We start from the raw sequence: 60488 nt of genomic DNA, 5'->3' as shown, positions 1-60488 counted from the left end.
CCTGCGGGTGTGGAGAGCAGAACAACGAGCAGGAAAAGGGAGGTTAAAAGGAGAAAAGTCATTTCCTGAAAGGAAGTGTCTAACAGTCTCCCAAAGACCAACCAGCTCCCGGCTGTTGAACGCCCAAGCACTACTTGGCTTCACTAACGGACTTTCCAAACACCCACATCAAACCCCCTGTTGTGCCAGTATGAACACAGGGGTTGATCTCCCAGCTGCTGCTTAGAGCAGGTAAAAGGCAAACCTATAAGTAAATGAACAAGTGAATAGTTATCTGCTATTAATTACAACAGCTTGATTGTATCAGTAAGAACACAATTAACAGAAGATGTTCTGCTAATAGTCAGTCATGATCTCTCTCCCTCAACCCACTGCCCTGATCAGAGGAGATTTACATTTTTCCTGTGGAGAACTCAATGCATACACCACAGCCAAGTGCATTTTTCATTTCTTGGGAGCCATCCTTCAGCATGCTCTAGTGAACACTAGTCTGTGCATCTGACCACAGTGCTACTATATTACCAAAGGCAACTGCTATCCATGGAAACTGGTGACAGGCAAGTCCATGCCAGCAGCCATCACACTTCACTTTCCTTGGAAGTGCCTCCTCACTTCCAGTTACACACTCCATTTATCCTACCTGCACATGGTGGTTCAGCAATGGCCAGTGGCATAAGCCATGCCTTCCATTTACAGTGGTGCACATCCCATGAGGAAGTCCCCCCTCTCCCCATAAATGGGAGCTGCTAATTTCTGTCCATCTTTGCTTTATGGCCAAGAGCCACCATCTTGCAAGTGTCATTTCCTGCATCTCCTCCCTCAGGCACACCTGGCTGTGACATTGTCATGCCTTGTGTATGCAGCACTTCTTGGCTGACAGGAGCAGTCACCCCTCCTGCTCCTCTGAGAAGGCTGGAGAGGCAGGAAGGCCCCTTCCCCTCCCATGAGATAGAGAGGCAGCCATTCTGCTTCACAATTGCAGGAAGAAGCTGCTCTTTTGGACAACGAAATTGCTCAGGTGTTTTCAGATTAGGCCCAAGGGGACACACAAAAGACTATTTTTGTACAGGGAACATATTTTATGAGGGGCAGAGCCCTGCAACAGTGCCAGGAGAGAGCAGGCATTACGTGTAGTGGGCAAGTCCCAGCTGAGGTGGCTGGTGGCCCCCTAACCCCCCACCAAACCCCGCATACATATGACATTCCCCAAAATAAGTTAAATACAAGAGACGGAACTTCATTAAGGCACTTGGCCTTATCGAGTGGCACAGCTGCCTCTGCAGCCACATGGAGTTCCTGCTTCATGGACAGACTCCCCAGGCACTGGGCAGCCCTAGGGCTGCACCGAGATTCCCTGGAACTACTCATGGCTCAGGAGAAAAATCTAGTCCATCTACCATTCCGGTCACAGGGAGGCTACAAGTATCAGACAAAGTATTTTAAAGAGGTAGGGAGAAAAATCCCAAATCAAAAACTGCCCCCCCCACACCCCCACCCACAGTTACTCAAGACGACTGTAGTAAATCAAGAGCTTTTATGGATTTTGCAAGTGTGGAACATTTTATGCACATAATTAAATACAGGGTTAGGGTGGCTGTATATATATTTCTGAATGAAGTTTATTGAACCAGGACAAATCCCAAAAGAAGCAACATAGCAGCATTTTGATAAGGGTGGAAACAAGTTTCTCCTACAATTTTTTCCCTTTTAATTCAGAAGGGGAACAAATATTAAGCACATAATATAAATTGTTTACATCTCTACCTTTAAAAAGTGTCATAATATTACTATTTCTTGTGTTTCACCAGTTTAACAAAATGTTAGTGTGCTACATATAAATATATCCTGATACCTCCAGCATTCATTGATTAATTACAGAAATATTTTCTACATAAATCTATCTTTCTAAAAATATAATTTAAATATAACTTTCAATAGAAAAAAAACAAAACACCTCATCAGAAGATTCAGGTCGCAGATCATTTTCAATGCACTAGAACTCTTTGTGAAGTTGCTCAAATTATGGCAAATAACTTTGCACATTCAGTTAAAAAACAGAACAAAAACAAAAAAAAACAAAAACAAACGAACAAAAAAAAAAAACAGAAAACAAAAAGGTTAAGAATAAATGGTGATCACTTCACGTCCACTGCCTCGGACTAGGAGAACTCTGTCCAAACCTTCTGTCAGAACTTCCAAGAACTCCATGTCTGCAGTACCATTAAGTCAAGGGCTCACAAAAAAAGAAGAAACAAAATAGCCAGTAATCACACACACACACCACACAATGACAGAGTAGTTTCATAAAGTAATTTTCCTGCCCCGTTTTATACACACAGCACAGAGCCATCCCATTACCCAATCCACCTGCTTGCTCAGAGTGCCGACTAATTTTCCTGTGATATTTGCATTCGGAAGAGATTAGAGGAAAATAAGAGAGTTCAAAACAGATGATTATCTTCTATCAATTGAACTAAAAATCAATACTGATGAAAACCATATTTCTGTAAATAAATGTTGTTTTCCCAAAATCAAGTCTATGTTGATCAACCTAACCCTGTCAGTGGCACAATCATGAAACAAGACTCCTAGTGCCAAGAAATATAGAGCAATATAGTGGAGGATACAGTTTTCGTCTCCTTTTCTGTTTTTAGGAGGTCCAGGCATATTCAGGAGAACTAGCTGTGCATGCTGTGATTTATTAAGGACGACTCCATTGAGCTTCACAGCAGTGTGCATTCTTCTCACATTTGACTGATTCCTAGGACACAAACAAACAGTTAAGTGTTGCCACAGTATTTATGTATTCCATCTTATGCATTTGAACTCATAAGTCCAATCTATAGCATACTGAACATGTGTATCTTTGTGTACACCAGTACTTGGGCATTAAAAATAAATTTATAAAAGTGGGGTGCCTGGGGATAAGACATCACAAGTTATTTTAAGATTAAATACTAAAATTCAAGCAATTTTATTTGGTTTGCCAAAACAGACAACGCTCCCATTTGCTAGTTGTATCCTTTACCAAAAAAAAAAAAAAAATTGAATTCTATTTAAATTAATTCTAGTTAGAAACACTGAGAATTCAGTTTATTGAGTTATATAAAAACTAGCAGCATTTGTGAAGCAAAAGCATAGGAGGTACAAAGGATCTTGTACTCCTTAGGAAGCCTGGTTAAAAAAAATAAATTCAACAGCAGCACAGGATTTATGAAAAATGGTTTCCCAGCATGTCATGCACTGAAGGCAGCAAGCGCTGCTGAACCGAAACAGAGGCCTCCCCTTGCATTATTATTAGCTGTTTCATTGCTGTGTCCACAAATAATATCTTAGCTATAACTGTGCCTGTGAGAGGAAGAAACTGCTAGAACTTTAAGCATTTTTTCTTTTCTTCTCCATTTGGGATGCTTTAGCTGCTCTTTAGCAGAATGAAACACAAAGCGGCTCCCCCCAGCTCGCCTGCAGTTCCCAAGGAAGCGGCACCACCGGCTCCGCTACAAGGCTGGCCAAAACCAGGAGCAGGTCACACGCCACAGGGCCAAGGACGTGCCCAGGCTCTGCTCGAGCCCTTACCCAGGGGAGCCACTGCACCAAGGCAGATGCTGTGCAAGCCAAGCCAGGCGTCTGTGTCCGAGAGACCAGACATGAAACTCTGGGATCTAAAGCAAGAACAGGAACCTTTTGAAAGGCTGGCGAGAGGCCATCTCGGGAGCAGCAGCACTACAGTGTTGACCTAAGATGTTTGTACGACCCTACGTAGCCTCTGCTATTTTCTTAGTGCTGTTTCAGCTAGCAGCCTTGCAGCCAAAGCACAACAGCTCTGCCCAGCTGGGCCCGTGCAGGCTCACAGCAGCGGCACGCAGGGAATCTTTGATATCGGAACAAGTCTGGCATCTCTTGAGCTTTACTAATCCAAAATACAGCACACATCAGCTCAGAAAAGCCAGAGATGAGATCTCCTTTCCCAAAGGAGAAAAAAAAAAAAAAAAAAAAAAACTAGGCAAACTAAAGTTATGAAAGGAAAACTATACAACGACAGCAGCATCACAAGCCAGATTCACCCCAGGAACAGAGACACACAGTGAAGCCCCTTTTTGGCATGCCAGTACCACAGCCAGCGTCCACCTAACATTATGTCAGTCCTACACTCGGGTGTTTTCATGGAAATGAGGCAAAAGTGGCATTTAATGAAGTGTGCTGGTTTCCTTTGTGGGAGGAAAAAAAATCCCCATTGTCCAAGTTATATCACAATGGGGCCGTTGTTCCCAAACGGATACATCCACCATTTCATGTGGGTAATTGGAAAACTAAAAAATTCAGTGCTCTTCTCCACCAGATAAGTTTTGAATTCCTATAGAAACTAAAATCCACGTTCACTGCTTTTGAAGGCAAAGTCGGTAACATTTAGAAGAAAACATTAACAGATGGTGATAGCACATAGTTTTCTGGTGATACATGCTGGATCACAGTATACACAGCAAGGTACAAAACAATATACAAACTGCAAATCATGACTTAGGGAACATGCAAACAACGTGTAACACCACAACAGCTAGGGAACACAGTCTAAATAGCTTAAATGAAAGTAAAACACAGACTTACAGATTTCCCCATTCTCTACATGGAAGAGAAACAAACATGTATGAAGTGATTTTTATGCTATCAGGCATATTTTTAACGCAGCAATATTATTACATTGTACAGGAAAACACTCTATATCCACATCCTATTCATTTACAATTGTTTAAAAATACCATCTGGAATAACCCTACACCTCATATGATTCTGATAAAGCAGCAATAGGAAGTGCTTCCCAGACATCACCATTCAGCCCGGAACAAGACAAAGTTGTGCCCTAACAGGGCAATCAAGATCTCCCTCAACCCTAAATGTACTTGAAAAATCTTACGTCTGCTATCTGCAAGTCCTATCTGTTTTAGGGTAAGCATGGTTTAATATGCTAGGTCTTTGCTGCCATCCACAGTTTTGCTGTGGGCGCAGGCAGACAAGCCCTCAGCCACACTTTGAACTCCCATCTTCTTCCTGGATTCAGGAGAGATGTGTGTACCTGTGTGCACGCCACTGAGGCACGTACAAGGAAACAGGCTGATGTCCTTCTGTCGTTACACTTGTGTGTCCACGACATCAAGCTCGGCACAAACTTGCCTGCCAGCCCAACAGTAATGGCATTTTATTGCCTTCTCTTTATTGCTCTGCGGCGTAGAGCACTCCCCACGGCATGGGAGGATGGAAGAGATGAAGCATGGACACGCACACTAGTCACCTATGTATGGAATTTCACCAGGGGGTTTTGGATAGCCAGAGGAATACACATGACAGTTTTGGCCATATGAATATGGTCCTGCTAAGGAGTATATTTAGAGTCTCTTATCCACTAAGTGCCTTCAGGGTGGTGGTGCTTTTCAGTCCTTACAAGGACAGCATTAAGTGCACAGAAAGATCATGTTTCTGCTGTGCTTTAAATAACCAAAACACCAACTTAAAAAAAAAAAAAAAAAAAAAAAAAGAAAAAGAAAGAAAAAAACAACCACACACAACCACCACACCACAACCAAACAAAAACTCTCAACCACCACATGGATGGATACTTACGGCTTCATGTTGAAAATATCTTTATAACCGGACAGATTTGTTTCTTTGTTTTTATGTTTTTCAGCTACAAACTTTTCTTTAGTCCAAGTCATTTGCACTTTTTCTGGGGCAGCAGCAGCCACATTTGCTTTCACAGCTGGAGCCGAGTGGGATGCAGTGTTTCTGTCATGGATTAACTGAGCCTAGCCAGAGGGGAGACAAAGGACCCAAGATTCAGTCTATGAGTGTTGGCAGATCAGAAATTCTCATCTCGAAATGCAATGTCACTGCAGTGACACCAAAGAAAATAAAGAAAAAAGCACCTTATTTTGTGAACAAATACCAGACTGTTTTGGCTTTGATGCAAAGTGAAACTGCTCATATATATGTAGTTTATTAGTTTATATTTGCAGAATTACATCTAGAATAGGACATCATTTTCTTAAGAAGCTAAAGTGAAGTGAGTTATTATCACCAGGAGCTTATGGCAATGAGCAAACTGAAAGCCATTGCTCATTTTCCCTCAGGTTTTCCAACAGTTACACTGTTTATAACTTGCTCTGACACTGGTGTAAACATCATCATTGAAAAAGTTCATGTGCCATGGTCGGGGCTTGCTCCAGCTTTCTTGCTCCCTCTGCAACGTAGATTGTTTCTGCATCCAAATGCAGATTGGGTAACAAAAGCCAGCCACAGCCTTACCACAAAGCAGACTTGCTTTCCTCTCTTCCCTTTTAATAGCAATAATTCAACAAGCCACACTTGCAGGAAAAACATATTATTGTTCCCAGATGCATAATCACTTCTGTGTTTGCCATTCCTCACTCCCCCTTGTTCCTCTTAAGAAAGGAGTTTTTCTCAAAAAACTTTCCCTCTTAACACTATGCTTATATTTTTCATTATTTTCAAGAGAAATAAACAGCACAAGTAATACTCTTCATGATGGACAGTAAGGTAAGTGAGCCAGTAATTGTGTGGGGTTTTGGAAACATTTAGCGGGTGGTTATGAAGTGTCTGCAGGGAGATGCATGACATTCATTGATTTCCCTAGCCCCCACAGGAACCTATTCATATTCAGAGGAGGGGAGAGGGTCAGGTCCCTCCAGACACACGATGACTCAGAGGACTGGATTCTGTTGTCACACAAAAGCATGAACAAAACTGAAGCAGAGGAAGAAGCTACTTGTGTTTTCTAAACACTAGTGCATTTCCCAGTTACTACAGTAACTGTTTTTTTTTTTTTTTTTTTTTTTTTTTTTTTTTTTAAATCTACCTAAGGACTGCCGTCTTTTTCTATATTCTTCTTGTCATTAACCAAATATTGAGGATTCTCAAATCCCAGAGTTCACTGTGTTTTTTACATAGCTACCTGTGATGGTCTTAATGCCACCCCAAAAGATTAAAGTCAAGGACTTATAAACAGCAGGTCAGTTCTCAACTCCCACCCCCCTTACTCACCTATTGCCCCTTCTATCAATTCAAGTCTTGAATGAAGAGAGCTATTTATTACCAGGCATTTTTCTAACCTTCTGGTCTGACACACGATATTATTCATCGAGACCCAGAACTCAAAGTTACTGTGAATGCAGTCGCTACTATGAGACAGGGAAGGGTTACCAGATGCAGCAGGCACTATGCACACTAAACAGCAGTAGCCCACGAACTACAACTTCCAACTAGCAACTACAAGGTAAATGCAGTACAGTGTGCTTTACAGAAAGACAACCTCCATTTCTAAAAAGACAACAAGGCCAAGAGAAACTCTGGACCTACAGCACATGCTTAAAATGCAAAACAATGAAAGCATTTTTTGTTAATTTGCTGTCACAATAGTACTAATTATATGGAAAACATCACATTCCTCTCCTATTTCCTAAAGGAGGGGAAACAAGAGAATACAGTGTTTCTACAAACTAAAACACACATCTTCAGAGAGGAGCAACACTTGAAGTGCACGCTAAAGGCCCTGATTACACGTGTCCATTCCCTTTCCAGCACACTGTGCAGGAAAAAATAGTGGCACTTATGAGGTAATAACGGCTTCTCAAGAGGCAGCCAATTCTTGTCTTCTCTAATTTAATAAATAAGTCTTCACATATTGATGCAGTCTGAGAAGCTTCAGTTCTTCAGTACAGGAACTCTAAGGAAGTGCTCTGTGAAAGCATAAAAATATGCTCTCAACCAAACACTTCCTATCCAAAACATTAAGAAACAGGGCCAGCATCTTTACTTCTAATATTCGGAGTTAAAGAGTGACTCTGAAAATAGGCACTCTCTGAGAACCCAAATCTTTCTCTTAGAGGATACTGGGTCTGAGAGAAATTAGGATGCAATTGATGCTACCGAAACAATCCAGGACAAAAAAAGTTAGCGTGATATCACGGATTTAGGGCATAATAAAATTAAAGATTAAGGATAGTTTCATAACAAAAATGAAAAACAACAACAAAAACAGGTTGTTGTGCCATAGTTCATTTTGCAACGGGGGCACTTCAAGTGTTACAATGAAAAAGAACCATCTAGTCAGTACTATGTCCTACTACCTCGTCCTCTGCATAATCATTAGGTAGCAGTGCCTGTACGTCCTGGCCAATGGACTGTGGACTAGAGTAGCTTTTCCTTCTGATTGAGCCTCGAGACTCATCAGTGATGCTCTGAATCTGGGATAAAAAGGTTACCAGTGACAAAAACAGTCTACAGAAAAGAGTAGATTGTGTTATTCAAAATCAAAATTATTTAATGGATAACATTTGCAGTCAAGGGTTTTTGTAAGTCTAGTTACTTTTGAGAAAGCTTTATTGATACCTGCACATCCCCATGCATTGATGCATTTCTTTTTAAAAGTGAATTTTCAGCTTCCAACCAGAACAGTAACAGGCCAATTATTTAAAGTGGAGAAAAATCTTATTTCCGTTATGGAACATGCATGTAAAAAAAGCCTAAATTCCCTTAAAACTTAATAATCTGTTTTACTGAATTCAGAGAGATAAATACATAAAATCCAAGACAAGTCTCAGCACAAGGAGTTAAGATGGCTTGACTAATCCTCCCTTTCTTCTTCTCATGAATGAGAACCGACATGCTACAGTATCCTTGGAGAGCAGCCTCCAAAAATGGTGGCATTAGACAGACTTTAAACAGTTCTCTTCCTCCACTCATGTTGCTTTCAAAGCTACCATCTGCATTTGAACAGAAGAGTGAAAGGTCTTCCCCTCTTTTCACTCAATTCTCTCCATGTTCTATCACTGGAATTCTTTACTTTTCTACTGACATTTTCATCTCAAGAAACTTTTTCAGCATATTTTCTATTGATAACAGGAACCAATACTACATAAACCAATTTGAAGAATTAACCCTAACTCTGATTCTTATTACCTCTTTTGCTAGTCTGTCACTGCATTTATGAATGTATTGGTACTGAAAATACAGTTATGGTATAATTAAATACCATCTGCAACCACTGGACACTTAGTACAGAAAATTACTGCAATCTAACAAGTGGCCAAAGACCTAGGAAAAAACCTTAGGCCGAAGACTTGAGAAAACACCATTTCCAGCGAGTGTAAGTCTTGACTATACACTGCAAAACTGAAGGAAGATTTAAAGGAAAAAGAATGGTAAATAACCATTCTGAATAATCCCTAGAAGGACAGGCAATTAATTAGATTGAGTTAAAAGGAAAAGACTAGTGCTTCAACTAGACCAAGAACAAAGCCCATGTACAAAACTCATGTGCAAAGGGATTTTATTTAGTTCTGCTGTATATATTAAATATATATACTAAAATATTAAATTATATTTAACATTTATATATTTTTAATGTATTTAGTATATTGTAAATATGCTAAAACCATTCTGCAGGAATTCTACCATGTGTTGTAAGTGCAACAGAGAGAAACAAGTAAAATCAAATATAACAAGATCTTCCAATATTCCATGTCCTTCCACTACTTAACTACCAATCTGTAACTTTCTCCTTTGATGTTAATTCAATAGAAGTTTTGACTTCCCACCCAAAATACCACCTCTTAAAAGTGGCAGGATTTCCTGTTTTCCAAATCACACTGTTCAATCTGCCCATAGCCGCTCCCATACAGAGCCTTGTGCTCCCTTGGTGGCTCGACCAGGGACAAGCACACAAGATGAAGACAGTATTTTTATAAAAAGATGGTATCAGGAAAGAGAAAAGTTATAACCACCCTTAGAGAAGAAGCAGGAGTTGGAACATGAGAGTCGTCAGTGAACATCTGGAGAGAGGTGGACACAGGCATCCAGAGAATGAAAACAAAAGCAATAACAGTTTACACTGTGGTACGAAGGAGAATAAAGTTTTAGATGTTATCATAAAACTGGCAGGGGTCTAGGCTGGCACAGTTCTCAAAGGATGAAAAGATTTTTATTTAAGAGATGCATAGCAAACTAAGTACATACTCAATTTGAAGCTCAGAAGAAAGTCAGAAGTCTAACTGGTCAACATTTCCTGATGAAAGCAGAAAAGAACAAGGGAAATTTCAGAGGGAAGAAGTGGATATTGCCCTTTATTTGGGCAGAAGAATGTACAACAAAAAAGATCTGGTGATTTCAGGGCAAGTGAAATTAATTTTATTTTTTTACATCATAATGTAAATTCAGTGCTGTTTTGGACACCTTTGATTTCATCTTGCCTGGTAGCAAGGAGCAAGTCAAAGCTGTAACAGTGATAGCTACATTCAGAGAAAAGTGGTTAAACAAAACTATAATTCAAAAGAAAGGAAGAAAGGAGTGAGAGCTTCCAAACAGCACTCTTGAAGAGCATCCCAACTGAGAGGTGAGAAACATTTCAGTGGAGGAAAAAAAAAATTCTACCCTGTGGACTACAAAACCTTCCAGTGCCCTTAGGCTACTTAAAAGATTCATGAGTTAATTAAGCCTTGCAAAGTAATTAAAAAGAAAGCCAAAAAGAAAAAAAAAATATATATATATATATATCTCACTGTAGAGTGACCGTTACCCTAGCTCCACTGGAAAACTGAGGAGTGTATTCAAAAATTCAGGGGAAAAAATGAAAAATTAGGAAAAAATAAGAATCAGCTTTCTTGTTCTTGCTTAATATGCTAAGATCAAAAGACAACTACCAGACAGACAAGAAAGGAAGGAGAATGTAGAGCATAAGTCTCTTATAGAAGTATTGCACATCTTTAGCCTTTTTTATCTTGTAGGATTTTTTTTTTTAAAGACTCCTAAAGAAGGGATAAAAACCAAAACAAATTGTACGACTATGTAGGACTAAACATCAAAAAGGCTTTTGCATTAAATGAGTTGCAGCTTAATGAATGAACAGTTAAACACAGAACACACAAGGAAGAAAAATTGTGTGATCTAGTAAATTAAAGCTAATGTAGAGAAAGTGACATAGAATGCTGTTTTAAAATATTTTATCGAGTAGTTAGAAATTTTTAGAAGCCAAGGACTATTATTTTCTGATTTTTCACAAAACACCTCACCAGTATGAATTCCTTACCTCTCTTTCTCTTTCATTCTTTGATAGTTGCATCTGCTTTAACATCTGAGATCGCTGCTCCATCACAAGTGTCTTCTCATACGTGAATGCAGAAATATCATTTTCAAACTGCAAAAGTGATTCATATTAAGAACATTAGTCAAACTGTACCAACATTTAGACAATGCCCCCCATTCACTCAGTCTGCATTCATTTATGGCATCAGAGTCATCCCAAGCCTGTATTCGACTAATCATTTTGGTCTTGAGCCTTTTGAGCCTTCCCCTTCAAAGGGTACTCTGCTGCTCTACCAACATTCATGCAATATCAGTTAAACAGAAGCTACCAGGGCTGAACTCTTCTGTGGTCTGCCCCAAACCAGACAGAACCATAAAGGGACAGAGGCCTTTGTCTGCACTGTTGGCTCCAGGGCACGTGCACCCTTGTGTCTTTAGAAGAGTCAAGAGTGATAAAATAATGATTTCACCAATAACAGCATTTATGAAAAAAATCCTGCTTATACCCCACCTAAATATTAAAAGCTAAAATACAGAGGTAACCAGCTATAGGAGTCATCTATGCTGTCAATGATGCTTAGTTTCTCTGTTCTTTGGAAGATTCTCAGGGATAAACACACTCCACATAAGCATCAACTGTGCTTCCTAAACTGACTCTATCTTAAAACCCAACCAAACCTGGACCTCTCTTGCGGCAGTCTGACCATTTTCTCTTTCACCTACGTATGTCTTAAAAAACCACAACACGTGCAAGTCACTTCTGGCAGTTTAAGTGATTCTTCAAACAATCTTTGCTTTATGCCCACTTAGCATGATAAATCTCAGAGGTCATGCGGCTCATAAGCTTTTTGCATTCTGGAAGGAACAAAACTCAGCTTCTTCATCATCCCACTTTGGAACAAGCACTAATAAGGTGCCTAATCTGCCTTTGGATATCATGCTGGTCAACTTGCGAGAGCCAGAAAGGAAGTTCTTCCTGTGCTACCAAAGGGGCCTGGATACCACCACCCCTCTTTTCAGCAGTTTAGGTTAGTTAGCAAAAAGCTGTAAAATTTACTTTGTCACAACATGGAATGTGACGCATGCAAATAAACTTTCACTAACAAGCATCTAGCTTCCAAATAAACCAGAACTGGAAAAAAAAAGAAATATCTTCTAAAGGGCAGGATTGGAAGTGAACATCATGTTTTTTTGATATAAGCTCATATCCCTTGTTCCCCCCCGTCATTCCTTCCATGTTGTCCAAAGACAGATGAGGTACCAAACCCATGGAGTTGGAAGTTGGCAGTATCTCTATTCCAGATACAATAAGTTATAAGTAAATGAAACACTCCTGGATGAATTATAACTAAAGAATTCACTAATGTATAACTTTTTAAACCTGTGACTAGTATACAGCATTACTGCCACTTGTCTTTCCTCTTTATTATTGCTAGAACAATTCAGATGGCAAATAATTCTACCTGAAAAAAGCAAAATCAAGTAAGAGATTCTAAACAGGAGAAATACTCTACAGTTTTATACTCCTAATGCTTGTTGTTTTATAAGACCCACTGGAGAATAGTGTTCACTCATTGTTTGTATGCAATCTTACAGGCTACTCCAAAGGATCCTTCTATGCTCTATACAACTCTCAAGCTGATGATGGATACCTATAAAAATGGTACTGTAGAACATCTCTTTTCAGTTTTTGCTTTATCTGGAACGGCAGAACCTGTGGCTGTTTTCCTGCTGTTCAGTGCCAAAGGGAGTGGCGATGTCAAGGTATGCAGCATAGTAAGAAAATAAAAGTCAAGCCTTTTCCTTCCTGATTTTTTTTTAAAGCAGTCAGGCCCCTGAAATGAAAGGTTACTTCATCTAATAATCCCTGTCATCCTGTATGAGGAGGGACTAGAAGTGAATGTCCCCCTCTCCAACTGCAGCTTGAGCATCCCTAAATTAAGGGAACTCTAAGACCACATGGGAATATCTCCAGGGACCAAGTCCTCACAGATAAAGACTAATACTCAAGTACTGCTCAAAACTACCAAAATCCTATTAAAACTACTACTACCATGAACACTAGGCACTGTGACACAGTTGGGAAAAAAATGTTGCTCTTAAAGGCATTTTGTTGGTGTGTATTTGGGAAGCTACATTTATCCTTCTGAAACTAGTAACATAAGTCCAAATATAAAATTGAAGAGACTGTAGCCTGATCCAGTTTCCCAAATTTAGTCTCAGTCAAAGCCTCAAAATGCAGTTACATACCATTTCAACAACTTCCACTTCAGCATTCAGTCGAAGGTGATACAAGAACATCTGTAGATCCTTCTTCATTTGAATGCTATTATCATCCATTTGAGCTACAGTAAATATGCGCATTTTACATTTCCTCCAAACCTATGAAAAGATTTAGCAACTTAACACAATTGCTGTTCACCATACATAACTATCAACATGAAAAGTACTTTGAATTATTAGTTCAAGTAAATGAAATCCCAGTCACTTTCTGTTGTCCTTGCCTTGTGCTGTCGAAGAAGAAAAGGCAGCAACATCAGCATGCCACCATCATGAACAATCCACCACACATCGATGTTTCCATCAGTGAAACGTTCTTGATTTGTTGGAAACAAGTCAATGTTTTTAGCAACCAACAGAGCTTGCTGAGCTGCTGTTGTTTCTCGTACAGTGTCTGCAACAGAAAACAAGACATTAGATAAAGAGCTTCATTTAGTGGTTTGATAAAAGACAGTAGTAAGAAGAGTTTAAAAACTCAAATCCTGACAGATTATGCCCTGGCGGAAAAAGGACATCTAGGGTTTAATGACTAATCTGCTTAGGAGAACAAGAAAAGTAAGAGTTGAACAGAAAGATGCTTTTTAAACAAACAGGAACAATAAAAGCAGATGACAATAAGATAAGTAGTAGAGGGGAGCTAGACACATGAAGGAAAATAGCGTGGCCTGCACAGATTATAAATAGAGGACTGCTCAGCAATTATGCAATCCTGGTATTTGGTGCAATGGGGAGAGAAGAGAATATTATGCACAGTAAACAGTTTTATTCTGCATCTAGAAAAAAGACAAGCAATATTTCAACTGTGTATAAAGGTAGATACAATACTAGAAGAGAACCTATTTAAAGTTAGGGATAAATCTGTTATTTCTAAACGTGTAAGTAGTTCATGCCTACAACACTTCTAAAATGGCCATGAGCTCACTAGTATTTGCAATAATCTCTGAATATTCAAAAGCTTTGAATGAAATTAATTGTTCCAAAGTTATCCATTCTTTCACTTGACTTTTGCTGGGAAATCTCAGTGATTACCTGCAACCCACTATCTTGGGAAAGAAATTGTGAGAAAACAGCTAAATATCATAATAAGCTACCAAAGAAATGATTTACACTCTTCAAAAGATTTGGGGGAGAGGGAAGGGAGGTGCAAGTGGGGACACAACATCACATCCTCACTAGAGACAGGCATCTTTCTAAAAGAAAAGTTTTAGTTTTAGAGTAACATAATCTTAGAGTCCAGCACAAGGGGAAGAGAGTTAAACTACAACTGGCATTACCAACTTCATATTGTTCAGCTTGTAATAGCTGCAGCTTTTTATAGAAAACCAAAATATTTGGAAGGAAAACTAACAAAACCAGATGGTAGCTTAATTTTGTTTCTGGAGGATGAGAGAATAGTTTAGATGAACTAAGGTGCCCCTAAACTAGATCAAAACTGCAGAACTAAAGTCCTAGAAAGGAGTAATGACCCATGTAGATGCCTTGACATGAAACACTCCAGATGTTAAAAGACCAGACAGGTTAGAAAGCCACAAAAGAATCCTGGGCTGAGAAAATCCATTCCATATGAAATCAGGCAAGTGACCCAGGAAGCAGAAAAAATAAAATAGTTGTTCTGCATCACATATCTAACACAGAAGATACACTAATTACATTTACATTGTCTTGCAATTGCACAAGAGAGCCATCATATACATACCAACAAAATTTTTCCAAGAGAAATAGTTTTCTGTCTGCTTCCACGACTGTGGCCATGCCATCAGGACTGTATTGTGCTTCATCCCCCCTAGGCCAGCCGACTGAATCAAATGGGATATTCCATCTCTGCAACTTGGAGAAACCACAATCTGGCAAAATCCTTTTGTTTTTTCTATTCCCATTAAAGCTTTAACATTCTGTTGGAAAGGAATATTACACATAGACAAATGCAGTCAACACTCGTGATAACTATTACAGAGAAAAGCAGCACTAAATACCAGCAAAGTATTAAATACAGTGTGTAACCAACAGCAAGCAAACACTAAATCCAGAGACATATATATATATATATATATATATATTTTAATCAGAGAGTCCACACAACCCACAAGAGTAGGTTTTTAATCACATTAGATATGCGGCCCTTTATTCCCAGAGAAGGATGAACATGATACAAATACGCTGACATTGACAAAGATAAATAAAGCAGCACTGCTTCAGGGGAGGCGCAGCCAAAGCTTTCCTAACTGATAAAGCACCACCTTGAGTAATGACAATATTTGCTGAAAATTGTCCTTCAATTTTCCTTCCCCTTCCAACTCCAAGAAGTGGGGCCAAGGACTTTTAAGACTTGAGGCAAAAGCTCCTAAACAATTTTTGATATTTATACTTTGTGTGTGTGTTTTATTAATTTAATACTTTCTTTTGAATTATGCTTTGGAGGGGTAATAGGAAACATTTCCTGTTTGATCGCATAGCTTCAAAATGTCTCTCCCTCTGACTTTCTTGATATATATATATATATACTTTTATATATATATATATATATATGTATTTAGAAACAATTTGTAACTTCAGTGCTTTCCCCCAACCTTGCTACCACACCAACCTCCCAGAGACTCATTGAAAAAGATGGTATTTTCAGACTCAAACTAACCTTCGCCTAGGGAAGAAAACAGTAAAACTAAGGGCACAGAATCACTCAATTTGTTCATCCAGTTCATAGCTACATCAAAAAGGAAGAGGACACTGAGGACTGAAACATAATCAACCCTGAAGCGCTTTTCCTGTTTCTGGAGGGGCAGCTCCTTTTGCCCGCGATCGGCGACAAGTTATTCGCAAACAGGCAGCCTGTTGCGACGGTCTCCTCTTACCAGCCCTGCCAACTCTTGCTCCCTTTTCATGGCCAGATTCAGAGCCACAAGGGCCCACGATGCGGCCACACCGCGCTGTGGGCCTTGCCAGTGACTGCCAAGGGAAGCCAGGTGACTCCCTGGCCTCGGCTCCAGCGCCCAACAGCGCCAGGGAGCTAAGGACAACTGCAAGGCCCCTCCACAGCCTGCAAGGGCAGCCTGGCTGGCTTTCTACCGGAGTCTCACCACCCTGGGAAGATGGAGAAAGGAGACCTTACAAGGAAAAACAAGTTTAATTCTCTATTAAAGAGTTACTCCTATACTGGAGTAAATAAATAATAATAATATATATAAAAAACACAAGTCATTTAACATAGAATAAAAAGGAAAACTTATTCTACATTGAAAGTCCAAGTTCCGAGTTCAAACCCCTTTCAGTGGGTTCCCGCAACCACACTGCTATGTAAACCAAGCAGAAAAGTCAAATTAACAGCAAAAAGATTAAATTCAGTTGTGTTTGTTATATAATGAGATGCCATCTCATGTTACATGAGCACTTAGGATTTTTTTCTAATTCATTCTACCATCTCTAGGTATATGGGGGCAAGTTGGAAGAAGAAAAATCAAGTTTGAGAACCTCAAGAATGTTTTTTAGTTAAGACAACAGACTAGGATTCAAGGAAAGACTGTTCCTAACCCCTGGCTCTAGCACACATTGCTACAGCAATACAGGAAACATTAATTTGTTCTCTGCATGTGTACTTAATGTCAAATATTTGTATTTGTTAAATTAACAAACTGCCTCAAAGAACATTTAATACAAAACAAGAAACTATCATTTAGCTTTTTGAAGACTAATATGATTGTGAGCACAGGGCCTTCAACACTGAGAAAGCGAGAAATATCAATATGTTTCATGCTACTGGAACATTTCATTAGACTCTTTGCTGTAGAACAGCAGTCTGTTTTATAGATGTAAATATAATCCTTGACTGTGTTGATAGTCAAAGTATGTGTCTTTTTCCATGCTTTACAGCAGTCTGGTCTATTTCAAAATATCAGGTATCCAGATTTAATATTTAAATATCAGTGAAAATAAAATTATTTCTAAGCTGTAAGTTTTTACATACCTCTTCAGCTTTCTGGGTTTCCACACATTTATCCAAGTAGATTCCCTGAAGAACAGATCCCACAATAGTCAGCCCTTTACCAGCCTTCAATTGAGAGGTGAAAGAAAGCAGTCGAGGATGCTTTACTAACTGTTCAGAATCCAGATTTAACAAGACCAAGACTTGAGGTCTGCAAAACACAAAACGGAAAACCCAACACACCTATATATCTACATATACTTGGATATTTGCTTACGTATGAAGTAGCAGGAAAACTGAAAAAAAATGAAACACATAATAACACACAAAACCTCTGCTTGACAGTTGAATGCTTGCCATTGAATCAAGTACTTAATCTGCAATAGAATCATAGAATCGTTAAGGTTGGCAGGGACCTCTAGAGGTCATCTAGTCCAACCCCCCTGCACACACAGAGTCACCTAGAGCACGTGGCACAGGACTGCGTCCAGAGAAGGAGATCATAGCAACAGTACTTGGTTATTACCTACTTCAATATACTGCCTATGCTTCTGCTGACACAGGCCAGCAGCCCTTGGCACTGTCAGAGCACACTGAGGGCTTGGTATCCATCAGGAATCACAGGTCTTTTTCACCAGAGTTGCTCCTCAGCCCCTAATATAGTGGATTAGTGTCTCCCAAGTACTGGCTTTTGCTTTTGTCCTTCTGTATTTTCCGAAGGACGGAAAGACTCGCTTGTCATTGCTGCTGTGAATACAGAAAGCTACAAATAATCAAACATTAAAGTTCTCCATTTTAGAAAACTGTCATCACCACCTGCATTTAAGTTAGAGTTTATTTGACCCTAGAAGTCTGACACAATCCTTTCAAAGTTGTTAACCAAACTTCAGCAACATTGAGGAAAAAAAAAAAATTGTAAAATTGCAACAACGCTCCCGCTGTGCCCAAGTCCCAGTGTTATTTTAATGGAAAAAACTCATGGAAGCTATTAACTCTTCTAGGAGACTCACATCCCGTTATAATGGTGTGAACTTGAACAACCTAGAATTCGTACCTCCAGTTCTTGGTGTGAGGAGGGCCATCCTCAACGCGAAGCAAAGCGTAGCGAGCTGCATTCAAAGACAGGCCTCGGATACCATCCCCCCATTCTTTTTCCGCTCTTGGGGAGTGTGAGAAAAGAGATTCCGTTGACACATCCAGTTATTTAAGCTAATCACATACACTTTCTTATGCAGGGGATAAAGAGTATCTATAATGAACACTTCGTGTGAATGCTTTGAAAAAAAACTCATCTTCCATTTAAGCCATAGATGAAGGCTAACTAATCTGAAAGTTTCAGTTCCTTTCGAGATATATTCATTTGGTACTTCTGCTCTATTTAACTCATGCTCCATGGTTTTCCTGTAGTCATGAAAGCTACTTAAATAAGTGAAACATGACTTTCTCTGGACCTGGCTGCTGTATCTTCCTACCTCACCACGATACCATTTCAACTTCATTACCTCTAACCCTCTTTCAGAATTCACACTAAACAAGCCAAACTGCATTCCAAAGTTAAAGAATAAGGTGGATATTAAAACAGTCACTGACAGATACAGTCATATTTAGTTGTCCAAAATTAAAACAAAATTTGAGATGTTATGAAGCCAGCATCTTTTAGAGTTTTACTTTTTTTTGTGCTTAGCCAAATCAGCTCCTAAGCTTGAAGTTCTGCTCGTCTTTTAAAGGGGAGATGTGATGGCCAAGCTCCAACATTCAGTGTGCCAAGTTATACGCACATCCGAATTCCTACATATATACACATATCCAGAATTGCATCATGTATTTAGACTTTCTCACTAAAACAGATAAGAGAATTTCCTTGTACTGAAACCAGCAATTGCAACTACATAAAAAAATATATCTAGAAAAGCACCTCATATGCAGATGATGAATCCACAGTGTGGAGTAGCTTGTAGCATAACATTTACAGTTTAAGCATGGAATTAGAACTGTGCTTAATTATTTATCTGAACAGCTTACCTAGCTTCCATCGCTTGCTCTTAGTTCATTTTTTTTTTTTTAAACTGTAGTAATTTTAGCATTGGGCATGGTATATACCATATTAATCAAAATCACCTCTAAATGTTCCTACTGATTAACTGACCATGCAGAGTCTCCTACTGCCTGGCATTTCTTCCTAGTGTGATTTGTATGTTATATGCATTTGACAATGGACACATACAAAGAGTATTTTGCAACTTAAAGATCATCTAATTTGCAGAAAAGAAAAAAAAAAAAGAATGTTCATTGGGTGCTCTAGATCATTCATTATGGCTCATGCTAAAAAAACAAAAGGCCATGCAAAAGTGGGGTTTTAGTGTCTGGCACAAGTTAAGTAAAGCTTTGCAATAGTTTCTTCCTAACAAAGGTGGAATGTTTCTGAAAAGCATTATAAAAAAAAAATTAAAAAAGACACAAATACACAAACCCTGTGTTCAGGTAAGATTTTCCAGCCTTACTGTTATTTTGATTAGTTCAGGCTTTTAGGGATTGTGGAACAGAACTTCTAGAGAAATCAGACCCCACAAGCATATAATCCTTAAGAACAGAGATCGGATCTTACCTTGTTTCAAACAATACTTATTTCTATTACTTCATTTATGTTATATAAAAATGCTTTTTGCTGAATATTAAAGATATTAAATATAAAAATATGTGGTCTTACCCTCTATATTCTATGTATTTGTAAATACATCCTGCGATCAGCATGGCAACCAAAGCATAGTACCAAGAGCAAATGAACATCAAGGCAAGACATAAACTCATCCCCAGGAATGAGAGAGTCCTAAAAGAAACCATTTTTTTCCATTTTTTAAATATGCATGCAAATATTCTATAAAGTCACTTTCTTATTTAAGACAACTCCCAGAAAGGCCTCTCCTACCTTTAAAAGATATTTTATAGCTAATCTGTAACTAAAAATACATTATTCCAATTTCAATATATGAAGAGCTGCATTCTGAACCCTTGCGCGAAATACAATTGAATTAGACATAAATTTACTGCTTTTCTGAGTTCTGAAACTCTACCAAGTGTCCTCCAAGTAGGAGGAGTTTCAAAACAGGTTTCTATCACTTACCATTCTTTACAATTAAAGCTTAAAATTTCTCAAATAATGCACAAGATTAAACTAGACTTATGAATTATGTTTTCAACTTAGAGGAAGACTTATGCAAAAATAAAATAACACACAAGTAGTAGGATAAGAAAAGAAAAATCTTTAAGAGACTTTTAGAAAAAGAACTGCAGTGTAATCAAAAACAGTAAGAAAAGCATTTCCAGATTAATGTTCACATGTTTGTTTTGCCTGCTCTGTCAGGAGGAGGAAGGCCAGCTCAGAACTGCACATTTCTGGGACAACGTATAGTTATGTACTAGCTCCCATCACAACTGGCCTTCACCATACTGAAAGAGCATAGGCAAACTCAACTTCTGTTTGACTTCTAACTTGCTTCTTCCTTATCATATAGGTGCTGAGACCAAATGTATCTGTTGTTCTTCAATGAAATGCTATATAATTATAGTCTGAGGTCCTCAGAATAATTACATATACACGCACACAATATACATATGTATACACACACTCACACATTTTAAACATTCAGTAAAACTAAATAACTCTCTTATTGAGATGGTTGAACTCAAGCCACTTCCCAAGTACCCACTTGTCTACTTCAATTACCAAAGACCAAATGCAACTCAGCTGAAAATAATTTTAGAAATTAGTATGTGACCACATAATTACATAAAGAGCTAACTGATGTACATTAGAAACTTTTCTATACAAGTTTTTTTTCTATACACCAAATCCTGAATACTCAAAAGAGTCAAATTCATGTTCATAAAAAATTTTTTACAAATTCTATATACAAAAAGACAAATATCAATATCTTTCAGCTTCATTCTCCCGTATTCAGAAGATCCCATGGCTTATGAGCAATATTAAATGTCACCCTGTAAGCCCCTTCCCAATCTCCTACATGCATTTCCCTCTTCTAAACTACTACCAATTCCATTCCAAACACATGGACATAAATGTTGCTGTTAAAGTATTCAGTACAGAAACCACCTTTTAACTTTTTCAAGTCAGAAAGGAGGTTTTGTTACTGCAACAAAATCAACTAGTCAAGGCTGCATAATCAGCTTTAACATTTCTGAATGAAAGAATCTGCCCTACCAATGGTAATACTTGAAACGAGGTCTCCAGTTGGGAGTCCGTAGGAGAGTCTGCACTGCACAAGCCAGATTTACAAACATATAGCACATAAGGAAAAACCTGTCAAGAGAAAAAAACACAAAATATTAGTTTTCGGATAGGAAATGAGCTAGACAGACTTTAAGTGCAGCCCATAAACAGAATGGAAATTTTCATACAATGTCCACATTAGCCAACAAAACACAAGATCTAGGTTAAATCAATGCTTCTAAAATATTAAACCATCTCAAAACAAGATACTAGAGCAACATCAATTCTCAAAATTTTCAGAGAAAACCTAACAATGATTATCACCAAATAACCTCGACATTTGCACCAAATAACCTCGACATTTGACACAAGACATTTATTTTCAGCCTAGTTCAAGCTAAATCTATTCAGACATTGCATACAATAGTGAAATACCCAACACACACACACACACGCACACACACACACCCACCCCTTGATAGACTGCTACACTGCAACAGCCCTTGCTTGTTTAGGTATCACACCAGTTTCTTTCCAGAAACTATGAAATAGTATCCAGGCACCACTTTTGAAAAAGCAAGCCCTATATCCTTTAAGTTTAACCCGTATTCTTGTTGGTGCCATGCAGGACTGAAGCTAGCTGAAGTAAAGGTTGCCCCAATCAAGAAACCTACAGGACTTGCAGACAGGCAATTTCCATTTCTTATCCATCAGTTTTTATAACACTTTTTTTCTCTCTCCGTACTTTACTCTAAATGAAATTGAAAAATGTCTGATAAGAGTTCTACTCTTTGAAAAGCGTAGAAATACTAGCATGGGAAAGCAATTTTCATATATAAAATTAGTTTAAAAAACAGAATTGATTAAAGTTGGCTGAATGTTAGATACTATACTTTTCCCTGCAGCATTAAAATGCCATTTAAGTGTTAATGACTTTTCTAAGACTAAGTTATAGACTTATAGTGTTAATATATTTCTATCATGCATGAACTTGTATTAAGCATTAATCCAAAGCAAAGCTTTTTCAGATTAGAAGGACAAAACCTAGCATGCATTATCTCAAAGAAAAAAAAATCTAATTAATATATTATTTGTCTTAAAGGAAGGTGAAACAGCACATCCATACTTACATTGAAAGAATTGGTGCTACACTGTCCAAAGAGGCTATCAGAATTCCTATCTCACAGATACCAGCAGTGAGGAGTAGAGCCCACGTTGGCTCTCCATTTGCTTTTCCATGACCAAATACCTAGTTCAAACAAATGGTAAAGTTAGGGAAAGCTGTTCAGTATGCAGTTGTGAAACCATCGTGCAGATTGTGAACTAGCTCTAACTGGAATCAAATATAGTCATTTATTAGAAGGGGGAGTAATGAATCTACACAAAGAATATAGATGAAGTTGGAGAACAAAATGCATTTCCAATATGAAAAATACTGGCTTAAATAAAAAGTTACTATACAACATTGAAGACATTCTGCAGTGGTTGTTCAAACAAAGTCTAAAGTCCACACGCACATGCTGAGTTTGAGAAACGTCTCTTAATTCTGTTCCCAAAATATGAACACCTGGACTTTGAGTAGCTACGAATATTTGAACTTGTTTTTGATAGGTTATCACTGGGCTGTGCAACTGTCTCTTCATAGTTTTGAGATAGACATTCAATGAACTCTAAACTTCATTGCAAAAGCAAAGAAACTTTAGAGGAGTCTGCAAGTTAAGAGTCATTACACTGTTGCATCTTTCTTCACCTCAGCTTACAAAATGAATTCATATTTGAATTGTAGCTCTGTGACACAAAAGGTTAAGTATTTTTGGAGTTCCATAACAAGATCAAAACAACACAGTTCAAACTGTCAACACAGCCTTGAGTCAAGAAGTTCAGCTGCCAGCTGTTTCCTAGCTTGTTCATTTCCACCTACAGAAGAATTTATGACTATCTTTATTTTCAGTTTTGAACCTCTAGCTCTGATATGTAAGAATAAAGACAATAAAATTGCAAAAACACAAGTTCAGGCTTTGTCCTGCAATAACTTGATCCATTTTGTACACATGAAAACAGAGCTCCAAGTCTTTCTTGCAGCTCTACAGGGAAAGCAGATATAATGTCTCATCTTTGTCAAAATGCAAAACACATCTGAAGTACTGAACAAACCCCAAACACCCACTTGAATAAACGGTACGATGCCATCCCGCGCAATGGCCTGCAAGAGGCGGGGCGCGCCCGTGAGGCTCTGGAGACCAGCACCGCATGTGGAGAAGAACGAGCCGATCACAATCACCCACGGAGAAGGCCAGGCCAGCGTACCAACCACTAGGTTTCCATTAACTGCTTCTCCAAACCTTAGGGAAGAGGAAAAAAAAATACCCATAAAAGCAGTAAGTACTAAAATAGCTTTAGCTTCTACTACAGTATCAACATCCACTTCTCTGCCCTTTTGGTAAACGGAACTATTCCCCAATAAACACCACATCACAGCACATGCTACAGTATTTTCCAGGAAACCAACTTCTCTTTATAAAGCTTTTAAGAAAACTTTTTATAAACTTCTGCCTCATAACTGCTGTCACGTATCTTGGCAGCCTTCACAGGATCATGGCACTAGCAAAAGACTTAAGTGCATATTCTACTGATCTTTGTGAATACGAGGAAGCAGGCTTCAAAGGTCCGCTGGACAAGCCTGTTGGAGGTAAACCCAGGGGAACAAAACAGGAGAGCTGCAAAAATAAAAAATTACCCTTTCCTTTTAAATACGGTGACACTTTGACAGAAGGAAACAGAGAAGCTGCTAGATATGGCCATTCCAGGCTATCCCCACATGTCTTCAACCATCATGTCCCCTGATATAATGGAGAAGAATGACTAATGGCCTCCAGGAGAAGTCAGGACACAGTGCTTTCATAATACAGCATTCTAGTGGGACTTTAGATCTGTTTTATGTTCACTTATAGCTATTCCAGGTAAAGTATGAAAAAGCTCTTTTTTAAAAAAGAAATCTTGTTCAAAAATCTTGTATGTGCCCAAAGCTTGGGTGCACAGCTATGTACTTTTCTCAGTAGATGGGGAGAGGAAAAATACAGCCTTTAACTTGGAGGACAGAGACATGCCATGCCTCTCTGATAGCACTTACACAGCTGGGCCCTCACTCTTGAGCGAAACTCCAGTGCCTTTTGTGCAATTAAAACATGCTGTAGAAACAGCTTGAAAGCTGAAAGTCTTCAAACAGTGAAAGACAAGATTTTTTTTCCCCCCCACACACAGCACATATTATGGCACTCCCTACCAAAAAAAAAAAAAAAAAAAAAGTGTGAAACAACACAAGGCCCATAAATTTTACTAGCATCCTGGATTTCAGGCAGGCAAAAACAGGCAGCAGTACAAGGGAGAAAATATGGATGCAACACAGCCTGCTCTAGAGATGGGTCGCCTGCTTGCAAGAAGTTCTTTTTCCAGGAAATCTCCAATCAGTTACTTCAAGAAATGCAAGTTTACATAGATTAACGCAGAGCTATTACATAATTCAAAATTCGCTTTCTGTGCTGTGTGTAGTACACTTACTACAAAGAAAAATGACTTGGAAGCTGTCGCTGATGCAGCCCCACCACCTGCAAGTAAGAGTGATCCCCTGTACCTTATTGCATTATCTTAGATTGGAATACAGGTTTTCACTGCTTAACAGTTTTGCTTCTGCTCTGCAAGACCCCTGCCAGGCCTACAGATTGCCCGGGAATCTTCTCCGGCAGCTCTCAGACTCCACATCCCACACTAATCCAAACTCTCACCTTGATCGGCAGGAAAGGGAACGCGACCATGGCAGGGAAGCAAAAGGGAAGCCTGCCCATGGATTGCCACAGCCCGGAGCAGCTCAGTTCACAGGGTCACCCAAGTCTGGAGACTCTATGCGTGTGTACCCCGTTATATTTTATGCTCACCTGTAACACTTCATGCTGTGTCTTATACACCTTTAGGCAATTACATGGGTGAAAGCTAAACCGTCAGGAAAATTGATATTTGCAAAACAACCACAGCTAGTCATAGATGCAATAGAAATAAGCCTGGCTGTTTCAGTAGTGAATTGTTTCAAAATGAGATGTTTGGCAGGAAGACTGGAACACAGTCACAGAGAAACATAACCCAGGAGCACACATTCTTGAGGTTGAAGACAACTTACTTGTCTCTTAGTATCACACCTTCTATACAGGCACCAAAGAGTACTATGCAGGAGAGATCTATTGCTGAGACTGAAGGAAGATTACACTATATACAAACAGAAATACACAAGTAAACATTTTATTATATAGAGTTTTCATATATACACTCACCCCCCTCAATAACCAAGTTCTTGTTTTAAAGCTTTTCTTTCTTCCTACTAAAGCTTTTTTGTTAGTTTTTGCTATGACAGTATTTATTCTACAATTCACTTCCAAAATATTGGAAGTCACCAGCTCATTCAGCTCATGCAGCAGAACATTATTTTCTTATAGAGATTAGCATTAGCTCCTTCTAGTCACTGAAAAGTTAACAGTTTCTACCGAGGTGGCCATTTGCTTTGGGATGATTGCTGGTTACACCAAGTGTCGTAAGGAAGCAGTCTGCTATCTGAAACACAGTATCAAAAAGCCACTGTGTCACTTAACTAAAACCATCAATTGTTATCTGAAATTTGAAGCATTAATTGAAATATTTGTGTATATATATATATATCTATATATATGATTTAATTTCAGTTTAAGTTCAATACTATACTCAGGCAACGCAAAAGACTTCTCAAAGAAATACCTACACTGATCTGTAGCAATATGCACAAGAGGCAGAAAAAAAAAAAGTTAAGTTAAAACATAAAGGATACAAATAAAAGATGTAGTTGCAATAGCCAAAATAGTTCCAGTAGGAATAGATTTCTGAGCATCCTTAAGATCTCCAGATCTGTTTGAACCTGCCATAATACCTTTAAAAAAAAAAAAAAAAGACCAAATTTATAATTAAGTTGCTTTTTGATGTGTAAGTCAGATTAAACACACAATTCTCACACAATTCAACATGCATTCCCAGGCTATAGAAGTATATTAAATTTCTGCATAAATCCTCATTTTATACTTTTATTCAATTAAGAATTTTGAGTTAATACACACACACACACTCCACTCACTGACAAAAATGATGCTACAGGAAAGCTTTTTTTCTCTAATTGAGAAATAGATAGATTACAGCAAAGTTTAAAAGTTCATGACATCTATGCCTCAAACTAACCAGGGGTCTAGCAACATTAGCCAGCATGCTCTAGTATACTCTTCCACAGAAGAGGCCATATGCCATGAGATGTGCGAGCAGTAAGCCGAATAATAAAAATAAAAGCAAAGAGAAAGGAGTACAAGAGAAAGGGTCAGAAGGTTGTTAGATTCAAGTAGGGGTGTGAGCCTACTTGAATCTAACAAGATAACAAAGGTATTTCCTAGCACACACCCCAGGAGGAGTGGAGAGATATCATTACAATGATTGACCAATTCCGCCAGCTCCTTCCAGTGTAAGAGGAACTCAGTCGAGCACCACATGATATATCAGTCTGGTAGGGCTTCATCAGGAGAAGTGAATAAAATAAATAAATAAATAAATCACAATACATAAAAATGGGGGAAGCTGAGATGAAGTGACACCTCCTCCTAATATCCTACTGGGAGATATTGTTGCAACTTTGCATCAGAATCCCTTCTCTTTACTCAAGATTATCATTATTTAAACTGGACTTCTGAAGAAAGTTTCCTCAGTTTGTGAGCAAGAATTCTGTGCGTCATTAATAAATGTTAACACACACCCACACAAAAATGTTTTCAGCTACAAACACATCCTCATTCATGAGGAAAAAAAAAAGTTGGATTTACCTGTCACGGATGGGAAATAAATCCCCACCAGCATTGTGAAGTAGGTCATGATGTCTGTAAAAACATATGGGAGTCCGAGAACTTTTGTGTCTTCTGTTCCAGCAACTGATGGCTGACCTTTTTTCTCAACTATTGAGCCCATTTCTGAATAGGCACTCCACAGGTTATCTACAAGGAAGAAAGTGAGAACCACTGTCATTTCCTCATTTCAGACTCCTAAATAGTGAGAATCAATCTGAGGATTTTTCTTGTATACAGATGTCGAAAGTCCAACATTTTCTTATGAAAGCAGAAACACAACAGCCATCACCACCAATTGTAACTGATGGGTATTCCCACTGCATGCCACTAGAGATGCACTAGTGTCTTGGATGTGTCATATGAGACTCTTCCATTAATTAAAAATATTTAGTTATACAATTCAATTCTATTTATACAACACCCACTTATAACTGCCCAAATTACAGGCATATAATTATATGATCTCTACTGTTGTGCAAGCCAAAAAAGTGGTGGTCCAAATACAACACACTACGGATGCTGGTCTGATCAAGATGCATAGGTCAAAGAACTAGCAGCTTTTTTGGAAGTTGACACATGTTATTTGTATCCTTTAGCATAGTGAAAACATCCAAAGCTAATTCTACTATTTTAAAGTCAAACAAGTTTTCTTATTACGTGCTTGGAAACCAAAGTCCAAAAGTCCAAGATCAGTTTGCCACTGCTGATCAAAAAAGAGCTCTAGGGACTTGGCGTGAGGACTCAGAGTTCCTTGTTTCTGATGCACAGAAGTGATACTGGCCAGACCACTTGGTTCCACATCTTTAGTTGTGGTTGTGTGAATAAAATGAGTTTAGAGGTTGTGTGTGTTTTTTTTTTTTTTTTAAATAGAAAATCCTCTTCCCCTTTCAATATACATCACCAAGCTTTGCTACCCTGGTTTCCTAATTTTCACTTGGTTTCACTCATTTTCTAGAGGCAATGATCCAAGTGGAATGGGAAGCAAGGCTGAGGGAACAGGACTCATTTTCTACAAGAGCCCAGAACGCTGTTAGGATCATAGGTTTCCCCTCCAGGTTCATTCATGGGTTGCTGAGGCTCCTCTAGTATTTTAGGACAAAGCAACTGTGCATCTCTGTTACTGAAGCACAATAGCATGCTGACACGAAGCAGAAGTGTTGCAGAAAGACATTTCTAGAACAGTTTTCTTATTGTTAGGGCTGCATTAATGAGAGATGTGTTAAAGCGTTCAGTAAATGGTGCGAGTACTCCAAAGCACCCAGGTAGGATATCTGAATACTCACAGCCACAGACAAGGCTTAAAAAAAAAAGTTAAGCACAGAGTCAGTAGCATCGAAGTCCTCACACACGAGGCTGAAGCTCAGTCCTCAGTGCAGCATAATCCTCCTTGAGGAACCTTTTGACAGGCGAGTTCAAACCCACATTAGAGGTGCTCACATGCGGCAAGCAGGACAGTACTCACTCAAGAATACCCTGAGACCCGAGCAAGTACTTAAGAGTTTACCTCAGGCTGCTGTGCTACACAGGGACTGAAACGCAACAAATGTTCAACTTTTTACAGGAGTTCCAGAGAAATAAGGAAACTAAATGGCTCACAAGTACCATCTGCACGTGGCCAACTTATAACAATAGCACTGAATAGAAGGTTGGGTATTACTGCATAACAAACATTGGTATCAGCTCCAAATTCAGGCAAAACTGGCATCTATTTACACAGCAAGAAGTTCTGAGAAACTGGGGAAGTCTTACATTGCTTCTACAAAAGAAAGTAGTTGTCAAAAGCAATCAATTATTTCAGGGAAACAAATGAAGGAGATTGCTTAGTTTATTCCACCCTAATTTCCAATGCTTTTGGCAGCTTCCTTGGGTAAAGAAACTTGAGTAGCTGTGGGGTGCATGATGAGATAAATGTACATTTAGTTTTACAGTACAGCAGATACCACCAGTAAGCTTCTGCAAAAGCAGTCACAAAGCAGCCTGCAAAAAGCAAGTGGCAAGACAAAAAGCTTGCTGGTATTACACACTTTAAGGTTGTAGAAGCAACCTTGAAGGATCAGCTGCAGAAAAGGAGAAAAAAATACAGTACACATGGCTCAAGAACGAGCAAAAATAAAATAAAATAAAATTCGCGGTAGATAAGACTTACCAATGAGAACTCCACTCGTTACTCCTGGAATCCCTTGAATTTCTGTCACGTTGTTGAGAACAAAGTAGTCATCACATGTGGCATTGAGCAATGAGCTATCACAGAAGAGACGCCACAGCCTCGTAGTCTTTGTTTCATTATTGCTTTCAATAAACTTGGCACAGACATCAAAGTTGTTTTTTGACAGGGTACGGTTCCCAAGAAGACAGATACTACAAGACAAAACCATACAAAAGTGAAGCCTTCAACAGAACATTGCACATCAGGCCTTTCTTTGCTCCAGAAGTTGTGGGCTATACAACATTTACAGCATGGAATTTCTTATATATTATTGTACATAATAGCAGTAATGTTTAAAACATTTCTGCTTTGTTCAGAGTATTGACAGTATGATTCATTCCTCAAAGACATGATCAATTCAAGCAGGTTGGCCACTAAAATAATGAAGACCACAATACATGCATTTTCACAAGTCTAGGCATGACACACCAAACAAGTGGCGCTGAATAACGAGAACATTTTAAGGTAACAAGAGTCTAAATAAATAAGTCCAAAAATAACGTTAAGTAAATGCATTAAGTAAGCATCATAACCTTTTCCAGGAAAATAAACATTTTAGAAGGTCTTCAGAAGTATTAAAAACCCAGAAGAGAAGAAATAAATCCACACACACACCCCCCTCGTATTCCACATATTCATAGCATGAAGCAATTAATCACCTAGATGGGAAAAAAAAAAAAAAAAAAAAAAAAAAAAAAAAAAACTAGAAAACTCTGAATGCTTTGCAAAAAGAAAATGCTGGATAGCAAAGAGGACAAGCAACCTGGAAACCATATTTCTTTGCCAAAGTCTTCACCACAAGAGGTGTTTCCAAGAGCTATCTACTCCAGACTGGCTTGATAACAAAATGCTAGAGCACTTAAAGATGAAAAAGGCACCAATAAAATATCCACTTTAGGCAATACACACATACTAAGCACCTAAGTTGTGAGGGAGCTCTGTTAGGAAGGTTGTGGCAAGCAACATCACAGCACTTATCACTGTGAATCTCTAAACCAGGCAGAACATGGACCTAGCACAACATCCTGTTTCTGAGAGCCATCAACCACAAAACTGTATGGGCACAGGGGAAACAAAGAAATATTTCTTCTGAACACTAAACTGCTGAGCATTTGGGACTCAGGAACTTCCTCATCCAAAAACAGCATCTTTATTCAACAGATTTTATCATCTCCATGAAGTTGCTGGCACTTTCTGATCTGTCAAACCTCAGGCAACTAAAACATCCTTCGGTAAGAAGCTCCACAGCTTAACTACTTATTCTACAAAGAATAATCTGCTTTTGTGCTGGTGCTGCCACTTTCTACTTCTGTCTCCAGGAAAACACCAGGAGTTGAGGAGTTGTTCCCCAGCTACATTTTCCAAAACAGCCACTCTGTAGATCCCAGCTGTGCCAGCCACCTTTCCCAGATGGGGGAGCCCCTGCCTGAGTTATTTTTCATAGTGAAGTGCATTACCTCAGATCATCCCTAACACCCACTTCCTGTTCTTTAAGCGCGAATGAAATAACCATCACTAATCTTAACCAAAGACTGTTTTCCAGATTGTCACAGGTCTTATGAACAGTTAGATGGAGATTCAAAGCAGTATTTCAGAAGAACAAAAAAGGATGCAAGTGCCCAGTAACTTGTAAAGCCTGTAATGTGAATAACAGGAAGCCTATCACTGAAGCCATTATTTCTATATTTCAAAATTAAGCTTAAAATATACTTATAGTTTTTTTCTTCTTCTGTTTTTTTTTTTTTAATACCTCTTTAAATACTATACATTATTTCACTTACGGAAAATCAGGCGGGTCAAAAGCAGTCTTAATAACTCCTGCATATATGGCAATGATGGAGAGAATGACACAGGCAAGGAAGACCAGGGCAAGTTTGTTGACATACTTGACTCCTACAAAGACCACGATGGCCATCAGAATGATGATGCACGTTCCATAAACTCTCATGTTGTTCAGCATAGCCGCAGGTTCATCACTGACCTCTTCAGCTTTAAATATAGCAGCACTGGGCGAGATGTACTTCTGCAAGAGAGAAAGCAATCTGAAAGCTATCATAAGGGTAAGAATGAGCACTATGCAGAGAACCAAGCTCCCACGAACTTTAAAATCGTAGCTTCTATTACAGCATCAGCAGCTTTACTCTTTCAAATAAAGATTCACCAAATAAAGATTATCCAAACATGGATATCTTCACAGAGAAGAAAGAGCATTTTATTTGTTTCTGCAAATAGCCTCATACAGCTCCTGCACCACAAAACAGAGTTACTTCCAAGATTTTTTTGCTGTTAGAGAGCTATTACACCATGGATTCTTTTAAAGTAGCCATGAAGCTTTAATGGTATATCCTTTCTGTTATCTACCTCCCTATAGCCCTGTAATAAAGATTAGTTTGAAAACTATTCGATATTCAAAGTGACCTTCTCAGCAAAAAAATAAAGAATAAAAGAAGAAAATAAAGAATAAAGCAGAATAAAAGTGACTGAGACAGAGGAGGTAAAGGAATGAGAATGGGCCCCCTGAGAAACTGTATCTTGGGAGATGATATATACACACATAAATACATAAATATATATGCACACATATGTGTATGGGAAAGTCTGCATGAGCACCACCTGCACAGAGCCTCAGATCAGGAGAGTGAGTGAAGCTCACAAGTTTTTAAAAGCTGTTGCTTAAGATCATTATGGTCAATATGATTTGACATTTTATGCAAGAAAAAAAAAATAAAGCTCAACAGAAACCTTTATATCCTTATACTATATCAACCACCTAATGAGTTTTTAGGGATTATCCCTCCTTCCAACATAACTGCCCTTAAGAATTAGTACACCAACAATAGCTTTAGTTATTTCTAATTCTCCATGAAAACTGCAGCAACTCCAAGTGGTTTTCCATATCATGGGTTCAGACTCTAAAGAGGAGTTTGAAGCTACTGCGGTGTGGCATTAAAGCACCATTCTGTGAAATGGCTGTGCTGAACGTCTTGCAAAGAGTATCAGCTCACTCAGAGCACATACATCCCCTAAGTCATTTGAAGCATTTACTCATTAACAGCCCCATTAAGCAATCATGAGTAATTTCAGAGAAACATAAGCAGCACTAGGTTTTCAATACTATGTGCCCTTTGGTATAGTTAAATTCAAGTAATGTATCATAAATTTATCAGCACTTAAGACAATTAATAGTGGGTTTACCTTAATTTGACAGAGATTAGTCCTCTAACCTAAGCAATTGTACTATTACAGCTTTAGATCATGACAAGGGTCTGTTCTGATATCTTCTATACAAGATGAGGCCTGGGATTTAGGAGAAGGAGGGGCTCTGAGTACATTAGTTGAACCCAGCACACATTTAGTAGTGATGCACAGCCCACCACGGCTGGCAGTTACGAGAAATATCTCCTCTGACATCTTCACAGGACCCTGAAATTTCAGAATCAGCCTGAAAAGATGACAGCGGGATGGATTCCTAATTCCTGGCTCACAGGGAGATCACGAAGGGCACATCTCCCTACTCAGTACTGGGCAGCAACTTCTCCCGCTGCAGATGACAGTGCCAAGCACAGCAGAAGCTGAGTTCTGTATGGTTTTCTGGGAAGCCTAATCTGATACCAAGTCCACAGATTCTCCTCGGAAGGAAACAGAGGTGTCTTTCCAGACCTTAGGCAAGCTTGACATAAAAGGACTTCGGCATGGATACCCAGTGTAAGCACCTGTCCAAGGAAAGTGTAAAGCTCTCTAGATGCGTTCGCTGCTTATTATGGTATGGTTGCCATCCGAACAGGTTTTATATCCCATAGTTCTGACAATATCCCATAACTATGACAATGAAATCGAAAATTAACTCCAGGAACAGAAGGAATCATGCCTAGAGGCCCAGAGCTTGGGACAAAAGATACAAAATATATTTTGAGAAGCTACGACAAAGACAAAAATAGAGATGTTAAGAGACAAAGAATGGGTAATGGCAAGAAGTCTGTATCCTCCTTAAGCCTCATGAGAGAGCAAGGGAAATGGAAAAAGGAAACAAAATCTCTTGTACTAAACAAAAGAAAAGCATTAAAAACAACACCAACACCACACTTCAGAAGTGAATGGAACCTCCAAAGAAAGAAGGGAAAGGGACTCTTAAGAAGTCAACTTAAACCTTTCAATGATAAGTCTAAGCTGACTTAAAAGAAACATCAGCCATCTTTACATTGTGCATTTGGGAAAGGAGAGGGAGAATCAACAAAAAAGCAGCAGCATCCATAGATGCTGCTTTCACAAGACTTCACACCATCTTACGAGAACATGTGCAGATAGACATTTAAGGAAGAAACTGACTACCTTCCATTTGTAAAATAAACTACTTTTTACAGAATACCCAAATTTCTATCACTAAATCCAAAAGAAATTCTCTGAGGGCCTGAGAGTGCACTGTCACCACAGATTTTAACGCTGTAATCTAACGTGACATTTCATTAGGGGTTCACTATAGCCTGTGCTGTGCTTTCTCATTTTTATACAAGAGCTGATTTTCCAAGTGCTATAAAAATCACAGAATTAAATCTGAACGTGTCTCCAATCACAAAAGGTTGATCTGAGTAATAGTGGTGTTATCTGGAGAAAAGTATTTTCTGTTTACTTCTCATCTCCAATTTATTCTGAATGGTAGGAAAAAGGGGGAAAAAAACCTACAGAAAAGAAACTTAGGATATATAAGGAACATCCTCCTTGAACACTGGAAATCCAGAAAGCAAACAGTTTACAGCTGCACTCATGTTTGCTGGCTTACAGCAGTATTGTTAGTACTCTTTGGCCGTTGTGTTTTCCCCACACACAGACTACATATTGTAGCCTAGTCCTAGCAACACAGAAAGAGCAAGGGACTGCTTCCTTCCTCCTCCTAGCTCCAAAACTCCAAACTCAAACACAACTTATTAGAATTAGTTTAGTTTTCTTACAACCACATAGGTGCACCACAGACAAGGCAGTCTGTGGGACTTAGTATACTCAAAAAAACACAGTCACAACCATTGCATTTGGAACAAGTAGTGAAGAAGATCAGTTAAAATAAAGACCCAACAGAATTCAGTAAGTAGAACAAAGTAATATCAAGCTGGCCATCAATTTGTCTTTATATTGAAGAACACAAATTTAGTGAACTTTTTCAAGTAATCCAAAATGAATAAAAACATTGACATACTCTAAATATAGCAACAAAGCATAAAAAAAAAATCTAGAACACTTCATGCATTGTAGGCCACGTGCATTGCTCTGTATTTGTGCTGTCTTGGAAAGCTACGTTCAGTTTTGAAGAGAAAACAGTACTTACAATAGAATTTCAATGGTGCCGAGAATGTACATTGCACCTGCAAACGTTGTACCCAAGTAGAAACAAAGTCCACTGCTCCACCAAACTCTGGTCCTAAAGATCTTGAAATCATGTAGTAAGAGCCTCCAGCTGCAAATTTAACCAACCCCCAAGGAAGAGAAAAACAAACCAACAAAATTAGTCTCCAGGTGTTCAGAATAATGGCAGTGATGCTGAACAAAGACTCGAGACATTCAGTTAACCTGGTCACACAGCTGAGATAACCCTTTGCTGAAAACCCTCATGCTGAGGTTCCTACCAGGCCAGCATTTGGGCTCTACAGCAGTGAGGCAGTTTGAAATGTGCAATCTAAGTGTCTCTCCCCAGGGGCATTTCAAGGAAAAGAGTGTTTTCAAAACAAACATCACTTGCTTCCTAAACACCCATAACATTCCTTGCATCCATCACAAATAAAATCGGTAAAGCAACAGGGTTGCTTAGCTTATTTGCCCAACACAAAGTTAATATAATAAACAATGAGAATAAAACAAGCAAAATTAAAACATACTTATCATACCATCAGGAATCATCTCTTAATATAAGCTAAATACTAAATTGGCAAATATTAAAGAGTAGACTTTCACAGTGTTTTTCCCAGATTATGCAATTAATTCTACGTATACCAAAGCAGAGGACAACTTCCAGTCCCATGAGATAGTTTCCCCCTCTAACTGCTATCCAAATTCTAATTCAAGAGGCAGAAAGAAGAGGCATTTGTGAAATACTTCAAAAGACATGAAAGATGCCTAAAATCTGTGATGTTTTCCAGAGGTAAGAAAAAGATAGTTAGGGCACAGTCAGACACAACTTATGCTTAACTGGAAAAAAAAAAAAAAAAAAAAACACAGGAAAAAGCATTTGAACAGCAGCATATTAATTTTAGAACACTCAGCAAAATGAGTGCAAAGTGCTTCTTTGTCCTCAAACTGTTAACAACAACAACAACAAAGCCATGAGAGTTTCCAAAGAAACTGGGAGATAAATCTCTTTTCAATGGGCTGGATTATACCCAATAAGAGGTGAAGGGGAGGCTTCTAACAAGAAACCTTGGAAAGTATCTGAAAGAAGATCTCTGACAGAGTATACACCGCCCTAACAACAAGTTTTTGATGCTCACTCAAAAACTTAGACAAAAAATACCAACAAAAAGCCATCCTATTATTAACAGAGACCTGAAGATGACAGATGATGTCCAGCAAGTCTGAACACGATGAGAAGTTTCACTGCAAGCCTGGGAGCCAGTGCTGATGGGCAGTAGTGAGGGCACGATGCCAAAACAAACAAAATCCCAGCAAGAACAGTTGGGACCACAGTAGTTCTTTGGTACACACAAGCCTCAAAAGCAGCATGAGAAAAATCAAACTAATTTATAAAAGAAAACAAACAAAAAACCCAAGGCAACACACACAGATTCCTAGTTAACAGTTTTAAAGCATTTCCATCTGTGATCAGTCTTTTTAAAGACTTAAAAAAAAAAATCAAGGTTACTTGTCATACAGAATCTAAATATGCTATTCTGAAACATTTCACTACTGAAGCGAGGTCACTTAGCCCATGTCATTAATCGACAGTCCATGCTTTAACCAAAAAAGCAATTTATAGATGAATGCTCAATAAAACCAGAAGGAACTAGATGATGGCTATCTAGTCAAGCCTCCTGGTCTACACAAGGCTTAAAGCTTTCCCAAATGAAGCAGGTTTTTCCAGATAATCTCTTGCAAAAGGAAAGGACGAGAAAGGAAGTTGAATGTTGATGTCATTTACCAAAGACTCCTTCCCCCTATCCCACCTTTCACGCTTCATTAAAGTCAGTGATATAACAGATGCATCTGTAACATAAAATGTATTAGACACCCAGGACATGTGCATTACTACCATTGATTTTCACTTCTTAAGTTTACAAAGCAACAGAATGACTGATAGAATTCAGTAAAAATTAACTCTGCAGGAAAAAATTAATTCCATAGTGATAATAAGAGACCAGAGTGGAAAAACCAGAGGGGCAGAGTTCTCCACTAAACCAACAGTTCAGAGACCCTTAACCTGTTTAGCCTGCCAACACACAGGCAGAGAGGGGATAAAACTGAACTGATCTGCATGAACACAGTGCACAAGGGGCAAGCAATAAAGAGTGAGAAAATAAAGAAGTTAAAGGTAAATCATCCAAAAGGTATTAATAACATGTAGGCATGAACCAATCTGTAACAATCTTTACTTTCCAGCCATAAGCTGTTCATGATCAAATAACAACCTTCTAAAATAACTTTCCAATGAGGTGATGGAGATAAAATGTGATTTGCCTCCCTAACATGCATTCTTTTTCTTTTCTGGGCATGAAACCTTTGCTGCTTTCATTACAGGCTCTTTTAAATCCAGTATGCCTTTTCTCATCCACTGATATATGTTCATTTGGTCCTGACTTTTTATGTTGTTGTTGTTATCTCCCATTTTGATTTTTTTTTTTTAATAATCTTGTACTCAGCTGGGAATCTCTATAAATGAATATGAATTTATTTAATGTGTCTTTTGAAAACTTTGATAGGTAAATTGCTCACAGTTTATAGCACCATCTGAGCTCTGGTATTTTTGATTAAGATATTAAAAAAAAAAGGAAGAGACTGGAAGAGCTACAAGACCTAACTCGCATCCAAAAAGTCAGCTTTATAATTGAAACAAAACAACTATTTAGTTTATGCTGAAGAAGAAGTCAAGGAGATGAACAATATCTAGAGTGCTAATACGGAAAAGTTTTCTGCCAGCAGGCTGCTTGTTGTTCTTGTAGAAAACAATGGAACTGCTTCCATTGTTCAAAAATGGCAGCTCAGCAAAGTCTGGCAATAAAGGTCCTATTTGTAAATTTGGAAAGAAATCTACTTTGCATTAAGACAAATCTCCATTTGTTCAAATGGAAACATGCGACTGATGACAAAAATATGTTCTGTGGCCTGTATTTCCCTAAAGGTCCATTTGGAAGATTACAACTCGCCTTAGAAAAATCCATTCTAAAAAGAGATCAAAACATTTAGTACTTTAAATGGATTGCCAAATATTGCTTTTTAATATCTAAGAAATTCATATCAGATTCAACCACGCATCATTAGTTTACATTTAAGATAAAAAAAAAAAAGAAAAAAAAAAGCTTACCTGGAACTACACCATTTGTTGCTATTGCACTCATGGAAATTGCGGTTAGCATAGTCTGTGTAAGGAACAGAAATTAACAGATTAGGTGTTCTTTGAAAAGTGGTACAGGAGAAGTGATCAAAGCAAACTAGGAAATAAGAGATCTTTGTATAAACTGTTGCAGCAGCCAAAACTGAAAACATCCTGGGCTAAGGGATTGCCAGATAAATCAAGCACTGTGTCTTCCACTGAAGAATTTAGTTAGTTTAAACGTTTGAGATGGATGTCTTCTGAAGCCAATCCCTCTCAGTTACACTGATATTTAACCATTAAGGAGAAACCCTGCCCTGCTACCCCTATGAGCAAACTGAGCGGTCCCATGATAACAGAAGATCTGGCTAAATAGTCAAGAATATGATCAACTTACACAAGCACAACACATGAACACGATGATGAATGACTCGAGAACTCCAGCTGTGCCCACAATCCACGTGAGGCGCAAGAAAAGGATGACTCCAAGGATGTTCTGCAGGCAGGGCAGGTACACCCCAATGAAAGTGCCCATACGTGGGACCTGCAAAGACACAACATTAACTCCTTGGCACTAAAGGACTAGGGTCTGCATGTATTGCCTACAGTAAACCCACAAAGACTTAATCACAAGCGTTTCGCTAAAAAAAGGCCATGCTGGCCTTACCAAGCTTGGATGGGAGCTTCAGCGTTTCCTGTTTCACAGAAATTCAGAGGCTAGTTAAATGGAAAGGATCCCAAGGGGACAGAGAACTGTGACAGCCAAACTTGTAACAGCAATTTATTGTTCCAAAAGCTGCAGAAAGTGCTGCAAGATAGAATTTTTGTTAGTACTTTATTAGCTGTGACGAACGTGGATCAAAACACATGCGCACACACACAAAAAGCATGCAGGCTCCCTCATTAAAATTCCAGCTTCCTTCCTTCTACAATTTAGGAACATCAGGTCTCCTCTCTATTTAGAAACAATAACCGCACACAGCAGGTGTCCAGTTACAGACGTTATTCTTAACTCAGGCCCTGGAGGGGGGAAAGGGGAAAAAAAGCAGCCAATATAAATCACTATGCAAACCTGGACGCTTTATGTATTTAAATAATCCACCCAAGCATTTATTTTATATATTTTTATATATAAAAGTACCCAAGGAATATCACGGACTTCATTTTTATTATTGAGGAGGACAGTGTCTACATGCAACATCAACGCTACTGTCAGACTGAGACAACAATCTTTAAGAGACAGCAGGATTACTTTGAAGCGTTTATATTGGGGAAGTTAAAATGTAAAACAAAGTACAAACATAAAAGGCTAGAAACACATTAGTGGTTTGCTTATTATAGGAAATGAAGCTTAATTTCACACTGGTATTTCTGCTAAAAAACAAACACGCGCACCACACACAGCGCTATTCTAGAAAAACGGGGAAGTATTTCTTCCACAAGTTTCACAAAAAGAATCCTGGTAATCTCCTGTAACTTTAAATTGCAGCAAACCGGGTTTCACAGTGAAGAAATTTTAAACTCTAATAAGTTTTTACTTTGCCTGCTTTGAGAACTGCAAATCAACCACATTGAAAAGGGGCTTCACTATTAGGGGCTTCCCCAATTCCCTATCTCGGCATAAATTGTCACCATTCTCTATCTCAGCATGAATTGTCACTCATTTACACCAAACCCTATTATTTGTGCTCCTTTCTCTGAGGTATAATGATGAGAAGCAGACAAGTGGTGCCAGAAGAGAAAGAGCTTGATGATTTTCACAATTACAATGTTGTTATAATAATTCCCATCCTCCATCTTACATACTGGAGCATCCTACAGCTTCCATACAGGAAATGGCCTTCTCCCCCCTCCAATCCCACAAAACTTCCTAGAATCTGCTCTAGAATTCCTCAGTCAAAAGCTAAAAAGCATGACCAGTTGGCACTGTCCTATATCTGCTCTTCCATCCCCTCTCACAGGGCCCATGCCCAGCCCTGGCAGGACCTACTGAAATCAACTCATAGAAAGGGTGGGAGGTCAAACAACTCTCAAAGTCTCATTCTAGATTATACCCATAGCTGCAGGCATTGCCACTTGAGCTGTCACCTTTGCCCCACATGGAGCTGCTAGTTCAGCAGTCATCAGGATTACTAGCTTCTTACTTTTTGGTGTTTAATAGGTCAGCTCTACTTTCAAACACCATGTATCTTAAGCCAGTTCTCAGGAGCTTTAAATCTTTTCACTGTGTGCTACTCCTCATGCTTGTCCTTAGAGCTTCCTATCCTCACTTTCAGTTTGGCTGATGTCAGATCTTTCTGTTCCAGCATCATTATGACCCATTCTTCAGGTGATCTATTATCTTATCCTTTCCAAAAAGTAGTGCTATAGCTACATGAGGATGAAGAGCCTTTGAGTTTGTTACTAAGCAAGGAGAATTTTATTAGCAAGCACAGGCAAACCACACTTTGCAGAGAGCCAAACCTTCTCCCCCAGAAAATGATGTATTTTCCCCCCCACCCACACGATGGCATGTGATTGCAGTTCCAGAAGACTAGAAGAAAACTAGTTTTATACCAACTGCTTCAGGAAATTGTGAAATGGCCTAAGTAACTAGAGATTTTCTGGTATTAATACTAGACTGATAATAAGAAAGTATTAAAAAGGTATTAATGCAAATTAAAAGTTATTTTAAGACAAGAATCTCTCATCAAACCAATCTTATTCCATTACTTACTAAATCCAGTTACTATTCGTTTTGCATTTTTAAGTTTTGCGCATACCGCACATGTAGGTCTTTACAAAGGTTTTTATTTGCACAACGATAAAAAAAGTGTAGCTTACAGTATCAAAAGAACAAGTAAACCAAAAATCCCCCCACCTCCAAAAAAAGTCAGTTTTAATAACAGCACAAGCTGTTATCAACCAATCAGATGGAAACACAAGTACCAAGATTTAGTGATGAAAAACAGACTTAGTATTTCATTTCAAGAAAAGAAAAAAAAATCTAGAATCAGACAAAAACTGTCAATCTTTTCAAAGTACAGAGACTTCTCTTCTTACAATCAGAGTGAGACACAGCAATCTTGCAAGCCAATCTTATTGCTTGGTAGTTTAGACTCCAAAAAAGTGCTTCCTAGTCTACCAAAATGCCTTTACAAACAAAATGTCTTGTTCTTGATTATGCAAGTAAAACTCCCCACTTCATTGCATAGGAAAATTGCTACTACCACATAGTAGGAATATTACTGTCTCCTTGCAGGCCGCTCACTCATCCTGGAGAACTCAGGTGTGGCCACAAAGCTCCTTCGCCCTAGGCCATTTCCAACAAGTGGGACAGTCAAGATGCAACAACCTGTTTTCTTCTGTCCCCTTCAGGCTCTTAAAAATAACCCATGCCAAGAGGGGTGCAGTTATGCTTCCTCAGACACTACTGTATGCACTTCACTGCCACACTCCCCCTAGGGCATGTCACACACCAGCTTTCATGCCATTAAAAACATCACTCTGCTGCCACATAGCATTCACCTAACATCCAAAAATAAAAATTGCACAGAGAAATCATGCTGCCAGGCCAGCAGATGATGCTCAAGAGAGATAGAGTGCAAGGAACTACAGTGTTCATATGGGAAGAAGGGTCCAGAAGGATACGCACGAAGCCACCCGAGCACCATCCCTGCCCACACCAGAGGACAAGGAATCACTCTGCAGAGCCTTTGTGCTGACATTATCAGATGCTAAGCTGAAGAAAGGAAAACAGCAGAAGCAAAAAGCTAGAACAGGTGGCTAGATTCCATTCACCACCTTGACCCAATGTCCAAATACCAACTCCCATGGCAGCAGGGTCTACTTTAAGATGGGCATCACAAGTTTCACCTTAAGGCAAGTAAGTTCCTGTTCTAGACTCACTTTCAGGAAAGTTTTCATACCCATCTCTTCGGTCCACTTCCTTCTATTCGTGCCAATTTACACTCCCTTTTCCCCACAATGAGGGAAGAGGTGTATACGAACACAGTGGCAACTCTTCCTTCCTCTACCCAAAGACAACTGACTTCCAGGCTTCTCTTCCCAGCATCTAGGCAGTACATCCACATCAGGTCCAGCCTATCATCATGTCACTCCTGCTCTGCCAAGCCTTAGTGCTTTTGATCCAGGCTTTTCCCTTTTGGGAACAGATCCATGTTTACCAAGGAACGAACCCACCATCCAGCTGCAGGCTCTAGACCTCTGTAGGAACAGAACATAAGCAGCTACCCAGTCACGAACAATTTTCGGAGATTCCCTGCTGTGTTCTAGCAAGTTCTTAAGGGTCACATGCCAAGCATCCTGTCCTTCCCAAACCAAGAGTCCTCCCTCTCTCTTGAAGACATATGCAACAAGGCATTTCCTTGAAATTTGGTCAACCTCCCAAACTTCAAATGCTCACTCCAATGTAATTTGCTCAGAAAACAGACTGCTAACAAATTAATGGGATCAAAAAATCTGCAAATGCAGTTTAAGTGACTTGTTTTCCCTTAACGGTCTTCAAATTTCAACTCAAGACAACACCTGACCATTAAAACATGTTAATAAAACATGGACCATATGGTATGCTCACTAAAGAGGGAAAGAAAAGTACTAAGCTCATACAAGGATAGAAGGATGAGCAAAAGAAGAGAAACCTCAGATTGCTTGTTTCAGGCTTTAGTGTGTTTTAGCAAGATCTTTGCCATAAAGCTAAGAAGAACTATTATTTAAGATAAACTCTATTGTAAAGTACATTTTTAGTAAAACAGTATAAATCTCTCTGTTTTAAGCCATACACGAACTTCCTTTAAAGGCTGCATAATGCTCCTGCTACAGTGGCTAGCCTTGTCACAATAACATACAAGTTTAAATACCTTGATTTCCTTTCGTTTGCTGTCTTCATCTGCTTCATGTTCCACCACACCTTGAGTCAAATTAGTGTAGTTTGCCAGTTTATTAAGAAGAGATGATACCATGGGGTTGCTATCCATTTCCTCCTGTTGGAATTTTAAGAATAATGTATTTTAGCCATTAATTTTTAGTTATGAATTTGATACTATTTGAAACAAACACTAACAGAACAGCTCCAATTGACTCAAATACATAAATACGATAAAATACTAGTTAGCTCTCTTCAAAAAGACTTGTAATTCTTTCTAGAAGTTTAATGGAAAATGGCTATATTGCCATGTTTTAACTGTTTGACTGTTTAACCAACTGTATCTATACCCAAAACAGATTCGTTGAGAATAATACAGAATAATTCATATATATTACTTGACACAAAAGATGTCAGCCTTTCCACCTTTAACCAAACACCTGCTACAAAGCATACTAGCACAAATAAATAGCCAAAAGGTTTCCAAGAAAAGCAGAACTAGAGAATTCAGTCAAGTAGGCAAGATTAAGCACTGGAAGAAAGACAACAAATGTTTTACTATTTGTGATCCTGATAAGAATTAAGGCATTCATCTCTAAGGAATGCAATTTATTAGATCCTGATAATCATCAACTAAAAACATGTGAAGAGTAAAATTATAGGAAACATCACCAAAAGATTCACCCCCACAAAAGAAACGGTGATGAGGCCAAACTGGAAGGCTTTCAAGTGGGTGTTACGATAGGGTGGGCTGTAATCCAAGACATGCAAAAGATGGCCCTGATTACATCATCAGGAGAGGATTTAACTTCAGTCAGTGCTCAAAATAACAGATGCAAGCACCTATTCAAATGGTATTATGAAAAAATGGGGGCAGGGGAAGCAGTTATGGCCAATTTAATCAACACTGAGGCATAAAACAGTTACTTTGAACACAGGTTCGGACATCTCTAAGAAATAAAGCTAAAAGAGAAATCTCATGGCAAAACTTTACTAGTATGATTTTTGTTAAAAAAAAAAAAAAAAAAAAAAGTAGATAATTACAAACAGATGACGACCAGTGCTACTTTGATCCTTAGCACAATCTTCATCAAGACATGCCAAAAGTAGTAACGTGCATTATTTTGGGCATGCAGAAGAAAGGAACTGAAGGATCATATTCTCTGTGTAAAGATACATAGAAGGAAAAAGGAGGAGGTGAGACAGACAGGGGACCAGAGGGTAGGATGCAAAACAATATGGAAAAAGCTTTATATAAACCTTGTTTATTGTTAGCAGCAACCAAAGCTGATGCTGCTAAACATATGAAGCAGAACTACTCAAATTACTGAAGGAATGGTTTCATTACGTTACAGTAGCACTTAAACGTACAATATCAATATACTTCTTTCCTTTAAATCACTGTAATTATTCACTGAATTAGGCATGCATTAAGCTTGCATTATAAATTAGATCTTTACATTCTGGGTGAGAATATAGCTATACACTAACTGAACACTATTAAGCCACAGCCTGTCATAGTTTCACTGCCCTAAGGAGTCTTCCCCTTGATGAAGATAATATTCTCACTGATGATCATTAAAACTGGATACTGCTCTGTAACAACCACCAGATTTAACTTTCAGCAGGATTAGTTACCAAAATCTAGATTCTGGCCAAGCAAACAATTTTAATTTAGTATGACAAATTTAGCCATAGCAAAGCATACCAACATTTATTAACTTGTCTTTTACAGATCAGCTATAAAATATAGAAAAAAAGTTTTGTTTTGTTTTTTAAATTATATCATTCATGCTTGAAAATCCCCTGAAATATTAGCAGAAACCAAACTGCTGAAAAAAGCTACTAATGCTATTCCTCCCCGTCCCCTCCTCAACTAAATCCCAACAAGGGAAAACAAGATTTTGCTCATTTACTTTATCTCACTACCAAAACCTCAACCCAAGGTGAAACAGGTTCTCTGGGTATTTAATATAGACCTGTAATAACTTACCTCAAAGAGAGCCATATTCTTCCCTTCATATGAGTTTCCTCTGTCCGTCTCGGCATCGTTGATGAAAGGGCTGCTCTCCCTGACAATTCCATCGCCTGGCAGAAAAACACAACAGTTAGAGTGAAGAAGAACGCAGGAAAAGTGTGAGACACCCCATAAGAGCCCCAGTAATACTGAGGATGCCTCTGCCCCAGCCACGCTTCCCTGCTGAACTCCCTGCTTCCTGACAGCGTAAGCGCCTGCAGCCAGCTCAGCCAGCTGGGTGATTCTTCTTTTTTTTTTCTGCCTTTTTATAGAGAAGTGTAGCGAGACTCATAGTTTACCAGCCATATACAACTAACGGCAGGGACTAATCGGAGAGGCGACGGTGTTCCCGATGATAGCGAGTCATTGGGAACAGCGGCAGCGAGGGCGGGCGCGCGGGAGCGACAGCAGCACCTGCTCTGCCCGGGCAGATTTCGACACGAGCCGAGGGAAGCGGCAGCCCCAACCTGGCCGCGGGCACGAGCTGAACCCGGGGATTTGCTAGAGGGGACAGGCCCCGAAAGGGAGGCTACCGCTAGCTCACTGGTACAAATCCCAGCTTGCCCTCGTGGCCAGGGCTGTGCCCCCGCGCCTCCCATCTGAAAAAGCAGATATGGGAGAGAGAAAACGTCCTAAAAAGGAAACGGCTACCAGAGAAATGGGAAAAAAAAAAAAAAAAAAAACACCACACACCACACACACATTTGTGCTGCGGGATGACTAAGGAAGCAGTGACGGGGTGAGGGGAGGCACTGACCCAGATGAGAAAGTCAGGGAGGGCTGCAAGTCACACACGTGTATACTCCTGCCTGCACATATGCACAGTGTGACCATCGTGTAACAACGCCCGTTTTATAATGCTGCATGAAATATAGATGGGTATGACTCAAATAACATGACATATTTTATATGTGTATGATGAGTCTTCCTTGGGAATATTTTCGTGCAATAGATCAGGAATAGCCAAATTGATGTCAAGCTCTTTAAAAGAAAACAACGCAGAAAAAAAAGTAATTTTCCTTAGATACTACACTAAAAACTCATCCTCCAGCCGATACAAACTCTCATTGAGGAAACAGAAGGAACTGTCACCTTGAAACAGAGGCAAATTCAAGTCACATATGTACTCTTTTTTTTTTTTTTTCTTCTTCAAAAAATGAGGCACTCAGATTTAGTTACTGTTAAGAATGATCTGCACAACTGCTTACTGCAAACTTGTAAAACTTCACTGCTCATGGCTTCAACTGGCTGGAAAACAAAACCATAAGCACACATTTATCTTGGGCTGGTGTCAGGAACAACCAACCTCATTTCATTTGGGGGTCGCACGGGAAGAACAAACCAAATGAGGAAGGTGGAGGATTTAAAAAAAAAAAAAAAAAAAAAAAAAAAAAAAAGTAGCTTTAAATAGAGAAGTCCCCCAGCAGAAAATATAGGGATATTGGGTAGTTTTAAATGTGTTATCTGTTACTGTAATATATATTACAAAAATACCTCTGCCACAGAAATTTTAAAAGGCTTAAAGTACCTGCTGCGAGGGCTGAGCCGCACCAAGGCCACTGAGAAGCAATGCTTTGATTAAAGACAGCTCACGAAACCTGAGGAAGCCCCCAGCCACACTCCAGAAAGATGACAGGTACCAGAGGCCTGTCCTGATAAGAAATCACCTTTCTGAAGAGCTACAAACCCCTTAAAATTTCTAGACTGTAAGGAACCAAGTCATTAATTTTAAAACAATACTAAAAATCAATGTTTCTATGAAGGAAGGGTTCAGCAGCCCCACATCTTCCAGTTAATCTAACCACACTGTGAGGACAAGATTTAAGCCCCACGCTAAAGATGCTGCTCACGCTCTTAACACTTTTCCTTAGTCCCCAGGCGTCACTGCGAGGAAGCCGGGTTTCACTCACTTAAGCAATAAATTTACCACATGCTTTTAGCGCTGCTCCTTACTCCCGGTTACTTAACCACCAGCTCAGCTGCTCGGCAGCGCTCTCGGAGCACAGCGTTCCACAAACTGCATTTTAAATCCAGCGGCTGCCATTTACGCTGTCAAGTTAATATCCCTCGGAAGCCAAAAGCGCTAAGGCCCTGGAGAGCGCAGGGGTAGCGATCTGGTGTCTTGCTTTCAAAAAGCTGTAGCAACAGTCGATAAATAACTGCAACACGATTACAGCAGTGTTCAGAATTCACATGCGCTGTTGAAGTCTAAAGGTGAAAAGCAAAGCACAGCAGCACCAAGCCGTTCTCTCAGAGAATCATTATCCTCTCACTGCTCAATCCCTTTAAACTTTAATCCAGTGTGATGGGTGGCACACTCCTCCACTGAGGAGAGGAGGAGGAAAACATACACACCACACAAGCCACCACCACACAGCTCCTCTGCAGGTAGTAAGAGGACCCACTGTTAAGAAAACCTGGTTTGAAGGGAAACAGCCTTCTAATATTTTAATAAATCACTTCCATACATTTGGGAGAAGCCTCAGCGATCCAGGCTGCTGACAGCACAAAACGAAAGAGGAAAGCAGGATGTAGACAGTGTGGAAAAGGGTTTCATGGCTTTGGTCACGCAGGTTCCTTCTCTTGGCGGGATCTGCATCCACCAAGGCAAATGTTACAGCAGGGCGCAGTGCTGATGCGCACACACCTGTATTTTAGATTTCTATACTAGGTTTGTTCTTCTGTTACCATAACATGGTCTAAAATCTACTTGTTGTAAAGCTGCTTTTGATTTATATTTCTTCCAGAAGTCCACCCAAAACCACACATAGCGTGGAAGAGGAGAGAACGAGCAACTAAGGAACTGTGATCATCCTCTGAATTTTGAAACCGTTCAGTGAGTAACTAGAGGGGAAACGATCCCGAGTACTTCAGTGAAATCCCATGACTTATGGGAGCACAAATTAAAGATCTAGAGCTCTTGGATTTATCCTTTGCATTGTCACTTGCACAAGCCCAGGCTCAGCCCTGTGTTCACAAGACTACAGCAAGTTGAATAAGCAGTATCCATGCATCTCTGCTGGCACTAAATATGCTTAGCAGACTTGGAAACTGAGACCAAACTAAGTATTTGCATGGAAAGCACCCAGCTAAGTCATCCACATCCCTTGCCTGGCTGTCGCAGGAATTGAAGCCTCTGCTGCCCTGAGGCCCCTGCTCTAGCTCTGCAGCCCATCCCCAGCATCACCCTTACTACACAAACCTCTAATGTAGAGTTAAGACCCTCACTCTTGCCCCTGCCTGCAGGATCCCACATTTACAGGCTGCCCAGCTCGCAGTGCGAATTGTAACAGGCTGCAGAAATCGCACTATTATTTACTATTCCAGGATGTAATCCAGCGCTCTCTGAAGGCTTGAGTGGTAAGTAGTTCTGGTTCCTCACACTTAAAAATAAGCCAAGCACAGCACAACCTCCGTGGGAGCCTGTTACGGGTTCCCCAGTGGTTGAAAACTGATTAGCAGGTAACTTGTAAGGCACCACCAAATCCAGCACATCAAGTTAACTGAGGATGGTTTGTGCTTGGGGTAATTTTGCTTTTAAATCAGGATGCATTTTGCATCCTGACCCGAGGCATTTCACACTCATCTATTTGCATACTAAATGACACTAACCAGATACCTGGCCTTGTTAGGCATCAAATCACATTGCCAGAATGAGACTGACAGTTTGACAAGCTCGCGTATAACTAAATATCCAGCAAATCAGAAAAAAAAAAAAAGTTAAGTACAACAGCACAGGTGATATACATGCCCGAGAAAATGAAAACAGTATTTAAGGAGAGCTTTAACAACCTTGCAAAAAAGAGAGAACTGGGTCTACCACTCCTGCAAAGATGATAGTGTTGAATTTGGAATTTAGTACTATACTCACGTCTATAAAAACAGAATCATAATTTCACGCATACATACGCATATGTGCATTTATAAAATAATTTTAAAAGTAGCTGGACTGCCCAAAACCAGACTCCTCTAGCCCAATGCCATATCTATGGCAGTGGCTACATTCAAATTCAAAAAAAAAAAAAAAAAAAAAAAAAGCATAAGACTAGAACAAACATTTACACCAAACTTCATGTGCCACTTTGTACCTTATCTTTCAGTCTCATAAGGTCTCTAATTAACCACAAACTACCCTTATCTCTTTCATTCTGTGGCACATCTGTATCCCAATGCTTTCCTTTTTCCAACCCATTTGTTGCAAGGCTTATATTGAACAGCACAGATCCGAGAGAAACCCCACTGCAGAACTAAGCTATTTACCCTTAAGATATCTTAAGTCTTCTGACTTTTACCACCAAATTTTTTTTAACACAGACATTAATTTTCCCCATCTCAAAATTGCTTAGTTTCTTTAAGAGTTCTTTATAATGGCAGACAAAAACCTTCAGGTTGGAGGTGGAGGATGAAGTGTGGCAAGGGAAGTGTACTGACCTCACCTACCTTTTCCATGCTCGGACAACTCCCTCAAACAGCTCTAAGACTTTGGGAGCAAGAGTTTAGAAACAAGTTTGAATAAAGAAGCTTTCTGTAAAAGGTGCCCTGGCCCTTCCTGACGCGTTACACTTACTTATTAAACATTCCTTATCAAACCCCAGTTCCATGAAGCTGAGGCTCCTGCAACACCTGTCCTGGAATGTCTATTACAAACACAACATCATGATCACACTCATGTTTATCATTACCACACAATACAAGAAGTAGTAAGTGCTGATACTGTCCCAACATGGGAATGATTTCAGTAATATTACTCTCAAGCCCTTTTCCATGCCAGTTTGTTCCACACTTTTGCTTTGCTACTCAAAAGTCACAGCAATGGCTCTTGCACAGTGTTGTCATGAGCCGATTATAGAGGAGTTGGCCAACATGCCATGCTCTTCCCTGTGCCCTCCCCTCTGCCCCGGCCAGGACACTCCCCTCAGAGGCCACTGAAATCCCAGGATAAAGCTGCTGCACACTTGCACACCACAAGGCAGCCTCAGCATATCAAGCACTTCCTTGGCTGGAACAGGCCAGAACTAGATTCCAGGCCCTCAAGCAGGTGAGACTAGTGATGTTCCTGAAGGAATTCCTAAGACTCCCTTGGCCAAAAAACTCCACAGTATCACGGTACTTACTGGTATAAGGACAGGGATAAGCACACCGCTATCATACAAGATCCAAATAAAAAGACGACAGCCCAGTAGGGCCCTGGAATTAATTCTACATTCACAGAAACAGTTGATGCCTTTGTCCAAAATTACGACTTTTATCTAGCTTTTATCTTTCTATCCTTATCCTCCAGCTTGTGTTTTTCCTGACTTGTACTAGCGTCTTTCTTCACCTGCTCGTATTTCCATATAAACAACTCCTATTTCCATGTAAACAGCTCCTTGAATTTGTTCTACCGGGAATAAGTTTGGAGTAAAACATTTCTAGCAAGATTAAGACCTTACAGATGTTTCAAAGACAAACCTTGCTAAATACACCTAGAAGACTTCAAATAGAAGAATATAGAAGAACTTAAGTTTCCTATTCTTCACATTCTTCATTAGGGTTTCCAGCTGATATGGCACCTATTTTAAAGCTTTCTAAGTCTTCAAAATAGCAATACCTATTTCTTATGACCAGATTCTACAGAAGCCTCCTCTTTTATACTCATGCACTCTCTCTTCTCACTTTACCTATACTTACCACATTGTTCTCTTACCTGACACATTCCCATTGATCAGGGAATCAAAAAGGGGCATCGAAAGAGACCACATGCCTTACACTTAAATTGAAATGCATCATGCTATAGTGAGAGCTAATCATACAACCTCAAGATACAGCTAGCAGCTATGATGAGACTGATAAAGTCGACAGTCCCAGTCTTTAGCCTATCCCCTTCTCCAACCAGGCACTGCTTAGAAAACCAGAACAAAGGCCATGATTTATATTTTCCAGGAATGCTGTACATACCATCTCCAATGCATCAGCTGGAGCAGGGCAAACAGAAAAACCTCTGGCTCAGTTTCTTCAAGCAGTTACCTCATTCCACTAACAAGTCCAAAGCCATTTACAGCTTTGTTTTAACACTGTTCCCTTAAAACATGGAAGCTTAAGATAATCAGATAACCTTTCTTTCAGACTTCTTCAAAGTTGGCTCAACTCAAAAGAGCATGAAACTCCTCTCAGGCATGAAGCAGATTTTAACAAATATTAAAACTGATAAACTTCTAATGTTGCTTTAGACACTCCTCCAAATGACACATCTCTGAGTTTGCACACATACACACCACGGTGCAATTCTGCTCTCTGAGGGACTAGCAAGCAACCAAACTCACACCATGACCAACTTCCTTTTCCCAGAAACCTACCCAAGGGAACACTGCAAGAGCAGCCCTCCCCAGGCCGCTCTCCTTGTGGCTACCAGCCCGATGAGCCACTTCCCAGCGAGGAACAACTACTCCAGTCCAGGAATGTTGCCCAGGCCTTGGGGAAGCTACCCGAGGCGTCGATCACCTCAGCCCCAAGCAACACACCAATTCCCAACGCCAGACACCGCAGACTCGCACTTACAATCCCACGTGGTGCCATCCCCAAGGTCACAGCCAATGCTATCAAATCACTTCAAGTGTCCCCAGACATCAAAATAGTTCAAGGCATGCAAACAGTTAAAAGTATTTCTGGGACAGCCCAATGGTTCAGATTACAATCAACCTAAACCAGGCACCTTTCCCGCTCCCCTGCCCTCCCACACTCAGCGCTCACCCGTTCCCACCCGCCCCCGGCCCAGCCATCGCTCCAGCCTGGCAGGGACAGGTCCTCACCGGCCAAGCGGCGGGCAGAGCGCTCGTCATTGCCCTTTCGTTTCTGCTGTCCATCTTGGTCCAGCCTAGGCTCCCACCGGCACTAGAGAGAGGGCAGCAGGAGGGGAGCGCGCAGGCAGGGCAAGCGGGACCTCTCCTTGCCACCCGTGCCCCTTCTCACAAAAGTAAGGGGAAATTTTCTGAGTATGGAAGAAACAGTACGGTTGTCTTATCTACGGCAAAGTGGCAATTTAAGCGATCCTAAATTTGTGGTAGGAAACCCATTTAAGAGATTAAGGACAAAAACATGAGACCATCTAATCTGATTTCCTTTCTTTCCACAGCATTTCATTCCTACGTCAGGTTCTCCAGCTTTGAGAAAACACACACTTTTGTTCAAGCAATCCATTTCTTGATGCTTTCAGAATTAAATACATATATATTTTTAATGATTCAGATTTAGTTGATGGAAAAAGTCTTAAAGAAATTGTGATTTACTTGTAAATTAAATTGGTCTCTTCTTAAATTTAGTAGGTATACTAGGGGCTTACAGGTGAAAATTTAAGCATTTGCACCCAGCATTTTCTATAATGTGGAAGCATCTCTATTTCAGTCAAGTCCCTTCAAACTTTATTTTTTTCCTCCTCCAAAAAAGGCAAAGTCAGCTAAACTCACCTTAAGGTATTTTCTCAAACTCCAACCATTTTGGGGGCAACATTTTCCATTCTTAAGATATGCAAAGCATTTTCCATACTCCCCAACCAAGTGGAGTATGTTAACACCTGCCTTACCCACACTATTTAGAGAGGTTTAATCGCCTCTCTGCCCGGGGATCACGTTGGTCCTCTTTGCTACGGCATTAAGCCAAGCTCATGATATTCTATTCCAGGCTGACCCCTAAATCTTCTCCAGATTCACTGCTTCCTCACTACACGCCTCTTCACACCCTGCTCCTACGTGCCTTGGCATTTGAATGCATTTTGTCCAGACAAACCCCCTTTAGCAAGGACACTCCTCTCCTATCATGCTGATAGTTTAACGTTTCACATCACCTGGAGAAAGAGGAAGAAAAAAAAAAAAAGGGAGCAGAGTCTTCTCCTACAGCAAAAGGCTGTAAAAGGCGTTCACAGTAGTGGGAGCTACCTAAGAAACTTGTGAGCCACATGACCACAAACACAACGCTCTGGCTTTGATAAGATAACTGTTCTCTAAATAACCAGGCACAGGCGTAGGCTTCTGTTTTTGTCTTAAGGGATAACAAAGTGAGCTTTGCTCACCAAGGGAGGCTTCTAACTTTATGCAGAAAGGTCTAAAGGCAAACTCAACTGGAAAATAACTAATACTTCCCAGAGAAGCGCAAGTCTTGGACAGTTTTTAAAAGGTTGCGCTCAGTCACAGTCTATGTATGTTAAAGTATTTGTAATAAAAACTACAGTAACATTTTCATGAAGTTGATAGTATTTTGTTTAGTTTGTATTGGCTCATATTAAGAACATGTAATTTGTTTGTACAGTAAGTGCTTACTGTGTGGATACTTTTAGCTTCAAACGCTTTTAAATTTAAAAGCCACTTGAACTGAAATGTAGAAGTGACAAAGCCAAGGGAGTTTACTCTAGCAAGGACTGTAACACTATTCTCTCCACTAAGTATTTCCAAATTCTTGATCAACAAGCAGCTAAAGAAAATTCAGACAACCTTAATTTTGAATTTATTATTCCTTTCACTCCAGCGTTATACAGACATATTCTTCAGAGTTCTAAAAATAAAGCAGAGTTTTCAAAAGCAATGAGCTAGCTTTAACTCAAATTGCAAAAAGACCACAAAAACCTCTCCGTGCATCTCATCTATAGAAGCTTTTGCATGATTTGAGTTTAAGCATTCGGTGCAGTCTTTACAAAGAAATTAAATTCATGACCCAAATAATGTCAAAATATTTTAAATACAGCACCGCTCTATGCTCTTGCTCTATGTTTTTTTAAAAATAACTAGCACAATTTCCTTATCTTAAAAAACAGAACAAGATGTACTTAAGCCCTATGTATGCAGTTAAGCTCGCTTTACATAAGGGAGGATTCTAATACTGCACCCATCACTTACCTTGTCAACATCACTATTTTAGTTTTCCATACCTAGGCCACTATTACAATCAAGTACAGTGTATTTCTAATAAAAATACACTGGAAAAGCTGCTAATACAGCTGAAAATATAGGCCTCACTACTGCAGTACAATAGTCATTAGATCCATCATATTGTGTTTAAAAAAAAAAGACTCACCTGGGTTTGGCCCACTTTCTTCATAATCTTGTTCTTTCATAATTAAAAGGGGAAACCAAACCAAAAACCTACCCAAACCACTCCACTGATCCTTCCGATATCAGGGAAGCAAACGGGAAACTGACAGTTGTCTCATCCCTGCTTTGTGTAAGACACAAATCCTGTTTCTTACTCGTATTGGATTAATCCTAGAGCGAGTCATTAAGGCTTCGTGCCGTTGGAAACATGCGCATGACACAGCCAAACTGCCCGGCCGCAGCAGAAGCCTCCAAGCAGAAATAAGCCCGAGGATTTCCGCCTGCAGTAAACATAATGCTTAGGGAAAAGGGCCGGATCGGCTTACTGAAATTCAATGTCTCTTCCTACTAATAAATGCAGTTGAAAGTCTCCTTTCCATCAAAGAAATCCATTTTGAAATGCTTCCATTAAGCAGGTCAGTATATCCTGGCAACATACAGTTTATTCTAGAGGTTGATCTATTTGTTAAGCTAATAGTAGGTATCGAGAACACATTAGCTATTCTTGAGCATGGTATTAACAGCACGGATGCTAAACCTCGGTTCTTTTTAAAAAACAGCCTGCACTATTTGTACTAATTTAAATAATGTAACAGCTTAGAATTTCTTTAAAATATAACTAACTTTGCAAATATCCTTTGTATTTCAAAGAATATACCAAAAATTCTGCCTTAAGAGTGACACCATAAAATTAGAGCCATAAGTTGTTAGTTCTCTTAATTCCCTTTGGAGTTTGATACTCTGTTGCTTTTAATGCACTTCATATATTCCCTACGAGCCTTAAACAGCCTCATACAGAGCGTTTCAGTTCGACTAAATGGATGTTGAATGCTTAGAACGGATTAGTTGCCGCTGTCAAATCTTTCAGTTGCATCTGAAATCTCCTTTCCTCGGCAAGCGTAACACCTATCCCGCCACCTTTGGCGCAGCGCAGCCGCCTGCCGAAAGGCTGGAGGGCTTCCCACCCCCATTCCCAAAAAGGGCCTCCTCCAGGAGCGGCTCTAACTCACCGGCACCATGAAGAAGGGGTCCCCTGGCTCTCCAAATTTTGATTCAATCTCCCGGACTGTCTCTTGTGCTGTATTAGGAAAATAAGGCAGCTTGTCGAGCACCAACATAGGCCTTGCACAATATGGGGGACCAGTAGAAGAAGAAGGGGTAAGGGGAAAAAAAATAATAATAAATAAAGGAACTTTCCACTGATCAACAGACTCATACCACCACATTGCTTGTTCTACTGTTAAGTCCTAGCACTCTGAGGACAGCTCCCCAAGTAACAGAGCCAAACTCAGGCAGGTTTTCAAGGCCTATTTTCAATCTTCCCTTGCGAAGCTAGGAGGGCAACACATGAGCTTCCCCTTCTCCAAGACAGAAGTCATCTGCTACAACTTATTCTCTTCAGAAAGTGTCAAAAAGTGACCTTGCAGGAAGAAGGTTTGAATTTTAAAGAAAACAAACTTCTGCCCCCGCCCCTTGTCAGGAAGTAAGAAACAGAACCAGTCTTTCATTTCTTCTTTCTCGCAGAAAGCAAAAGGGATCTTTCCAAAAATATATATTCTGAAAAAGGCATATTTATCTGTCAAAGAATAATAAAGCAAGATGAGTGAAGAGGCTGGAAGCATGGGGGAAGACAGAAGAGACTGCAGGGAGCTGGGGAAAAAAGAGCTCAAACTTTGCCCATTCAGAGAATGTCACCAATTATTCCTAGTAATTTCATTATCCCTGCTTCCACATCTACTTTGAGTCAACTCAAAAAAGCAACAGTGTAGCTTGAAGATGAAGAAAAACCCTTACTCAGTATTTGCTGTAGGGAGAGGCGCTGCTGTTCTCCTGCTGTGATCCAATTCAAGGAAACAAAGGCTCTTGAAACAATCTGGTTTGCCCGTTTCCTGCTGGTTTGGCTCTCTGAACCAGTTCACAAGTAACTGCACTGGACAGAATAAACTAGCAGCAGCAAGCAAGATGGGCTATGCTCTAACATCAAACTAGCAAATGCTAAGCAAACTTAGCAAAGGCAGCCCTAATATTACTCCCTGTGAACTTTTAACAGGGGTCACGTAACACGAGTCATTCCAAAATGACAATAAAGGCAGTTAAAAGCACAGTTACCCCATAGGACCTTTATTCAGCATCACCTCCAAATGAGAGAGTCAGGGTTTCAACAATAAACTGATCAAAATGCCTTAGCAATACTATTTCCATGAGAGGACCGTGGAAGTTAAATTTGGAGGGCTGATGGCCTTACCCCCGACGCAGCCCTTTCCTACAATTGCTTTGGGATTAGAGTCACTCACATTCAGCTCTGGCTCTAAGTGTTAATGTTCCCGTATAGCACTTATCTCGCATGGAATCAAGAGAGATCACGGGGAAATGGAGTAGCACCTTGCAGTCCATCTCAGCAGAACATTTCTCTTTCACAGAAGGCTCTTGCCTCAGTCTGAAACGCTCAGGCAGTTCTCCTTGGAGCTTGGACAGGCAACAGAAGTCACCTGCATTCACAGCGACACATGTAGCTCCCCTAATCAGAATCAGAGCATCTTGGCAGAGGCAGGCTCAGAACCTAAGGTGCACGGGGCAGCCAAAGCCCCTCAGAGCAGATCAGCAAATCCCTCAGCTGATCCTTGTGCCTGTGCTCAAAGGTCAGATTCACCTCAGCAGGAGCAGCGCTTCCGCTTCCAACACCGCGCTATGAAACTGGATATTCCGGGAAGAACCGGCGCGCCTTCTGGAAAGGGAGATCCTGTCTTGCAAACCCGCAAGAGCTCTTTGAGCATATGGATGAGGGAAATCCAGTCTATACAGTCTGCTGAGATCTCCAGAAGGCTGTTGAGAGAGTCCTGCCCCAAAGGCCGATAAAGAAATACAGCAGCCATAGAATAAAAGGGAAGGTCTTTTGTGAGGGCGTAGGTAAATAACTGAGTAAGAAAACAGAAGATAAAGGGCTGTGCTGTATGGTCTGGGGAGGAAGGCAAGCAGTAAGGTGTCAGTCAGACTACTTCGGGTTATTTAAGGTTGTTAAGGCACAGGATCTCTGAGGCTCAATACATACTAAAGCAACACCCACAAAAAAAAAAAAGTTTTAGAAGTAGATATATACATACATGGAAGAAGATAACCCATAGCTGGCGAGACTGCAAGCTCACCACTACCACTCGGGAACAAGTCCTTTCCGTATGGTAGTTTCATGAAAACAACAGATCTATGATTTCTTTCCAAACCACAGTCTGAACAGCTGGAACAACAGGAGGGGGATATAAAAAATAAAGAAGCCCTAGGGAGGCAAAGGTATAAAGCAGTAAAGGCAGGGAGAAGATAGCAGTGGCTCCCACATAAGGGCTGACTAAATAAGTCTTCAGTTTGGAAGAAAATGACTGGGTTGAGATGGAACTGAAACAAAGGCTTATAAGATTGCAAGTGATCTGGAGAGCCAAGTCACTGTCTCTGTCAAGAACTGGCTTAGTTTGATGCTTCTGATCAGAAAAAAAAAAAAAAAAGAAAAGAAAAAAAAATTTAAAAAAAGTTACAGACTTTAGTGACTTGCCACTGAGCTGCAGAACCTATTGCCACAGATGCTGTGAGGACAGAAGTATATGCCAATTCCAGGGAAAACTACACAGAGAAATCCCTCAAGTGCATGTGAGTGCAAGATTAGCATTTAATCTACACAAATTCTGTGAAATTAGATCTGAAGAAAAAAAATTAAAAAAAAATCTCCACACACTTCATGGTAACCTCTTCTGCTTCTGAGCAGCAAGTGGCAGGAGTCTGGGAGAGCACATGCAAACAGCACCAGGTTTGCCAGCTCATGTTCCCATGTACATCCCTCCACATCCGTCTTCGGTCAGTACTGGAAACACTGTGGACAAAACCAAGCACAGGGAAAGGGGCAGAAAATGATACCCATAATACATGAAGACAAATAAAAATAAATACATAAATAAATGATTAAAAACACATCCTCTCAAAAAATGTCCTTTCACAAAATTGTGAAATTTGCATGCTTCATTGTTCATCTTGTAAGAGTTAATCCAATTTTCTGAAAGGTAACACAAACATAACAGTATTTTTCCGTGTAGTAAGTTTTGAACCACAGACTGCACTAGACTGGTTCCCTCATCTGAGGATACGTGACAGCAGATGGCAAGATTAGCCCTTGTCTTCCCTCCTATGCAGGTACATTCGCCTCAACTATTTCCTGGTTTTGACAGGTTTAACTAAGAGATACATGTTGGGAGAAGAGTAAAACAAAAACACACACAACAGAATCCAGAATCTCTCTTGAACATCCACCCAATATTCCCTGCAACAGGCCATTTCTTTCCTTCTAGCCTCCCATACGTTAAGGAGGACACGCTGGGTAAGGTCCCGCTCCTCTCACTGCGCGGATGAGCTGCCCTCCTGCCACCTCAGGACATCCCCCGCAATTCTCGGGCTTCTTGCCACACTCATTGGCCTTGCCAGCTCCAGAGCCTCTTCCTCCTCTGCCAGAGGGGGGTTTTCTGCTGGTCTAGCATGTTGAACTAGCTCCGAAAAGTCAGCAGGGTCAAGTGGCCTCCGAGCAGCAGGGTCAAGTGGCCAAGAAGGGAAGGGAGGCAGGGGATGGAGAAGAGATGCATCTCCTCCCACCCTGTGCCCAGGGCACGGGATCAGGAGACAAGCGTTGCCTCTGAGCAGCAGGCCATTAGTTTAACCACGGTGCTGTTTAGCGGTACCAGCTTTTTAGAGCTCATTAAAGTTTGTGGAAGAATGAATCAGGAGAGCTATTTGACTCCACAGCTGTAATCTAACAATTTCTATGCATTACAGGCCTGCACACCACAGACATCCATATAACACCCAAGGCAACAGAAAGGCTGTTGTGCCTTCCCCAAGCCTCTCCAAGGCTAGGGCACTTCACCTGTTAGCTGCTTTTCAGCTTTCAGAATACACACTGTTTTTAAGTCAAGACTTCATCTCGTCAGTGCTTTCACCTACACTATTTTAGAGGTATAATTAAGAGATTAGAGAAGGAAAAAAAAAGTCATCCCCAAGCTCATCTTTTCAAGCAAGAGAGCTCTACAACTGCAGAAGCTGTAGATTTACTTTGCTAGTATTAGTCCACACAAACCCTGCTCGGCCACGTGAAAAACTAAGAGTCCTCACAGTTTCCATGGTTTGGAGCAAACCGCGACAGAAACGCTAGTGGCATAGGCATGCCTGTCCCAGGCCACACCAAGCTATAAACCCGTACGCGTTCAGGATGTGGGGACCCCAGGGGGCTTAACATCGCGCTCCACAGCGGCCCGACCCCTAAGGAAAACACAAAGCGCAACATAAATAAGAGCACGTGCTGGGCGCCCGAACCGCCGCGCACCGCCCGCCCCGCGCTGCTCGCACCGCCCCGGACCGCGGGCCCGGGAGCCGCCGCTCAGGGGCCGCCCGCGGCGCGAAGCGGCTCCCGGGCGCGGCCTGGCGGCGCCGCCGCCACCTCCTCCCCGCGGGGCGGCCGCGCACCTGGGGCGCGGGCTGCGCTGCCTCCCGCCGCCGGCTCCGCGCCCGCCCCGGCGGCACTTCCTCCTTTCGGCGGGGAGGCCGCCCCGCGCCCGCCGGACTCTCCCCCGCCGCCTCCCCGCGCGCAGGTGGGCGCCTCCCCGCCCGCCTCCCCGGCGCGGCGCCCCGGGACCCCCGGCCCCGCTCCGCGCTGCTCCGCGCGGCCCCGGCGCCTCCCCGCCCCCCGCTCACCGGCGCCGCGCTCCTTCTCGTCGTCCTCCTGCTCCTGCTGCGGCTCCGGCGAGCCGCGCTCCTCGCCCTGCGCCTCCACGGGCACCACGGTGAAGTTGGTGGGCATGGCTGCCCGCCCGCCCGCCCGCCCGCTCGCGGCCCCGGCACACGCTGCCGCTGCTGCTGCCGCCGCTGTTGTTGCCGCTGCTGCCGCCTCCCGCGCGGCTCGCCGGGCGCCGCCGCCTCCTCACGTGAGGGCCATTTCCTCACGCAGCGGGGGCGGCGGCGGCCGGGCCGGGCCGAGCCACCTCCTCCGCCCCGCGCCCCTCCCCGGCCCGGCCTCCCCTCTCCTCCCCCGGCGGCGGCGCGGAGAGACCCGCCGGGCATCAAACCCTCCCGGCCGGCAGAGCCCGGGCCTGACCCGTGGCAGGTGGCCGCTACGGTGAGGGCAGGGAAGCTCTGTCTAGAGCAGCAGCAGCAGGGGAGGACGGTGCTTCCCCGAGCCAGCCCGCTCGCCTGGGCAGCAGCCCGGGCGCCTCGCAGGCTGCAGGCAGCTCCGAGCCGGAATGAAGGTGGCCCCCGGGGTGCGTGGGGATCAGCAGCGTATCCAGAATCGAGGAGCAGTGCGGGGACGTTCGGTAGCTGGGGACGTTCGGTAGCCATGAGGTCCCCTGAGCACGTCCCCCGCAGCAGGGCTGTGCCACCTGCACCCCTACAC

The 60488-nt window shown here is 40.6% G+C and overlaps 1 protein-coding gene across 1 annotated transcript; it reads right to left on the bottom strand.

Moving 5' to 3' along the window:
* Window positions 1-1601: 1601 nt before the first annotated feature.
* On the bottom strand, window positions 1602-59928 carry SLC12A7 (solute carrier family 12 member 7). Its single transcript, XM_088525967.1, is given in 25 exon segments — window positions 1602-2210; window positions 2628-2761; window positions 5617-5798; window positions 11096-11203; window positions 13342-13473; window positions 13596-13765; window positions 15068-15263; window positions 17330-17498; window positions 18342-18446; window positions 19995-20114; window positions 21507-21605; window positions 22646-22764; window positions 23683-23857; window positions 25687-25744; window positions 26365-26463; window positions 27395-27562; window positions 29562-29773; window positions 31403-31641; window positions 34935-35011; window positions 35014-35067; window positions 38122-38176; window positions 38528-38674; window positions 42990-43112; window positions 44988-45082; window positions 59792-59928. Coding segments are annotated over 25 exon segments (3234 nt in total). The 5' UTR covers window positions 59898-59928; the 3' UTR covers window positions 1602-2118.
* Window positions 59929-60488: the final 560 nt, after the last annotated feature.

Source organism: Tinamus guttatus, unplaced genomic scaffold, assembly GCF_059628265.1.
Source record: "Tinamus guttatus ecotype Peru unplaced genomic scaffold, ASM5962826v1 Tinamus_guttatus_pri_ptg000025l, whole genome shotgun sequence".
Lineage (NCBI taxonomy): Eukaryota > Metazoa > Chordata > Aves > Tinamiformes > Tinamidae > Tinamus > Tinamus guttatus.
Note: the sequence above shows the minus strand (reverse complement) of the source record. Positions and strands in the feature narration are given on the sequence as shown.